The sequence below is a fragment of the Oncorhynchus gorbuscha genome, linkage group LG18, assembly GCF_021184085.1.
Source record: "Oncorhynchus gorbuscha isolate QuinsamMale2020 ecotype Even-year linkage group LG18, OgorEven_v1.0, whole genome shotgun sequence".
Lineage (NCBI taxonomy): Eukaryota > Metazoa > Chordata > Actinopteri > Salmoniformes > Salmonidae > Oncorhynchus > Oncorhynchus gorbuscha.
This window is the reverse complement of record NC_060190.1, coordinates 58,096,137-58,168,225: the sequence shown is the minus strand read 5'-3', so window position 1 is coordinate 58,168,225 and position 72,089 is coordinate 58,096,137. Positions and strand designations below refer to the sequence as shown.

Here is a 72,089-nt window from a genome sequence, read left to right as displayed (position 1 = left end):
ACAGAGAGAAAGAGAAACAGACAGAGAAAGACAGAGACAGGGGATAAACAGAGAGAAAGAGAAACAGACAGAGAAAGAGAGAGAGAGAGAGGGATAAACAGAGAGAAAGAGAAACAGACAGAGAAAGACAGAGAAAGAGAGAGAGAGAGAGAAAGAGAGAGACAGAGTGAGAGAGGAGAGAGAGAGAGAAACAGAGAGAAAGAGAAACAGAGAGAAAGAGGGATAAACAGAGAGAAAGAGCAACAGACAGAGAAAGACAGAGAAAGATGGATAAAGAGAGAGAAAGAGAAACAGACAGAGAAAGACAGAGAAAGAGGGATAAAGAGAGAGAAAGAGAAACAGACAGAGAAAGAGGGATAAACAGAGAGAAGAGAGAGAACAGACAGAGAAAGACAGAGAAAGAGGGATAAACAGAGAGAAAGAGAAACAGACAGAGAAAGACAGAGAAGAGGGATAAACAGAGAGAAAGAGAAACAGACAGCAGAGAGAGAGGGATAAACAGAGAGAAAGAGAAACAGACAGAGAAAGACAGAGACAGAGGGATAAACAGAGAGAAAGAGAAACAGACAGAGAAAGAGGGATAAACAGAGAGAAAGAGAAACAGACAGAGAAAGACAGAGAGAGAGGGATAAACAGAGAGAAAGAGAAACAGACAGAGAAAGACAGAGAGAGAGAGTGATAAACAGAGAGAAAGAGAAACAGACAGAGAAAGACAGAGACAGAGGGATAAAGAGAGAGAAAGAGAAACAGACAGAGAAAGAGAGAGACAGATGGATAAACAGAGAGAAAGAGAAAGAGACAGAGAAAGACAGAGACAGATGGAGAAGAGAGAGAAAGAGAACCAGACAGAGAAAGAGAGAGAAAGAGGGAGAAAGAGAGAGACAGAGAAACAGACAGAGAAAGAGGGATAAACAGAGAGAAAGAGCAACAGACAGAGAAAGACAGAGACAGAGGGATAAACAGAGAGAAAGAGAAACAGACAGAGAAAGACAGAGAAAGAGGGATAAACAGAGAGAAAGAGAAACAGACAGAGAAAGAGAGAGAAACAGAGAGAAAGAGAAACAGACAGAGAAAGAGAGAGAGAGAGATAAACAGAGAGAAAGAGAAACAGACAGAGAAAGAGAAAGAGAGAGACAGAGAAACAGAGAGAGAGAGAGACAGAGAGAGAGAGGATAAACAGAGAGAAAGAGAAACAGACAGAGAAAGACAGAGAAGAGAGAGAAACAGAGAGAAAGAGAAACAGACAGAGATAGAGGGATAAACAGAGAGAAAGAGAAACAGACAGAGAAAGAGAGACAGAGGGATAAACAGAGAGAAAGAGAAACAGACAGAGAAAGAGAGAGAAAGAGGGATAAACAGAGAGAAAGAGAAACAGACAGAGAAAGACAGAGACAGAGGGATAAACAGAGAGAAAGAGAAACAGACAGAGAAAGAGAGAGAAAGAGGGATAAACAGAGAGAAAGAGAAACAGACAGAGAAAGAGAGAGACAGAGGGATAAACAGAGAGAAAGAGAAACAGACAGAGAAAGACAGAGACAGAGGGATAAACAGAGAGAAAGAGAAACAGACAGAGAAAGAGAGAGAGAGAGAGGGGATAAACAGAGAGAAAGAGAGAGAGACAGAGAAAGAGAGAGAAAGATGAGAGCAAAGAGAGAGAAAGAGAAACAGACAGAGAAAGAGGGATAAACAGAGAGAAAGAGAAACAGACAGAGAAAGAGAGATAGAGAGGATACACAGAGAGAAAGAGAAACAGACAGAGAAAGACAGAGACAGAGGGATAAACAGAGAGAAAGAGAAACAGACAGAGAAAGAGGGATAAACAGAGAGAAAGAGAAACAGACAGAGAAAGACAGAGAAAGAGGGATAAACAGAGAGAAAGAGAAACAGACAGAGAAAGACAGAGACAGAGGGATAAACAGAGAGAAAGAGAAACAGACAGAGAAAGAGGGATAAACAGAGAGAAAGAGAAACAGACAGAGAAAGACAGAGAAAGAGGGATAAACAGAGAAAGAGAAACAGACAGAGAAAGACAGAGAAAGAGGATAAGAGAGAGAGAAAGAGAAACAGTCACAGAGAAAGACAGAGACAGAGGGATAAAGAGAGAGAAGAGAAACAGACAGAGAAAGACAGAGACAGAGAGATAAACAGAGAGAAAGAGAAACAGACAGAGAAAGAGAGAGACAGATGGATAAACAGAGAGAGAGAGAAACAGAGAGAGAAAGAGAGATAAGAGAGAAAGAGAAACAGACAGAGAAAGACAGAGAGAGAGAGAGAAACAGAGAGAGAGAGAAACAGACAGAGAAAGACAGAGACAGAGGGATAAACAGAGAGAAAGAGAAACAGACAGAGAAAGACAGAGACAGAGGGATAAACAGAGAGAAAGAGAAACAGACAGAGAAAGACAGAGACAGAGGGATAAACAGAGAGAAAGAGAAACAGACAGAGAGAGAGAGAGAGGATAAACAGAGAGAAAGAGAAACAGACAGAGAAAGAGAGAGAAAGATGGATAAAGAGAGAGAAAGAGAAAGAGACAGAGAGAGAGAGAGAGAGAGAGGATAAACAGAGAGAAAGAGAAACAGACAGAGAAAGGGGATAAACAGAGAGAAAGAGAAACAGACAGAGAAAGACAGAGATAGAGGGATAAACAGAGAGAAAGAGAAACAGACAGAGAAAGAGAGAGAGAGAGAGAGAAACAGAGAGAAAGAGAAACAGACAGAGAAAGAGGGATAAACAGAGAGAAAGAGAAACAGACAGAGAAAGACAGAGAGAGAGGGATAAACAGAGAGAAAGAGAAACAGACAGAGAAAGACAGAGAAAGAGGGATAAACAGAGAGAAAGAGAAAGAGACAGAGAAAGAGAGAGACAGAGGGATGAAGAGAGAGAGAGAGAAACAGACAGAGAAAGACAGAGACAGAGGGATAAACAGAGAGAAAGAGAAACAGACAGAGAAAGAGAGAGAGAGAGAGAGAGAGATAAACAGAGAGAAAGAGAAACAGACAGAGAAAGACAGAGAAAGATGGATAAAGAGAGAGAAAGAGAAACAGACAGAGAAAGAGGGATAAACAGAGAGAAAGAGAAACAGACAGAGAAAGACAGAGAGAGAGGGATAGAGAGAGAGAAAGAGAAACAGACAGAGAAAGAGAGAGAGAGAGAGGGATAAACAGAGAGAAAGAGAAACAGACAGAGAAAGACAGAGACAGAGAGAGATAAACAGAGAGAAAGAGAAACAGACAGAGAAAGACAGAGACAGAGGGATAAAGAGAGAGAAAGAGAAACAGACAGAGAAAGAGAGAGAGAGAGAGAGAGATAAACAGAGAGAAAGAGAAACAGACAGAGAAAGACAGAGAAAGATGGATAAAGAGAGAGAAAGAGAAGAAACAGACAGAGAAAGACAGAGAAAGATGGATAAAGAGAGAGAAAGAGAAACAGACAGAGAAAGAGAGAGAAACAGAGAGAAAGAGCAACAGACAGAGAAAGACAGAGACAGAGGGATAAACAGAGAGAAAGAGAAACAGACAGAGAAAGACAGAGAGAGAGAGGGATAAACAGAGAGAAAGAGAAACAGACAGAGAAAGACAGAGACAGAGGGATAAACAGAGAGAAAGAGAAACAGACAGAGAAAGACAGAGAAAGATGGATAAAGAGAGAGAAAGAGAAACAGACAGAGAAAGACAGAGAAAGATGGATAAAGAGAGAGAAAGAGAAAGACAGAGACAGAGGGATAAACAGAGAGAAAGAGAAACAGACAGAGAAAGAGGGAGAGAGAGAGATAAACAGAGAGAAAGAGAAACAGACAGAGAAAGACAGAAACAGAGGAGATAAACAGAGAGAAAGAGAAACAGACAGAGAAAGACAGAGACAGAGGGATAAACAGAGAGAAAGAGAAACAGACAGAGAAAGACAGAGAAAGATGGATAAAGAGAGAGAAAGAGAACCAGACAGAGAAAGAGGGAGAGAGAGAGGGATAAACAGAGAGAAAGAGAAACAGACAGAGAAAGAGGGATAAACAGAGAGAAAGAGCAACAGACAGAGAAAGACAGAGAAAGAGGGATAAACAGAGAGAAAGAGAAACAGACAGAGAAAGACAGAGAAAGAGGGATAAACAGAGAGAAAGAGAAACAGACAGAGAAAGAGGATAAACAGAGAGAAAGAGAAACAGACAGAGAAAGACAGAGAAAGAGGGATAAACAGAGAGAATGAGAAACAGACAGAGAAAGACAGAGACAGAGAGGATAAACAGAGAGAAAGAGAAACAGACAGAGAGAGAGGGATAAACAGAGAGAAAGAGAAACAGACAGAGAAAGACAGAGACAGAGGGATAAACAGAGAGAAAGAGAAACAGACAGAGAAAGAGGGATAAACAGAGAGAGAAGAGAGAAACAGACAGAGAAAGACAGAGACAGAGGGATAAACAGAGAGAAAGAGAAACAGACAGAGAGAGAGGAGAGAGAGAGTGATAAACAGAGAGAAAGAGAAACAGACAGAGAAAGACAGAGACAGAGGGATAAAGAGAGAGAAAGAGAAACAGACAGAGAAAGAGAGAAAGATGGATCCAAAGAGAGAGAAAGAGAAAGACAGAGACAGAGGGATAAACAGAGAGAAAGAGAAACAGACAGAGAAAGAGAGACAGAGGGACAAACAGAGAGAAAGAGAAACAGACAGAGAAAGACAGAGACAGAGGGATAAACAGAGAGAAAGAGAAACAGACAGAGAAAGACAGAGACAGAGGGATAAACAGAGAGAAAGAGAAAGAGACAGAGAAAGAGAGAGAGAGAGGATAAACAGAGAGAAAGAGAAACAGACAGAGAAAGAGGGATAAACAGAGAGAAAGAGCAACAGACAGAGAAAGACAGAGAAAGAGGGATAAACAGAGAGAAAGAGAAACAGACAGAGAAAGACAGAGAAAGAGGGATAAACAGAGAGAAAGAGAAACAGACAGAGAAAGAGGGATAAACAGAGAGAAAGAGAAACAGACAGAGAAAGACAGAGAAAGAGGGATAAACAGAGAGAATGAGAAACAGACAGAGAAAGACAGAGACAGAGGGATAAACAGAGAGAAAGAGAAACAGACAGCGAAAGAGGGATAAACAGAGAGAAAGAGAAACAGACAGAGAAAGACAGAGACAGAGGATAAACAGAGAGAAAGAGAAACAGACAGAGAAAGAGGGATAAACAGAGAGAAAGAGAAACAGACAGAGAAAGACAGAGACAGAGGGATAAACAGAGAGAAAGAGAAACAGACAGAGAAAGAGGGAGAGAGAGAGTGATAAACAGAGAGAAAGAGAAACAGACAGAGAAAGACAGAGACAGAGGGATAAACAGAGAGAAAGAGAAACAGACAGAGAAAGAGGGAGAGAAAGAGGGATAAACAGAGAGAAAGAGAAACAGACAGAGAAAGACAGAGACAGAGGGATAAACAGAGAGAAAGAGAAACAGACAGAGAAAGACAGAGACAGAGGGATAAACAGAGAGAAAGAGAAACAGACAGAGAAAGACAGAGACAGAGGGATAAACAGAGAGAAAGAGAAACAGACATAGAAAGACAGAGACAGAGTGATAAACAGAGAGAAAGAGAACCAGACAGAGAAAGACAGAGAAAGATGGATAAAGAGAGAGAAAGAGAAACAGACAGAGAAAGAGGGATAAACAGAGAGAAAGAGAAACAGACAGAGAAAGACAGAGATAGAGGGATAAACAGAGAGAAAGAGAAACAGACAGAGAAAGAGGAGAGAGAGAGAGGGAGAAACAGAGAGAAAGAGAAAGAGACAGAGAAAGAGGGATAAACAGAGAGAAAGAGAAACAGACAGAGAAAGACAGAGATAGAGGGATAAACAGAGAGAAAGAGAAACAGACAGAGAAAGACAGAGACAGAGGGATAAACAGAGAGAAAGAGAAACAGACAGAGAAAGAGAGACAGAGGGATAAACAGAGAGAAAGAGAAACAGACAGAGAGAAAGAGAGGAGAGAGAGAGTGATAAACAGAGAGAAAGAGAAACAGACAGAGAAAGACAGAGAAAGGGATAAAGAGAGAGAAAGAGAAACAGACAGAGAAAGACAGAGAAAGATGGATAAAGAGAGAGAAGAGAGAAACAGACAGAGAAAGAGGGAAAAACAGAGAGAAAGAGAAACAGACAGAGAAAGACAGAGACAGAGGGATAAACAGAGAGAAAGAGAAACAGACAGAGAAAGACAGAGACAGAGGGATAAACAGAGAGAAAGAGAAACAGACAGAGAAAGACAGAGACAGAGGGATAAACAGAGAGAAAGAGAAACAGACAGAGAAAGACAGAGAAAGATGGATAAAGAGAGAGAAAGAGAAACAGACAGAGAAAGACTGAGAAAGATGGATAAAGAGAGAGAAAGAGAAAGACAGAGACAGAGGGATAAACAGAGAGAAAGAGAAACAGACAGAGAAAGAGGGAGAGAGAGAGTGATAAACAGAGAGAAAGAGAAACAGACAGAGAAAGACAGAAACAGAGGGATAAACAGAGAGAAAGAGAAACAGACAGAGAAAGACAGAGACAGAGGGATAAACAGAGAGAAAGAGAAACAGACAGAGAAAGACAGAGAAAGATGGATAAAGAGAGAGAAAGAGAAACAGACAGAGAAAGAGAGAGAGAGAGAGAGGGATAAACAGAGAGAAAGAGAAACAGAGAGAGAAGAGGGATAAACAGAGAGAAAGAGCAACAGACAGAGAAAGACAGAGAAAGAGGGATAAACAGAGAGAAAGAGAAACAGACAGAGAAAGACAGAGAAAGAGGGATAAACAGAGAGAAAGAGAAACAGACAGAGAAAGAGGGATAAACAGAGAGAAAGAGAAACAGACAGAGAAAGACAGAGAAAGAGGATAAACAGAGAGAAGAGAAACAGACAGAGAAGAGAAGACAGAGACAGAGGGATAAACAGAGAGAAAGAGAAACAGACAGAGAAAGAGGGATAAACAGAGAGAAAGAGAAACAGACAGAGAAAGACAGAGACAGAGGGATAAACAGAGAGAAAGAGAAACAGACAGAGAAAGAGGGATAAACAGAGAGAAAGAGAGAGAGACAGAGAAAGACAGAGACAGAGGGATAAACAGAGAGAAAGAGAAACAGACAGAGAAAGAGGGAGAGAGAGAGTGACAAACAGAGAGAAAGAGAAACAGACAGAGAAAGACAGAGACAGAGGGATAAACAGAGAGAAAGAGAAACAGACAGAGAAAGAGAGAAGAGGGATAAACAGAGAGAAAGAGAAAGAGACAGAGAAAGACAGAGAAAGATGGATAAAGAGAGAGAAAGAGAACCAGACAGAGAAAGAGAGAGAGAGAGGGATAAACAGAGAGAAAGAGAAACAGACAGAGAAAGAGGGATAAACAGAGAGAAAGAGAAACAGACAGAGAAAGACAGAGAAGAGGGATAAACAGAGAGAAAGAGAAACAGACAGAGAAAGACAGAGAAAGAGGGATAAACAGAGAGAAAGAGAAACAGACAGAGAGAAGAGAGGGATAAACAGAGAGAAAGAGAAACAGACAGAGAAAGACAGAGAAAGAGGGATAAACAGAGAGAAAGAGAAACAGACAGAGAAAGACAGAGACAGAGAGGATAAACAGAGAGAAAGAGAAACAGAGAGAAAGAAAGAGGGATAAACAGAGAGAAAGAGAAACAGACAGAGAAAGACAGAGACAGAGATAAACAGAGAGAAAGAGAGACAGAGAAAGAGGGATAAACAGAGAGAAAGAGAAACAGACAGAGAAAGACAGAGACAGAGGGATAAACAGAGAGAAAGAGAAACAGACAGAGAAAGAGAGAGAAAGAGGGATAAACAGAGAGAAAGAGAAACAGACAGAGAAAGACAGAGACAGAGGGATAAAGAGAGAGAAAGAGAAACAGACAGAGAAAGACAGAGACAGAGGGATAAACAGAGAGAAAGAGAAACAGACAGAGAAAGACAGAGACAGAGGGATAAACAGAGAGAAAGAGAAACAGACAGAGAAAGAGGGAGAGAGAGAGTGATAAACAGAGAGAAAGAGAAACAGACAGAGAAAGACAGAGACAGAGGGATAAAGAGAGAGAAAGAGAAACAGACAGAGAAAGACTGAGAAAGATGGATAAAGAGAGAGAAAGAGAAAGACAGAGACAGAGGGATAAACAGAGAGAAAGAGAAACAGACAGAGAAAGAGGGAGAGAGAGAGTGACAAACAGAGAGAAAGAGAAACAGACAGAGAAAGACAGAAACAGAGGGATAAACAGAGAGAAAGAGAAACAGACAGAGAAAGACAGAGACAGAGGGATAAACAGAGAGAAAGAGAAAGAGACAGAGAAAGACAGAGAAAGAGGGATAAACAGAGAGAAAGAGAAACAGACCGAGAAAGAGGGATAAACAGAGAGAAAGAGCAACAGACAGAGAAAGACAGAGAAAGAGGGATAAACAGAGAGAAAGAGAAACAGACAGAGAAAGACAGAGAAAGAGGGATAAACAGAGAGAAAGAGAAACAGACAGAGAAAGAGGGATAAACAGAGAGAAAGAGAAACAGACAGAGAAAGACAGAGAAAGAGGATAAACAGAGAGAAAGAGAAACAGACAGAGAAAGACAGAGACAGAGATAAACAGAGAGAAAGAGATAAAGCGAAAGAGGGAGAGAGAAAGAGAAACAGACAGAGAAAGACAGAGACAGAGGGATAAACAGAGAGAAAGAGAAACAGACAGAGAAAGACAGAGACAGAGGGATAAACAGAGAGAAAGAGAAACAGACAGAGAAAGAGAGAGAGAGAGATAAACAGAGAGAAAGAGAAACAGACAGAGAAAGAGAGAAGAGGGATAAACAGAGAGAAAGAGAAACAGACAGAGAAAGAGGGAGAGAAAGAGGATAAACAGAGAGAAAGAGAAACAGACAGAGAAAGACAGAGACAGAGGGATAAACAGAGAGAAAGAGAAACAGACAGAGAAAGACAGAGACAGAGGGATAAACAGAGAGAAAGAGAAACAGACAGAGAAAGACAGAGACAGAGGGATAAACAGAGAGAAAGAGAAACAGACATAGAAAGACAGAGACAGAGTGATAAACAGAGAGAAAGAGAACCAGACAGAGAAAGACAGAGAAAGATGGATAAAGAGAGAGAAAGAGAAACAGACAGAGAAAGAGGGATAAACAGAGAGAAAGAGAAACAGACAGAGAAATACAGAGATAGAGGGATAAACAGAGAGAAAGAGAAACAGACAGAGAAAGAGGGAGAGAGAGAGGGATAAACAGAGAGAAAGAGAAACAGACAGAGAAAGAGGGATAAACAGAGAGAAAGAGAAACAGACAGAGAAATACAGAGATAGAGGGATAAACAGAGAGAAAGAGAAACAGACAGAGAAAGACAGAGACAGAGGGATAAACAGAGAGAAAGAGAAACAGACAGAGAAAGACAGAGACAGAGGGATAAACAGAGAGAAAGAGAAACAGACAGAGAAAGAGGGAGAGAGAGAGTGATAAACAGAGAGAAAGAGAAACAGACAGAGAAAGACAGAGAAAGATGGATAAAGAGAGAGAAAGAGAAACAGACAGAGAAAGACAGAGAAAGATGGATAAAGAGAGAGAAAGAGAAACAGACAGAGAAAGAGGGAAAAACAGAGAGAAAGAGCAACAGACAGAGAAAGACAGAGACAGAGGGATAAACAGAGAGAAAGAGAAACAGACAGAGAAAGACAGAGACAGAGGGATAAACAGAGAGAAAGAGAAACAGACAGAGAAAGACAGAGACAGAGGGATAAACAGAGAGAAAGAGAAACAGACAGAGAAAGACAGAGAAAGATGGATAAAGAGAGAGAAAGAGAAACAGACAGAGAAAGACTGAGAAAGATGGATAAAGAGAGAGAAAGAGAAAGACAGAGACAGAGGGATAAACAGAGAGAAAGAGAAACAGACAGAGAAAGAGGGAGAGAGGGAGTGATAAACAGAGAGAAAGAGAAACAGACAGAGAAAGACAGAAACAGAGGGATAAACAGAGAGAAAGAGAAACAGACAGAGAAAGACAGAGACAGAGGGATAAACAGAGAGAAAGAGAAACAGACAGAGAAAGACAGAGAAAGATGGATAAAGAGAGAGAAAGAGAACCAGACAGAGAAAGAGGGAGAGAGAGAGGGATAAACAGAGAGAAAGAGAAACAGACCGAGAAAGAGGGATAAACAGAGAGAAAGAGCAACAGACAGAGAAAGACAGAGAAAGAGGGATAAACAGAGAGAAAGAGAAACAGACAGAGAAAGACAGAGAAAGAGGGATAAACAGAGAGAAAGAGAAACAGACAGAGAAAGAGGGATAAACAGAGAGAAAGAGAAACAGACAGAGAAAGACAGAGAAAGAGGGATAAACAGAGAGAATGAGAAACAGACAGAGAAAGACAGAGACAGAGGGATAAACAGAGAGAAAGAGAAACAGACAGCGAAAGAGGGATAAACAGAGAGAAAGAGAAACAGACAGAGAAAGACAGAGACAGAGGGATAAACAGAGAGAAAGAGAAACAGACAGAGAAAGAGGGATAAACAGAGAGAAAGAGAGAGACAGAGAAAGACAGAGACAGAGGGATAAACAGAGAGAAAGAGAAACAGACAGAGAAAGAGGGAGAGAGAGAGTGACAAACAGAGAGAAAGAGAAACAGACAGAGAAAGACAGAAACAGAGGGATAAACAGAGAGAAAGAGAAACAGACAGAGAAAGACAGAGACAGAGGGATAAACAGAGAGAAAGAGAAAGAGACAGAGAAAGACAGAGAAAGATGGATAAAGAGAGAGAAAGAGAACCAGACAGAGAAAGAGGGAGAGAGAGAGGGATAAACAGAGAGAAAGAGAAACAGACCGAGAAAGAGGGATAAACAGAGAGAAAGAGCAACAGACAGAGAAAGACAGAGAAAGAGGGATAAACAGAGAGAAAGAGAAACAGACAGAGAAAGACAGAGAAAGAGGGATAAACAGAGAGAAAGAGAAACAGACAGAGAAAGAGGGATAAACAGAGAGAAAGAGAAACAGACAGAGAAAGACAGAGAAAGAGGGATAAACAGAGAGAATGAGAAACAGACAGAGAAAGACAGAGACAGAGGGATAAACAGAGAGAAAGAGAAACAGACAGCAAAAGAGGGATAAACAGAGAGAAAGAGAAACAGACAGAGAAAGACAGAGACAGAGGGATAAACAGAGAGAAAGAGAAACAGACAGAGAAAGAGGGATAAACAGAGAGAAAGAGAAACAGACAGAGAAAGACAGAGACAGAGGGATAAACAGAGAGAAAGAGAAACAGACAGAGAAAGAGGGAGAGAAAGAGGGATAAACAGAGAGAAAGAGAAACAGACAGAGAAAGACAGAGACAGAGGGATAAACAGAGAGAAAGAGAAACAGACAGAGAAAGACAGAGACAGAGGGATAAACAGAGAGAAAGAGAAACAGACAGAGAAAGACAGAGACAGAGGGATAAACAGAGAGAAAGAGAAACAGACATAGAAAGACAGAGACAGAGTGATAAACAGAGAGAAAGAGAAACAGACAGAGAAAGACAGAGAAAGAGGGATAAACAGAGAGAAAGAGAAACAGACAGAGAAAGACAGAGACAGAGGGATAAACAGAGAGAAAGAGAAACAGACCGATAAAGACAGAGACAGAGGGATAAACAGAGAGAAAGAGAAACAGACAGAGAAAGAGGGAGAGAAAGAGGGATAAACAGAGAGAAAGAGAAACAGACAGAGAAAGAGGGATCAACAGAGAGAAAGAGAAACAGACAGAGAAAGACAGAGAAAGAGGGATAAACAGAGAGAAAGAGAAACAGACAGAGACAGAGGGATAAACAGAGAGAAAGAGAAACAGACAGAAATATGGATAAACAGAGAGAAAGAGAAACAGACAGAGAAAGACAGAGAAAGAGGGATAAACAGAGAGAAAGAGAAACAGACAGAGAAATACAGAGATAGAGGGATAAACAGAGAGAAAGAGAAACAGACAGAGAAAGACAGACAGGGATAAACAGAGAAAGAGAAACAGACAGAGAAAGAGGGATAAACAGAGAGAAAGAGAAACAGACAGAGAAAGACAGAGACAGAGGGATAAACAGAGAGAAAGAGAAACAGACAGAGAAAGAGGGAGAGCGAGAGTGATAAACAGAGAGAAAGAGAAACAGACAGAGAAAGAGGGAGAGAAAGAGGGATAAACAGAGAGAAAGAGAAACAGACAGAGAAAGACAGAGACAGAGGGATAAACAGAGAGAAAGAGAAACAGACAGAGAAAGACAGAGACAGAGGGATAAACAGAGAGAAAGAGAAACAGACAGAGAAAGACAGAGACAGAGGGATAAACAGAGAGAAAGAGAAACAGACAGAGAAAGACAGAGACAGAGTGATAAACAGAGAGAAAGAGAAACAGACAGAGAAAGACAGAGAAAGAGGGATAAACAGAGAGAAAGAGAAACAGACAGAGAAAGACAGAGACAGAGGGATAAACAGAGAGAAAGAGAAACAGACAGAAATATGGATAAACAGAGAGAAAGAGAAACAGACAGAGAAAGACAGAGAAAGAGGGATAAACAGAGAGAAAGAGAAACAGACAGAGAAATACAGAGATAGAGGGATAAACAGAGAGAAAGAGAAACAGACAGAGAAAGAGGGATAAACAGAGAGAAAGAGAAACAGACAGAGAAAGACAGAGGGATAAATAGAGAGAAAGAGAAACAGACAGAGAAAGACTTAGACAGAGGGATAAACATAGAGAAAGAGAAACAGACAGAGAAAGACAGAGACAGAGGGATAAACAGAGAGAAAGAGAAACAGACAGAGAAAGAGGGAGAGAGAGAGTGATAAAGAGAGAGAAAGAGAAACAGACAGAGAAAGAGGGAGAGAGAGAGTGATAAAGAGAGCTGATCCCTCTTCAGATAATTGTGAACTCTGCTGTGTGTATGAATGTGTGTGTGTTCCTGTGTGTTCCTGTGTGTTTGTGTTCCTCTTTTGCGTTAGGACTGTTCACTAATGCACTGCCAAACCTAACATTCCTCAACAGCTGACGCATGCAGCAGCTTAGACCCACACACACCTCTGCTATTGCTGCCGCATCTGCCCCAGAACATCTAGTGTGCATGTTTGTGTGTGTATCTGTCTTAGTGTGTGTGTGTGTGTGTGTGCGTGCGTGAGTGTGTTTGTGTGTGTGCGTATGTACGTCCGTGTTTGTGCTGATGGATGCATTTTAAATGTGAATTCTCACATGTTTGTGTTTGTACAGTTCAAACTGTGTGTGTGTATGTCTATGTGTTTGTTGAGAGGGTGAACATTGAGTGTTATAAGAGACAGCAGGGTGATGTCAGTGTGTCTGTCAGTACTCATTGTCCCCGTAGTCCTGAGGAGAATGAGGGGCATCTGGAGAAAGGGACAACGCAGAGCACATACACACACAGCATTGTGCTCATTTAATGAACGTGTCAGAGAAGTAAGCTGATAAAAATGCACACCGTGGTCCTGCCTTTAGAAAGAGAATAGGAAATGTGCTACTGTCCTGTGGTGCAGCATGCGTAATCACTTCTCACAAACTACATATACACCTAGCACACACTCACGCATCTCTAACACATGCACACACTTACACACACAAACACTGTCCTGTACATGGAGATACACACATCATTCTCAAGTACACGCATACAAGGACACACAGATACAAGGACACACAGATACAAGGACACACAGATACAAGTACACGCATACAAGGACACACAGATACAAGGACACACAGATACAAGGACAAACAGATACAAGTACACGCATACAAGGACACACAGATACAAGTACACGCATACAAGGACATACAGATACAAGGACACACAGATACAAGTACACGCATACAAGGACACACAGATACAAGTGCACGCATACAAGGACACACAGATACAAGGACACACAGATACAAGGACACACAGATACAAGGACACACAGATACAAGTACACGCATACAAGGACACACGCATACAAGGACACACAGATACAAGGACACACAGATACAAGGACACACAGATACAAGGACACACAGATACAAGTACACGCATACAAGGACACACGCATACAAGGACACACAGATACAAGGACATACAGATACAAGGACACACAGATACAAGGACACACAGATACAAGTACACGCATACAAGGACACACAGATACAAGGACACACAGATACAAGGACACACAGATACAAGGACACACAGATACAAGTACACGCATACAAGGACACACAGATACAAGGACACACATACAAGGACACACAGATACAAGTACACACATACAAGGACACACATATAGAAGGACACACAGATACAAGTACACGCATACAAGGACACACAGATACAAGTACATGCATACAAGGACACACAGATACAAGGACACACAGATACAAGTACACGCATACAAGGACACATAGATACAAGGACACACAGATACAAGTACACGCATACAAGGACACACAGATACAAGTACACGCATACAAGGACACACAGATACAAGGACACACAGATACAAGGACACACAGATACAAGTACACGCATACAAGGACACACAGATACAAGGACACACAGATACAAGGACACACAGATACAAGGACACACAGATACAAGTACACGCATACAAGGACACACAGATACAAGTACACACAGATACAAGTACACGCATACAAGGACACACAGATACAAGGACACACAGATACAAGGACACACAGATACAAGGACACACAGATAAAAGGACACACAGATACAAGGACACACAGATGCAGGGACACACAGATACAAGGACACACAGATACAAGGACACACAGATACAAGGACACACAGATACAAGTACACGCATACAAGGACACACAGATACAAGGACACACAGATACAAGTACATGCATACAAGTACACGCATACAAGGACACACAGATACAAGGACACACAGATACAAGGACACACAGATACAAGTACACGTATACAAGGACACACAGATACAAGGACACACAGATAAAAGGACACACAGATACAATGACACACAGATACAAGGACACACAGATACAAGGACACACAGATACAAGGACACACAGATACAAGGACACACAGATCCAAGGACACACAGATCCAAGGACACACAGATACAAGGACACACAGATACAAGGACACACAGATACAAGGACACACAGATGCAGGGACACACAGATACAAGGACACACAGATAAAAGGACACACAGATAAAAGGACACACAGATACAAGGACACACATCATTCTCAAGTACATGCATACAAGGACACACAGATAAAAGGACACACACATACAAGGACACACAGATACAAGGACACACAGATACAAGGACACACACATACAAGGACACACAGATAAAAGGACACACACGTACAATGACACACAGATACAAGGACACACAGATACAAGGACACACAGATACAAGGACACACAGATACAAGGACACACACATACAAGGACACACAGATAAAAGGACACACAGATAAAAGGACACACACATACAAGGACACACAGATACAAGGACACACACGTACAATGACACACAGATACGAGGACACACAGATACAAGGACACACAGATAAAAGGACACACTGATAAAAGGACACACTGATAAAAGGACACACATCATTCTCAAGTACACGCATACAAGGACACACAGATAAAAGGACACACACATACAAGGACACACAGATACAAGGACACACAGATACAAGGACACACAGATACAAGGACACACACATACAAGGACACACAGATACAAGGACACACAGATACAAGGACACACAGATACAAGGACACACAGATACAAGGACACACAGATACAAGGACACACAGATACAAGGACACACAGATAAAAGGACACACAGATAAAAGGACACACAGATACAAGGACACACACATACAAGGACACACAGATACAAGGACACACAGATACAAGGACACACAGATCCAAGGCCACACAGATACAAGGACACACAGATACAAGGACACACAGATACAAGGACACACAGATGCAGGGACACACAGATACAAGGACACACAGATAAAAGGACACACAGATAAAAGGACACACAGATACAAGGACACACAGATACAAGGACACACACATACAAGGACACCCAGATACAAGGACACACACATTAAAGGACACACGCATAAAAAGACACGCGTATACGAGGACACACGTATATGAGGACACGCATAAGAGGACACGCATATATGAGGAAACGCGTATACGAGGACACACGTATACGAGGACAGACATATACAAGGACACGCACGTACAAGGACACTCGTATCTGAGGACACGCACATAGAAGAATAAAAAATACCCATGTTTATACTAAAAATATGTATATTTTGGTTTACTTTCCACAACATGTATTCCCTATACATAGGATGCTTACATAAACTCTGTAGAGCACATACTGTCCCTGATTCCAACACAGTCAGACTCAGAGCCACAGCTGTACAATAATCCTGTCATTCCCGGGTGACTGTTCTCTCCACCTCTCATTTGCTCTCTCACCTCCCCTCCCCCCATGTTTAACCTCACTCTTCCCCTGTCCTTCATCCATGTACTCTTATTCTCTCCTCCTCCCTTCCCCTCTCTCTTCTGCTGGCTTTCTTTCTACCTGTATCTCCTACCTGTATCTCCTACCCTCTCATCTGTTTTTTTTTTCTCATCCCTGCTTACCTAAAATCTGTCCTCTCTCTGTCTCTCTCTGTCTCTCTCTCTCCCCCTCCTTTTCTCTCTCTCTCTCTCTCTCTCTCTCTCTCTCTCTCTCTCTCTCTCTCTCTCTCTCTCTCTCTCTCTCTCTCTCTCTCTCTCTCTCTCTCTCTCTCTCTCTCTCTCTCTTCCCCCCCACCTCTATCCAGATTTTCACTCCTTATCTCAAACTTTCTCCCACTTTTCTGTCCCTCCCCCTGTCTCACACTCTGCCACATCTTCTCTCTCTTTGGTGACCTGTGTTATCAGTGGTTTGTCTCTGGTCTTATCTCTAACTACTTGCACTAGCAGAAGAGTGTTTTATTGTCTGGTTTTATTCTACCTCAGAGAAGGTCTCAAATTACACCACCAGGGGGCAGAAGCATCACACTCAACGACTCACAGGAGAGGAGATCACATTTCAGGGACTGAATACTCCGCTACCTAACATGTACAATATTCCCAGGTGAATAAAACCATACTAATGAACTGAAATAATCCAGTAAAACATGAGAGAAAAGTTGACAGTTCATCTGTTGTAAGGGTACTTAGGTTTAAGAACAGACTGCCAACACGGGGCCTGCTGGCTCTGTAAGAGGTCCGTATCACAGATATTGACACACTCGTTCACTGGGGTGTTGAAACATTGGGGTGTGTGTGTATATGTGTGTGTGTGTACAGACACAGGCATGTCGGAGTCTCCTGCAGTCTCCAGTGTCATCTGAATGTACCCAACAAACAGTGTTTGTTTGCGTATGTGTGTGTGTGTGTTTTGGATTGTTTGAACTGAATGTTTGTCTATGAGATTATCTGTGCTTTAGTGTGTTTCTCATGTATGATACTCTCTCTGTGTGTGTGTGTGTGTATGTTCATGTTTGGTGTGTTTCTCTGTGTGTGTGTGTGTGTGTGTGTGTGTGTGTGTGTGTGTGTGTGTGTGTGTGTGTGTGTGTGTGTGTGTGTGTGTGTGTGTGTGTGTGTGTGTGTGTGTGTGTGTGTGTGTGTGTGTGTGTGTGTGTGTGTTGCGTTTGAGTTCTCTGCCTGCCTCTCTGCTGGACTCCTCTCTCTGAAGCTGTGTGTGATGTAGAGGGGATCACGTAGAGCCTGGGGGTAGGTGAGCCCACTGTAAACAATGAATCTGTGACAGAACCCTGGCCCTCACATCTCCTCTCCATCACCACGGGGCCCCCATACAGCCCGCTACAGCAGGAAGGGACAGGGCACGGAGCATGGCATGGGAGGGGGGCTGGTGCTGGGACACACATAGGAGCCACTAGGGGACTCTCTCTCTCTGACTGCCCCATCTGTACTCCCAGGGGCCGGTGCTGTATGAGAGGAGAAAGAGGAAGAGGTGGAGAACGTGTTTGCCATGACAGTGACCCTTATCCCATAGAGCATCCTACTCAGAGCAAGACTGACCCGAAAGGAGGACAGCGAGGACAGGAAGGTAAGACTGGTTCTATTTCATTGTCCTCTTCTTTTTGAAGTCCCCACTCCTCTATTTCCTTTAAAACAGAGGAAAAACTGATTTGTTTGAACCCCCCCTTCTATCTCAGGATGAAGTTGTGGGGGAGCTCAGTGTGTCCTTTGCAAGTGGCCCTCCTTTTCGCCGTGGTGATGTTCTGCGGTTACCCAGTGTCCGCTGGCAGTCGTAACCATCGGGGACAGACAGGTACAGTAGGACCTGCTCTCTACCCAAACCCCACATGAGGTTCATTTGTTTTTCATTGAGGCCACATGTGTGCCTGGAGTCTGTCATTAAGCATACCTCCTCATTGACACTTCATTTGTCCCCATGACAGCACAATAGGATCTAGAAGGACCTGTTTCAGGGGCATGAAGGCAAGCACCACGTCATTGGATAACATAGCCCACAGCATATAACATTTTCAGTCATCTGCCAACTGTCACAAAATGTGTGAGATCCATTCGGGGTAGATAGACTGGTTAGTAGGCTGTTATTTCTACACCATTTCCCTGTGCTTGACTCATAGACGGTTTAGTGCTACTGTAGGACATATAGACTAATGTAAGAGCTGCTTGTCTTAGTAGGAGAGTGTGAGAACTGTCTCAGTAATAAGCATACTAATATACATAACTTCTCCTCCCACAACTGACCCCACCCTCCCTGTTTCCATTATCACTCCCCTCAGAGGAAGACCCTGTCCAGGGCTAAAACACGTTTGCCACCCAACACTAATTGACACCCACAAGCTAATGCGTTGTGATTTGCATAATTCATTACCATGGTTCCCCTCGTGGCCAAAAACGTGACGAACACAAGCCCATAAATATTTCAGGAAGCCAAAGGGACAGTAGTGCTGAGTCAAACCTCTCCAGGCATGCCCTCCACCTCCACTTCCCCCAGAGTCTCTGTTTCTCATTTAATTATGACTATTTCCTTAATTATCCTTCACCATTTTTTCTCTCTTCCTCAAGTTTTTGCCTGGGGTGCAAGGTGACCTTTAGCTGGCACAGAAATGCCACGAGCATCCTGTGGTGGTGACTGATGGTGTTAGTTTCTTTATGACAGAGGGAACGGAGGCAGGCGCTGGTGAGGTGGTGTTTTCGGCGGTGGGGTGTGCACAGCACTAATTGCAGTCCCAGTCTTTTGTGAAGGTCAGCTGGGGTCTCCTCTGCCCTCTGATTTCACACGCTGCTTTCCTTCCCCAGCAACAGTAGCCAGACAACTCAGTTCCTCCACTGCTGCGATTCATTAGAGCTTTTCTATGAATTGGGAGAAGTTTAGGCCTTGTTTGCTGGAATGCTGTGTGTTATACAGAAAGGACTTATAAAATAGAAAATAATTGATCTGGTGTTACGATCCACACATTAGTTTTCCTCGGTTTGTCAGTTAATGTTACTGTTCTGTTATTCATAGTTTTGCTGTGCCGTTTGTTCTGGTTCAATGTCCTGCTGTACCACTGGTGGCCACATGGTGGCTCTGGAGGTTAAAAGAAATAGCCTACCTCACGGAAGCACCTCTGTTTTCTCTCTCTCTCAGGCTCATTTACTCAATGTCATCAACAATGGCACTCTGTCGTTTTGACAGTGCTCACCAGGAAACAGTTGCACTAATAGGAACGGAGAGACTGAATCTATGACCATGGAGGGAAGATTTGATTGATGTTTGTCAGGGAGAATAAATAGGAAACATATAACAGCAGCTTTCTTCTTGTTTCCTGTCAATGTTTGCAGGGCCATGAAAGACAGTCGACTCCGAGTCCACGTCTTTGTTTTCTCACAGTAATGGTCTCGCTCTCCCAATAACAGTATCTGCTTGTGTGCTTGTGTGCTTCGTGGGCCTTCTGTTTGTTCAATGCACTGACCATGTAGATGTGGGATCTTAATTTAAGACAGTTTTCTACAGCAGGAAAATAATCCAGCAGCAACAGGAAATATGAATTATTATGTGGATTATAGTTCATTAACTTTTTTTTGTAGTGGTTGATGCATTTTCCGTAAGGGAAAATCAAATCTGAAATTTAAAAGTGGAAATTAAAAAGCCAGAAGCCTTTTTAACCTCAAATAATCTTCATGTTTTAAATGTCCTGCAACAGCATGATCAAATTAAGATCCCACATCTGTACGCAGTGCACACGCACACACACGCACACACACTTTTAGTCCTCTATATACCATCAAACAAACTCTTGTACTGCACACAGACAGATCACAGATAGGTGGCTGCAGGGTGCAGGTCTCTCATGCCGAAAACCAATTTGTGTTGTGTTAGCTGTTTTTGGGCCCTAGCCTTGCCACAGCAGCTTTTGATCAAGAACAAGCTAGACCGGAAGTTAGGGAACACAGAGAAGCCAACACATCCACCCACCTGCCAGTGCTGCTTAATGATTTCTCTGGGCATTCACCTTTTTAAAAGAGAGAAAACGGTTGACTTTGTCATCTTCACTTTAAACAGGACATGTATGGCAGCTATACTGTCCCCTGACATCATTATGCACCTCACTCTGGGCAGAGAGAGAGGATGTTATTGCTGAGTGGGTGAGAGTGTCACTCCTCTTTTCTCTGGGAGCCTGAGTTTTAGCCTCACCTTATCAAAGTCAATGAGCCCACAACTAGACATATACACCTCACTGCAAAGTCAATGAGCCCACAACTAGGCATATACACCTCACTGCAAAGTCAATGAGCCCACAACTAGACATATACACCTCACTGCAAAGTCAATGAGCCCACAACTAGGCATATACACCTCACTGCAAAGTCAATAAGCCCACAACTAGACATATACACCTCACTGCAAAGTCAATGAGCCCACAACTAGACATATACACCTCACTGCAAAGTCAATGAGCCCACAACTAGGCATATACACCTCACTGCAAAGTCAATGAGCCCACAACTAGACATATACACCTCACTGCAAAGTCAATGAGCCCACAACTAGACATATACACCTCACTGCAAAGTCAATTAGTCCACAACTAGACATATACACCTCACTGCAAAGTCAATGAGCCCACAACTAGACATATACACCTCACTGCAAAGTCAATGAGCCCACAACTAGACATATACACCTCACTGCAAAGTCACCCTCAGCAGACCAGAACCTCACTCCAATAATGGAGTGTCTGCTGAGTGAAGATGCACCACAATCACCCTAAACATGGTTATATCCCTCCTATAAGGACTAATATTGCATGTATCTTGGGTAATTACCATAGTAAAAGATAATGTTTGAGCTCCGGGAGCTGAGATCTGATACTGTATCAAACTCTTTGGCTTTGTTCAACATGTATGTTATTGTAACACATTGAAATGTGTCCAAGTAGCTGCTCCAGTTGTGATACAAGGGCTTCAGACGAGCTACACTTGACAGTGTGAGTGGGGTTCGAATTAGAAGTGCTTCCTCTGTGTGTGAGAGAGTGTGTGTTTGCCTCCTTGACAAACACTGCTTTGCGGTCACAGTGGGTGGGTTTTATTGGGGATAGATTTGCGTATAAATGAGGTGCCTGCACAGGACCACTCAGCCGTACAAACAACCTGTTAGATTAGCATAAATCTGTGGACGGGGCCTGATCTGGGCCTGTTAAACACAGATAATGTCAGCCTGATTGATGGGCTGTGTCGGATAGGAGCGTTCACAGCCGAGGAGAGGGGAGAGGAGAGGAGGAGGGTGGGATTGCAGGATATGATGGTGGGGTCTGGTGTGAGGTGGGAGAAAGGAGAGAGTTGGGGTGGAGATCGGAGGAGGGGAGGAGAGAGGAGATGAGGAGGGGGTGGGAGTGCAGGATACAAAGGTGGGGTGTGGTGGGAGGTGGGGGAGAGGAGATGGAAGAGAGAGGGGTTGAAAGTGGAGAGAAGAAGGGTGCAGGGATAGGAGGGAATTAATCAGTAGAAGGTGGAAAACAAGGGAGATGGTGAAGAGAGAGGGGTTAGAGGTGTGGAAGAGAGAGGGGTTAGAGGTGTGGAAGAGCAGGATGTGGATGGTGACAGGGGGAATGGGGGAGATAATAGCATTTACTCTAAAAGGGTTACTTTATGTGGAAGACAATGCAAAAATGTGTGAGGCCGTGGAGACATTTTGTGACATTATTCCATTTCACCAGAGTAAATATATTCAGACTTATTCTGTTTACTGAAAACATAGACATTTTCTAAATCATTCTGATTTGATTCATTCAGGTCCTCATCAGCTCCATTGTTGAATTAGTTTAGGTGTAGCTCATGTTGCTGTTGTTGTGCTGCGGGTGTAGTCTGTGTCTGTCGTCAACATTGACTGAGCTCCCTCAGACAGAGGCAGCAAATTTCTGGCCTTTCGCAGCAGACATGCTAGTCAGTTATTGACAGGTGAAAAACAGAAATTGCACAATTCTGTCTGTCAGAATACATCAGTCGGCTGGCTGCTCCATCAGTTCAAAGGAGCACTGCTTAGTTTGCCACCCAGCAAACACTTGTCTGGTTGTCACAGGAATGTAAATGCATTTTTATTTCAGCCTGGGCTGAGGTTTATTACATTAAGATTGCCATTATACCACTTTGTGATCCTGAACAAGACGGTTTAAGGAGAGCACTGAGACACTGGGGCGGCAGGGTAGCCTAGTGGTTAGAGTGTTGGACTAGTAACTGAAAGGTTGCAAGTTCATATCCCTGAGCTGACAAGGTACAAATCTGTCGTTCTGCTCCTGAACAAGGCAGTTAACCCACTGTTCCTAGGTCGTCATTGAAAATAATAATTTGTTCTTAACTGACTTGCCTAGAAAAAGAAAAGAAATACATGAGATCCACTGCTCTCAGATACTGTTTGTATTTCTCGGACTCAAGCCAATATGCCCCAGAATCATCTTTACAGATCAGGGACAGTCAAGACAAAAACATTGCTTCATGGTCACAGCAGTGATTCATACAAAGGTATGAATATGTTATGGAATGCTGTATTTGAAATCAAATCAAAATGTATTTGTCACAACAGTGAAATGTGGTTACGGGCCCTTCCCAACAATGTAGAGGGAAAAGAGTTAACACAAGGAATACATGAGTAACAATGGCTATATACACGGGGTACCAGTACCATTACCGAGTGGATGTGCATTCGTACAAGGTCATTGATTTAGATATGTACATACAGGTAGGGATAAAGTGACCAGGCAACAGCATAGATGATAAACAGTAGCAGCAATGTATGTGATGAGTCCAAAGAGTTTGTGCAAAAATGGTCAATGCAGATAATTAAATACTAAATAGCTACACGGACTAACTATTTAGCAGTATTATGGCTTGGGGTACCCTCTGTAGCACTTTGTGGTCGGATGTCAAGCAGTTGACATACCAAGCAGTGATGCAGCCAGTCAAGAGGCTCTCAATATTTCAGCTGTAGAACGTTTTGAGGATCTGAGGGCCCGTGCCAAAACTTTTGAGCCTCCTGAGGGGGAAGAGGCATTGTTGTGCCTTCTTCACAACTGTGTTGGTGTGTGTGGAACATGATAATTCCTTAGTCATTTGGAAACCGAGGAACCTGAAGCTCTCGACCCTCTCCATTACAGCCCCGTCGGTGTGCATTTGGGCGTGCGCGGCACTCTATTTCCTGTAGTCGATGATCAGCTCCTTTATCTTACTGACGTTGCGGGAGAGGTTGTTGTCCTGGCCCCACACTGCCAGATCACTGACCTCCTCCCTATTGGCTGTCTCATCGTCGTCAGTGATCAGGCCAACCACCGTTGTGTCATCAGAAAACTTAATGATGGTGTTGGAGTCATGGTGGCCCCGCAGTCGTTGATTATGGAGTACAGGAGAGGACTAAGCACGCACCGCTGAGGGGCCCACGTGTTGAGGGTCAGCGTGGTGGATGTGTTGTTGCCTACCTTCACCAACTGGGGGAGGCCCATCAGGAAGTACAGGATCCACTTGCAGAGGGAGGTGTTCAGTCCCAGGGTCCTGAGTTTAGCGATGGGATTGGCGGGGTCTATGGTGTTGAACACTGAGCTATAGTCAATGAACAGCATTCTCACATAGGTGTTCCTTTTGTCCAGGTGGGAGAGGGCAGTGTGGAGTGAAATAAAGATTGTGTAATCCTTGGATCTGTTGGGGTGGTGAGCGAATTGGAGAAGGTGCAGGATGTCTGGGATTATGGTGTTGATGTGAGCCATGACCAGTTTTTCAATGCATTTCATGGCTACAGATGTAAGTGCTACGAGGCGATAGTAATTTAGGTTACCTTGGTGTTCTTGGGCACAGGGACAGTGGTAGTCTGCTTGAAACATATATGTATTACAGACTGGGTCAGGGAGAGGTTGGAAATGTCAGTGAATACACTTGCCAGCTGTTTAGTGCATGCTCACAGTACGCATCCTGGTAATCCATCTGGTGCCATGGCCTTGAGAATATTAACCTATTTTAAAGGTCTTACTCACGTCGCCTATGGAGAGAGAGATCACACAGTCGACTTTCCTTTCCTAAAACATGTTTTTGTTTTAAGTCGGATCCAGACTCATACAGTATAGATTAGTGGATGAGGAAAATACTGTAGAGAGAAAAATGAATGGAGAAATTGAGAGAGACACATGGAGAGAGCGAGACACACAGAGAGAGAGAGAGAGAGAGAGAGAGAGAGAGAGAGAGAGAGAGAGAGAGAGAGAGAGAGAGAGAGACAGACAGACAGATAGACAGAGAGCGAGACAGACAGACTGACAGAGAGAGAGAGAGAGAGAGAGAGAGAGAGAGAGAGAGAGAGAGAGAGAGAGAGAGAGAGAGAGAGAGAGAGAGAGAGAGAGAGAGACAGAGACAGAGACAGAGACAGAGACAGAGACAGACAGAGCGAGAGAGAGATGCTGCTCTGTGTTTAGAGAACTTTTGCCCCTGTGACCTCATTATGCCACCAGGAGGCAGCGTGCTCTTTGTTCTCCTTACTGCCTGTGACAGAGCCCTCCTCCTCCGCCTTCCCTGAATATCTCTCTCTCTCTCTGTCTCTCTCTGTATCTCTCTCACTCTCTCTCTCTCTTTCTCTCTCTCTTTCTCCCCCCCTCTCCACTTTACCCGTGGTAGAAAAAAATCAAGATTGTTTTTCAGATGGGGCACAAGCTATCCCTTCTTTACCCAGGTATTGGTATGCAGACTGTGATACAGGTTGCCACACTAACAAGGGGATTGTTTTTGAAGGGAATTCTGTGTTTGAGATAGATGTGAGAAATGGGATGGCGTGTGTTGGTGTGCATTTGTGTGTGCATTTGTGTGTGTGTGTGTGTGTGTGTGTGTGTGTGTGTGTGTGTGTGTGTGTGTGTGTGTGTGTGTGTGTGTGTGTGTGTGTGTGTGTGTGTGTGTGTGTGTGTGTGTGTGTGTGTGTGTGTGTGTGTGTGTGTGTGTGTGTGTGTGTGTGAGAGCATCTATAGGTGTAATCCGCCAGCTCCTTTTGGCCCTGGGGAGATTGGGACAGAGGACTGAGGAAAATGAAAACAGAGGGATGATGGCAGAGGAGTGCCCTCTGAGAGCGAGGGATCATTGAGAGGGCTTTCTGGAGAAGAGAACAAACAAACCTTAAATCAGGAAAGATGAGAGGGGCCATGGCCTGTCGAAATAGAACCTTCTATTGAGTGTGCATGTGTGTGTTTGTGTGTGTGTTAGGAAGGTTACTATGCTCATTCAACTCAGGGTTAAGCATGAAATTATTTGAACTTTAAACAAAGTGGTGTGAAATCGGACTTTACCGTAGTTGTAACATACTGTAAATGGATTCATATTGAACATGTACAGACAGTTTGTAGTAGTTGTAACATACTGTAAATGGATTCATATTGAACATGTACAGACAGTTTGTAGTAGTTGTAACATACTGTAAATGGATTCATATTGAACATGTACAGACAGTTTGTAGTAGTTGTAACATACTGTAAATGGATTCATATTGAACATGTACAGACAGTTTGTAGTAGTTGTAACATACTGTAAATGGATTCATATTGAACATGTACAGACAGTTTGTAGTAGTTGTAACATACTGTAAATGGATTCATATTGAACATGTACAGACAGTTTGTAGTAGTTGTAACATACTGTAAATGGATTCATATTGAACATGTACAGACAGTTTGTAGTAGTTGTAACATACTGTAAATGGATTCATATTGAACATGTACAGACAGTTTGTAGTAGTTGTAACATACTGTAAATGGATTCATATTGAACATGTACAGACAATTTGCACCCCACACTCAAGCATTTCCCTCTGTCGTACTCCCACACAAATGTGTTGACACATTGTGTAAGGACTACTGTAAAACCACACAAAACATCAGGGTAGAAATCTAAATCGATAAAGGTTATATTCATCAATAAGAAATAGCCACGAGATAATTAAATCCAGGGAGTTAAACAGAAGGCTAAAATTGTTAGGCTTCATTATGTGGAGAGTTTTATGAAATCATTTGTAAGCAATGGCAGGTTGCGAGCATGTTGATAAATATTTAAATGTTACAGTTTTGTTATCTTTATACAGTACATACAAGGACAAATCATCAGAAATAGGAGTATTGTACACCAGTTGGCTACTGTGAAAACATATCATGGTGTTGTATGCCATTTCTGACCCACGCAACATTGTAAAAGAACACCTTTTCTACGTGACTTGTGACTTGATACAATATCGCCTGTCTCTCTGCTTGACATTCATCAGCGTATCAATGAAATTCAGATAATGAGTGGAATATATTATATACAACCCAGGTATTTCAGCAGTGCATTGTACACTACAATATCATTCAAAATTATAGCACATAGAGTGAGTGACTCTTTACACTTAGTAGCTGATAATGATCTAGAATGATGGCGTAGTATTTACAGCCACGTCTATATATGATTTGGTTTTCAACATAAAATTGATACATTATGAAGTAAAAATATAGAAATGTACAGTGTTCAGCAGTTATCAAACTATATACAGTGAGGGGAAAAAAGTATTTGATCCCCTGCTGATTTTGTATTTTTGCCCACTGACAAAGAAATGATCAGTCTATAAATTTAATTGTAGGTTTATTTGAACAGTGAGAGACAGAATAACAACAAAAAAATCCAGAACAACGCATGTCAAAAATGTTATACCTTTATTTGCATTTTCTTCCCTCACTGTACATCGACTCGGCACTACATAATGGTTCAGGAGTTATCCGGTTTTAGGAGTTTGATTAGGTGATAGTTAATTGTATTGTTAACAAATGACAAGAAAATCATATCAAAAGTAGACTATATTGACTACTACATTGCATTTTGAAAGCAGATACTTACAGTAGATTGATCATGTATCCAAATTGAAAGATCTATTTTTATTGCAGTGAACAAGTTACTTTGTGAATTTGTTTGTGCTTAGTCAATTGAAAATATGCTTACACTCTCTTATGGCTTCCCCATAGGAGAGCCCTCTTTGGTTCCAAAGAGAACACTTTTTTGTTCCATGTAGAACCCTATGTGGAAAGGGTCCTACATGGAACCAAAAAGGGTTCTTCAAAGGGTTGTCCTATGGGGAAGCCGAAGAACAATGTTAGGTTCTAGATAGCACCTTTTTTGCTAAGAATGTAAGTTTTTATACACAAGCAATTTTGCGCTTAGAATTGGGAAAATGCACCACATACTGGTGAACATTGCAACAAAGTCATTAAAAAAAACTGTACTATGACTAAGAAAAACTTTTGTTTTGATTATATCCTCATTTAAATAATGTTAGTAGAATTTTCTTTAGAAGGTAACCCTGCACACAATGAAAGGTCAGGCTTTTAATGTTAATGATGCTGTTGAGCTGAGAAAGGACCTGTGTGTCGACGGCATAACTACAGTTACTCTTATATTATAATTGAAACTGTCTGCCTCTTTAGAATAATTCCTTGTGTTTATACAACTGTAAATAATTCAACCGCTTTTTTCTATTGTAAAAACTCTGAATACTCAATGGGTAGTTTTGTCCATTATTGTATTTTGATAGAAGTGTCTGTTTTTAAGTGCAAATATTGAAATACTCTCTCTCTCTCTCTCTCTCTCTCTCTCTCTCTCTCTCTCTCTCTCTCTCTCTCTCTCTCTCTCTCTCTCTCTCTCTCTCTCTCTCTCTCTCTCTCTCTCTCTCTCTCTCTCTCTCAGCCTCCTACCAGGTGAAGCAGGGGACGTGTGAGGTGGTGGCCATCCATCGCTGCTGTAATAAGAACAAGATTGAAGAGCGCTCTCAGACCGTCAAGTGCTCCTGTTTCCCAGGCCAGGTCGCTGGCACAACCAGAACCAGGCCCTCCTGTGTGGAAGGTAAACATACATTGTGTATGTGTGTGAAGATCACACCAGAGCTGTGTTTGAAGGTCTTGATGAATTCACCTCACAGCCAGACACAGGAAGCTGGCACGAGCTTGAATAGTCTCACAAAGTGCTTTAGCTCTCTACTTCACGATAAAGGGGGTCTGTATTTCTCGCGAGATTAAGTTATGAAGGGGATGGAGTTGTTTTAGCGATGCTAGTGAACCATGGGATCATTTTGATCAAACTTCCATTGCCGTCTGTTGCTCTGAGGGCAGAGACAGAGCCACTGAGTGGCCATGTCCAAGTACCCATATGTACGTCCTACATCATTTTCTGAAATGTTCCAACCTGTTTAAAGGCACAGTCATCTTAGTGTAAATTTCTGATCCACTGGAATTGTGATACAGTGAATGCTAAGTGAAATAACCTGTCTGTAAATAATTGTTGATAAAATGACTTGTGTCATTCACAAAGTAGATGTTCTAACCAACATGCCAAAACTATGGTTTGTTTACAAGGAATTTGTGGAGTGTATGTAAACTTCCGACTCCAACTGTATATATCTTTAAAACATTTTTTTTAATGTATGTGTTGGGCTTTTCGCTATACCTGCAATAACATCTGCTAAATATGTGTATGTGACCAATCATTTATTTTATAGATTGTTTGTGTGTTGTGCTTTAGTTGAGATTATTCTTTACAACGTCAAGTATATTTGTCCAATTGTTCTTTGACTAGTACCATTCATTCTCGCTGTCAATAATTATAATGTTATAACTCCCAATAGTAACTGTAACCACTGGTGAACTGGGATAGAGTTGGGAGATTACCAACATATATACTGTATATTTTTTGCGTCAGTGCTGCCTGCCTGCGAGAAGTAATCGTCTCCGATTGATTGAGAGATTCAAGGAGCTATCATTGTTAAGTAACAGCAGATGTAACACATTGAATATTGACATTCGTACACTTCTAAATTAATTTGGCTGCAGGACACTCCCACATCATAGGGGACACCGTAAACAGTTGGGAGTTGGGGCTAATTTCCTTATAAAAATTCTGTGAACAAACTTAAAATGTATAAATTGATGGTTTGCATTGCGGGATGCCAAGGTCATATTTTTCCATATTCTGTTCCAGTAAAATGGATGTTCAGATTCACGTAGATCTGTGGACCATACTTTAATGGCTAGCTCAGAATATTAGCTTTCCAAAAGTTGTTTGTATATTATAGAGATCAGCCATTTAAGCAGCCCATAAATCCCATCATTGGATGGTTTGGTAGTTAGGTTCCCCAAGGGACTCCATAGGCTGGCATAGCTGACCTAACTAAATATAGAAAGAAAGATGTGCCTGGTAATATATATGTTTATTTCAAATCTTGGAATGTTCTCAAACCATTACTGGTTTGTCTGATTCCGTCTTTATTCATGATATCCATGCATTTAGTTTAAAAAAAGGTGTTTGCCTGCCTCTGTTATTGCCGTATTGGCTTATCCAATCCAAACTTCTTCTTAACTAAGCTATCTAGAAGGTATTGTAAACTATGATACATTCTGTGACCACCTAATGCCTTGAGTAAAGAATGCCTGCTTAACATCACATTGAGCGATATGCTACTCAAACTAGTTGTATGTCGGGCATCACTACTTCAGAGGAGTGTCATTTGAACGAAACGTTTTATAACACTAAATATGTTTTTTTTTAGCAGAAATGCCTTCTGGAACATGTAAACTTTCATGTGCCTTATTATTATTTTTTTTATCAAACCTTTATTTAACCTGGCAAGTCAGTTAAGAACACATTTTTATTTGACATTGATGGCCTACCATGGCCAAACCCTCCCCTACCCGGACGACGCTGGGGCAATTGTGCACCGCCCTATGGGACTCCCGATCACGAGCCCGGGATCGAACAAGGGTCTGTAGTCTGTAGTGAAGCCTTTAGCACTGAGATGCAGTACCTTAGACCGCTGCACCACTCGGGTGCCTGCTGTGCCACTAGACTTAATAACAAACTTGTATGCAATCTGTAAATACAAATAAATTGTTAAATTACGAGCCTAGTTGGTTTAGCTACAGAAAAAGTCAGGAACCTTCCCGCTAGCCATGATTGGCTGAAAAGAATGGGTAGGCTAGACATGCTGAAAAATGAGTTTGGACTGGTCTACCATGTAGCACGCCTATAACATGAGCTGGTCAGTATATGTAGGTAATCCTTTCTAATGCTGCTTTCAAAAAAATATATCACGTAGTAAAACTGCAAAGGTGTTGCTCTCCACTTTCTGGAGGAACGAGCTTTGAAATCAGTTGAATGAACGGTGGAATTAGACTATGATAGCTAAGGAGATTCTGGCATTTTTTTTTATTTTTAAATTTATTTAAATTTAGATTTTATTTCACCTTTATTTAACAAGCTAGAATAGTTGAGAACAAGTTCTCATTTACAACTGCGACCTGGCCAAGATAAATCATAGCAGTGTGAACAGACAACACAGAGTTACAGATGGAGTAAACAATTAACAAGTCAATAACACAGTAGAAAAAAAAGAAAGAAAAGAGAGTCTATATACATTGTGTGCGAAAGGCATGAGGAGGTAGGCGAATAATTACAATTTAGCAGATTAATACTGGAGTGATACATGATCAGATGGTCATGTATAGGTAGAGATACTGGTGTGCAAAAGAGCAGAAAAGTAAATAAATATAAACAGTATGGGGATGAGGTAGGTAAATTGGGTGGGCTATTTACCAATAGACTATGTACAGCTGCAGCGAACTGTTAGCTGCTCATATTGCCATATTTGATGGCAAATATGCAGACAAAGTCGAAAAGAGACACGCTGTTGTATAAAACACCTGGCTCTGAATTATATCTTCAAACTAAGGCAACCATGGAAGCCGTGACAGAGAGGGAGAAGCGTCCTTCCATGTATATGGGTAATATAGTCTAGGTAGCTACATTTTCAGAAATTACACATTTCTAATTTGGTCAGAAAGTTATTTTAATTTCAAGTTAAAGCGTACTGCTAGCTAGCTAGCTAATGTTAACTGGCTAGCTAACTAGCTAACATTATGTGTATGATCTGTGTAGTAATAATATTTGTAGCTCAGAGCCATTTACATTGCTAGTTATAGCCTAATGTTAGCTAGCTAACATTAACATGGTTGGTTAGCTACCTGTAGATTCATGCATGATAGTAATATTATGATTTGAGATTATGGTTCATTGTTTATCTAGCTATCTACATGTCTAAACAAAAGACCCCACTATGAAAGTAAGCATTTTAATAGAATGTTCATGATGTCACTGCGACAACTGTCGATAGACATAGCTGGTAAATTCGCTTTGGCTATCTACACTCGTCAGAGTGTGCCAAAGCACAGAATAACTGACAAATTACTGAAAGTTCAACTCCCTTTGAATTTGGCCGGTGTCAGTAAATGTTGGCAAAAAAAACATAAATAAATTGTTGCCAGCACCACAGTTGCAGTCACCAATGCTCTGGATAACATAAAGACAGCCTAACCAGCTCTGCTAGGGCAAGTAAAATGGTCAGAGTGAGCTGTTCCCTCATTTGTGTCTGGAAGTAGCTAGCAAGCCAGCCAACATTAGCTTGTTAGCTTGGGTGCTTGACTCTTGTTGTTAGGTTAGAATGCTCAGATCAACCCTACTCCTCGTCCAGTGTGCGCTCTGAATGCTCTGAATGGCCAGAGAGCACTCTGAGCATACTCTGGCATTCCAGATTGAATTTACGAACACACCTGTAGAATAAACCAGCCTTTAGTCTTCAAATCTTTGGTTGTTTAGTACATGGCCTTACATGTGAATCCTTAACAAGCTGGGTGGGGCTAAAGCTTAAGAGGGTGTGAACGATGCTGAATAGGTGTAGACAAAGAAGACATCTCCAGTAGGTGTACCAAAACATTCAAGGGACTTTTTCTCAAAAGTGCGCTTACAAGTTGATCTACTTTCACTGCAGAATTACTTTCCCATTGTTCCTCAACTGTAGTGTATGATATAGAATTTTCTAGCTCTTAGTCTCTACTTTTATTCAATGTAAAAAACAGCATTTCAAATGTTGCTATGTAAGACCGAATCGAGCAGGTCGGTCACAAATGAGATTTGCTGTTGAGTGTTTGAGTTGCGCTGGTGGCTTTGATTGATGGGTCCTTTTGACATGTGTGTGTGTGGGGGTTTGCTAATTCTCTCAATGTCCATTAAGACATTCTCCTAAAGTAAATTCAATAATTTCGGTCGTTATCAAGGATCAATTTGGCCGAGAATTCGGCCATGGTCCTGATATTGTCACTCCTGCTGCGGAGACACACAAACAGCCAAGCTCTGGGCCTGCAGTTTGTCTGGATAATACAGGTTAGCCTGCTACACACATGCATCCAGTTCTAGGCTGTGGCTCAATGTATTGGATAATAAAAAGAATAAAAATAATAATAACAAAATATTAAAATCAAACACGTAAACTCTTTCACACGCAAACGTACAGTATATCTTTTTATTCACAACTTCATCACGGTGTTAGTAAGGCTTTCAGTCGTCTCCTTCAGTTAATTTATGGCCTTTATCACCCCTCATATACGCACGCATGCACGCACGCATGCACACACACACACACACACACACACACACACACACACACACACACACACACACACACACACACACACACACACACACACACACACACACACACACACACACACACACACACACACACACACACACACACACACACACACACACACACACACACACACACACACACACACACAGCTCTAACTCTGTCTCACAGCCAATCCAGATGCATTAACCCCCCTCCAGTGGGAAATAGATAGGTTTCACGTACGTGAGCGGAGAGGATGAATCAAACAGAACAGAAATGTGTAGACAGACAGACCCGCAGCGACTGGTAAAGTAACCTCAGACTCTAGCATTAATGTCTCTGTTTAGCTTCTTCCATGCGTCTCTTTCCTTAGAATGAGGTTGTTCTAGGCTGGCCAGGTCAGGTCAGCTCCAGTGAAGACTGAACCTCCAGTCAAAAAGCTGCTTTCTGTCTCAGATACAGATGTGGAGACCTTGGAGAGGGACTTTGTCATTGTACTGTGTATGAAGAACACAAGCATTGGACTGATAGGAGATTTACAAATCAAGGGCATCTTACAGTTATTAAGTACAGTTGTTTCTTGTAAATTATGTCATTTTACGACAAACTACCGTAGCACTGTCAATGTTCAACAACAATACATACATAAACTATTGCATAGTGATCATGGTATGAATGTTATCATATGAATGCTTTTTTCTCTATTCCTTTTCACATCAAACATATGAGATGCTTTTCCTATAGCTGACCAATAGAGGACACTCTTTACCAGTCATATGTCTTGTAGTAGACTGCTAGTACCCAAAGCTAGGGAGAAGCCAGAGATCTGTCATGCATCTTTAGTCTTTTAACCTGATAGAAAATAATGATGAAGAGAAATAATATAACTATGATTTGATGTATGTTAGGTATTGGTTATTAAGAGCCAAAACCCTGAATGAATAAACATACATACAGTACACAGAAAAGCTCTTTTCCCTCCTAACATCAACGATGTCAAAGGGAGCTGGTCCACTGTGGACTATTAAAATATCATTAGAGTCTGCTGCCAGGCACGGTGGCCTCTCAGGTAATGGAGAAAGAGAGAGAGAAAGAGAGAGGCTCTTTCCACTATCCTCCATGATGTTATGGTGTTGTCCCTCTGGGGCAGCTCTCTATGAGGGAGTTGACTGGACTGAGGACTCCAATGTTTTTTTAAATGTTGTATTAATTTCACCTTTATTTAGCCAGGTAGCCCGGTTGAGAACCAGTTCTCATTTACATCTGCGACCTTGCTAAGATAAAGCAAAGCAGTGCAACTGTCACAACTTCCACCAAAGGTGGCTCCTCTTCCTGTTCGTGCGGTGCTCGGCGGTCGTCGTCACCGGTCTACTAGCTGCCACCAATCCCCTTTTCCTTTTCTGTTGGTTTTTGTCTTATTGGTTACACCTGTCTTTTGTTTGGAGTTTGGGGTTTGGGGTTTGGGGTTTGGTTAGGGCTATTTAAGCCAGTTATGCCGCCTGCTTTTGTGCAGGCTTATTTCTCTGTTCGTTTTGTGGATGTGTTATTTTTGTATTTTCTCCGGACTGTTTGTGACCTGTTTTTGGGCCGGTCATTGTATGCGCCTGGTGTTTTGGCGTGACATTTCTGTCACCGGAATAAATATGGTTGTCCGTAACCCTCTGATCTCTGCGCCTGACTCCACACCCACTACTCCTAGAAGTCTCTCTGCGCCTGACTCCACACCCACTACTCCTAGAAGTCTCTCTGCGCCTGACTCCACACCCACTACTCCTAGAAGTCTCTCTGCGCCTGACTCCACACCCACTACTCCTAGAAGTCTCTCTGCGCCTGACTCCACACCCACTACTCCTAGAAGTCTCTCTGCGCCTGACTCCACACCCACTACTCCTAGAAGTCTCTCTGCGCCTGACTCCACACCCACTACTCCTAGAAGTCGTAACAGCGACACAAACAACAACACAGAGTTACACATGGAATAAACAAATGTACGGTCAATAACACAATAGAACAAAAAGTCTATACAGTGTGTGCAAATGGCATGAGGAGGTAAGGCAATAAATAGGCCATAGTAGCGAAGTAATTACAATTTAGCAAATTAACACTGGAGTGATAGATGTGCAGATGAGGATGTGCAAGTAGAAATACTTGTGTGCAAAAGAGCAGAAAAAACAAAAAGCAAATATGGGGATGAGGTAGGTAGTAGGTTGGATTGGCTATTTACAGATGGGCTATGTATAGCTGCAGCGATCGGTAAGCTGCTCTGACAGCCGATGCTTGAAGTTAGTGAGGGAGATATAAGTCTCCAACTTCAGTGATTTTTGCAATGCGTTCCAGTCATTGGCAGCAGAGAACTGGAAGGAAAGGCAGCCAAAGGGGGTGTTGGCTTTGGGGATGACCAGTGAAATATACCTGCTGGAGCGTGTGCTATGGGTGGGTGTTGCTATGGTGAGCAGTGAGCTGAGACAAGGCAGAGCTTTGCCTAGCAAAGAGTTATAGATGACCTGGAGCCAGTGGGTTTGGCAGTGAATATGTAGCGAGGATCAGCCAACGAGAGCCTACAGGTCACAATGGTGGGTAGTATATGGGCCTTTGGTGTCAAAACGGATGGCACTGTGATAAACTGCGTCCAATTTGCTGAGTAGAGTGTTGGAGGATGTTTTATAAATGACATCGCCGAAGTCAAGGATCGGCAGGATAGTCAGTTTTACGAGGGTATGTTTCGCAGCATGAGTGAAATAGGCTTTGTTGCAAAATAGGAAGCCGATTCTAGATTAATTTTGGATCGGAGATGCTTAGTATGAGTCTGGAAGGAGAGTTTACAGTTTAACCAGACACCTAGGTATTTATAGTTGTCCACATGTTCTAAGTTAGAACCGTCCAGAGTAGTGATGCTAGGCGGGCGGGCAGGTGAGGGCAGCGATCGGTTGAAGAGCATGCATTTAGTTTTACTAGCGTTTAAGAGCAGTTAGAGGCCACGGAAGGAGTGTTGTATGGCATCAAAGCTTGTTTGGAGGTTTGTTAATAACTTCTTGCGACTCCAAACCCGTATCCGGGAGCGTAATCATAGCCTCAAGCTCATTACCATAACACAACGTTTCCTATTCATGAAAATCGCAAATGAAATGAAATAAATATATTGAAACACAAACTTAGCCTTTTGTTAACAACACTGTCATCTCAGATTTTCAAAATATGCTTTTCAACCAAAGCTACACAAGCATTTGTGTAAGAGTATTGATAGCTAGCATAGCATTAAGCCTAGCATTCAGCAGGCAACATTTTCACAAAAACAAGAAAAGCATTCAAATTAAATAATTTACCTTTGAAGAACTTCGGATGTTTTCAATGACGAGACTCTTAGTTAGATAACAAATGTTAATTTTTTCCCAAAATATTATTTGTGTAAGAGAAATAGCTCCGTTTTGTTCATCACGTTTGGTTAAGAAAAAACAAATGAAAATGCAGTCAACACAACGCCAAACTTTTTTCCAAATTAGCTCCATAATATCGACAGAAACATGGTAAACGTTGTTTAGAATCAATCCTCAAGGTGTTTTTCACAATTCTATTTGTCGGTTTCTCATCAGAGACAAACGGAAAAATACTGCAGCTGGAGATTACGCAATAGTTGCGACTGAGGACACCAAGCGACCACCTGGTAGATGTAGTCTCTTATGGTCAATCTTCCAATGACATGCCTACAAATACGTCACAATGCTGCAGACACCTTGGGGAAAATGTGGAAAATGTAAGCTGACTCCTAGCTCCTCCACAGCCATATAAGGAGTCATTGCCATGAGGCGGTTCCTGATTGGATTTTTATCGGGGCTTTTTCTGTAACATCAGTTCTGTGGCACTCACAGACAATATCTTTGCAGTTTTGGAAACATCAGAGTGTTTTCTTTCCAAAGCTGTCAATTATATGCATAGTCAAGCATCTTTTCGTGACAAAATATCTTGTTTAAAACGGGAACGTTTTTTATCCAAATATTAAAATAGCGCCCCCTAGTTATAAAAGGTTAACACAGTGTCCAAAGAAGGGCCAGAAGTATACAGAATAGTGTCGTCTGTGTAGAGGTGGATCAAGGAATCGCCCTCAGCAAGAGCGACATCATTGATATATAGAGAGAAAAGAGTCGGCCAGAAAATTGAACCCTGTGCTACCCCCATAGAGACTGCCAGAGGTCCGGACAACAGGTCCTCCGATTTGACACACTGAACTCTGTCTGATAAGTAGTTGGTGAACCAGGTGAGGCAGTCATTAGAGACACCAAGGTTGTTGAGTCTGCCAATAAGAATGTGGTGATTGACAGAGTCAAAAGCCTTGGCCAGGTTGATTAAGAAGGCTGCACAGTACTGTTTTTATCGATGGTGGTTAAGATATCGTTTAGGACCTTGAGCGTGGCTGAGGTACACTCGTGATGAGCTCGGAAACCGGATTGCAAAGCGGAGAAGGTACGGTGGGATTCAAGATGGTCGGTGATCTGTTTGTTCACTTTGCTTTGAAGAATTTAGGCAGGGCAGGATGGATATACTGTAGGACTGTAACAGTTTGGGTCTAGAGTGACTCCCCCTTTAAAGAGGGGAATGACCGAAACCGCTTTCCAATCTTTAGGGGCTGCTGTGTTCAACTTTGACCCTCAGTTAACATATACTGTTACAATACAAGTCTCTTTCTTTTCTCTCTCAATCTCTCCCCCCTAAATGTTTGTAGGCCTATAGTTCATGATTCTAAAGGTGAAGCGCAGTACAACATGTCTTATATAACAAACTATCACTGTAGATACTGTCTCCACTGTGTGAGTGGCACATCACTCACAGTAACAGTAGAAGTCCTGACCTAACAGCTCAGAAGCGTAAAGTATCCTCAGCAGACTGACGTCCATACTCTGTCACCAGCCAGATGGCCTTCCCCTCACCTTCTATGGTGTACTGGTGATGGGTGTTCTAAGGTTTATATGAGGGACGTCTCCATTAAATGTAAAAGTCCTGCAGTTTCCAACAGCTCTACATGGGAAAGACATTCTGAAAATAGTCAGTCCATTACTGATGGTCAATGAAAGAGACGTGCTGAATGGTCTGGTCCATTACTGGTCGTTTAGTCCCACCTATTATCAATATGCTAGATTATTAAAGAGCACCTGCTAACATTTTCCTGGATTACTGTATATCAGAATATCACTGCTTTTTCCTTCTTCTTTTGTTATTTTGTTGAAGTGCATTCCCTCTGGGCTTTACATGGGAAGTACTGTTGTTAGCTGTGTGGTGGTTAGTAACGGCTGGGTTGGAGGTAGAAGCAGAGGGTGGGAAGTACTGTTGTTAGCTGTGTGGTTAGTAACGGCTGGGTTGGAGGTAGAAGCAGAGGGTGGGAAGTACTGTTGTTAGCTGTGTGGTGGTTAATAACGGCTGGGTTGGAGGTAGAAGCAGAGGGTGGGAAGTACTGTTGTTAGCTGTGTGGTTAGTAACGGCTGGGTTGGAGGTAGAAGCAGAGGGTGGGAAGTACTGTTGTTAGCTGTGTGGTTAGTAACGGCTGGGTTAGAGGTAGAAGCAGAGGGTGGGAAGTACTGTTCTTAGCTGTGTGGTGGTTAGTAACGGCTGGGTTGGAGGTAGAAGCAGAGGGTGGGAAGTACTGTTGTTAGCTGTGTGGTGGTTAGTAACGGCTGGGTTAGAGGTAGAAGCAGAGGGTGGGAAGTACTGTTCTTAGCTGTGTGGTGGTTAGTAACGGCTGGGTTGGAGGTAGAAGCAGAGGGTGGGAAGTACTGTTGTTAGCTGTGTGGTGGTTAATAACGGCTGGGTTGGAGGTAGAAGCAGAGGGTGGGAAGTACTGTTGTTAGCTGTGTGGTGGTTAGTAACGGCTGGGTTGGAGGTAGAGGCAGAGGGTGGGAAGTCCCCTGATGACTTCATCCCTGCTGCAGGCGGCTCACGGCTCTTAAATTCAGTCTCTGGGGTGAAACGCATAATGGCCAATAAGCAAAGGTCGAGGAGATCACCTCTATTTATCAGGATGCTCCGTAGGGATGACCATGTGGAGAGTTGGGCGCTCGGTGCCTGCACTGGATTACACTGCATTATTATACAACATTATCCTGTATCAAAGTCAGCATTACCAGCCAAGTCAATCTGGATCTAAATCAGGCCATTTCAGGCTCGGCAGTGCAGGGTGGGGGAGGAGAGGCAGGCATAATCTAATAGAGCAGCGTGAATGGGTTTAGATTGTTATCGCCGAGCTTGGCTTTGATGGGGGACTCTGTGTGTGGTGCTGTGTTATTGAGCTCTCTCCTCAATGCTGGTTTTCTCTTAACTAATGCGACCCCGCTGTTCATCTATGTGATTACGCTCAGGTGTGCGCGCGCGTGTGTGTATGGCATTGTGAGTCTGAATCTCTTTCTGCACACACAGAGACACACACTTAACCTGATGTTTTGACAGGCAGTGTATTCACAGGCTGAATGAATCTGCTGTGACCTGTGACATTTGTCAGTGCTGCGGTGGATTGACATCATCTCTGTGTAATCCTCGAGGCAGACTTCAGGTATGGCTCCCTCACAGACCTTATTTAGATAGACACACCCTGAGACAAGCCACAAACCCAGAGATTTGAGAAGACAACACAAAGTCACTCACTGTCACGGCATGCATAGAAGGTGCCATTGACATCTGCTTTCAACAGAGTTACTGAGACATTTCCTAGAGAAGTTTAGACTCATTTCTGAGTGAAGCTCCAGTAGTCAGATGTTTAATGTTATGTGGAGTATGGCTTCTGGAGGGTAGCTAGCGACACGCTGCTCTGCTCTCTGTCAGATAATGGTGGTAATTCTGTCATTAGACTGACTCATCACAGACTGCTGATGAAGAGAGATGGATCTCTGGGAGAAGAGATTAGGAAAAGTTTGGTTCATATTTCCAGACATAGACCCCACACTTGATTGCTTTGTGTGTTTGTACATCATTAAATGAATCAGGGATGTGTAAGTGCAGTGCGCGTATTTGTGTAGCTGAGTGGTAGCCTATGATGAACAGGTAGGCTATGAATAACTAGTCCATGTCAGCACCTCTCAGTACCTCTCTTCATTATCATGGTTCATCACTGCTCCTCTCTGATGCCTTGTTGTTGCCATCTATCCAATAGCCTCTGACCCTCCATTGACATGAGCTATTAGCCACTCCTGTCCATTCTGCAGAATAACAGGCAGGTCTGCGATGTCATAGCCTCCCCGCCCACCCTCTAGAACCTGAGGTGAAGAACTCCAACTGTAATGGCTCTTCTCCAGGCCATACTCATTAACTCTAAATAACATGGTGGTCGCGTAAAGCACCACGGCAGACACCATAATGGAAACATTAACGACCATTACGCAGTCATTGGTTTTTAGAACCACTTACTGTCACGAAGCTCATGCATCATAACAGCATGTTCTCTGGAGTGCTCTGCCAGGCTTAGCGCCATTTATTGAGGGGAGTCTTTGTCTTCTTGAATGGTTTCTTCCTCTCTCTCCCTCGTTTACGCTCTCTCTCTCTGTTTCTCTTTCTTCTCCTCTGCGTCTATCTCTTCCTCAATTTCACCCTCAATTTCACAATTTCAATATTTTTCTCTCTCTCTCTTCCCCTCTCTCTCTCTTTGGTAAGACAGTCTTGGTGAACTCCTCCCGTCATCTCTCTCTCTCTCTCTCTCTCTCTCTCTCTCTCTCTCTCTCTCTCTCTCTCTCTCTCTGTTGGGGGTTCTTACATGACACTTGAGAGGATTTGCTCGTGTTCTTTTGCATAATTCCATTTAAAGCCCATTTTGCTGCAGATTTCACCCCCTCCTCCCTTTGTGAGGAACAATAGGCCTTATAACAGGACTCTATGGCAGACTCCCTCTAAACCACTATCATTTGCCTCTTTTAATTGATTGGTTTATCAAAGTTGGATATGTGCTGGAAAGTTCACACCATGACTCTCCCATCCTCCCATACCACTATAAAAGGAAGAATAGATGGATGGAGACAGATCCTCAGATACTTCATACACATACTCTTTGTGCTGGAAAGACAAATCTGTTTGTCTATTTGCAGTGTGTGTGTGTGTGTGTGTGTGTGTGTGTGTGTGTGTGTGTGTGTGTGTGTGTGTGTGTGTGTGTGTGTGTGTGTGTGTGTGTGTGTGTGTGTGTGTGTGTGTGTGTGTGTGTGTGTGTGTGTGTGTGTGTGTGTGTGTGTGTGTGTGTGTGTGTGTGTGTGTGTGTGCGTGCTGTGCTGTCATATTACTTTTGTCTGATCTGACATCATACCAATCAAAGAGATCATGTTAATAAACCTGAGAGTCTTAAACAGACACCTTTCATGTTAGATTTAAATATTTCAAGGTTGTTATTGGCACACACAACTTCCCATTGTCTGGCAGCCAGTATTGTGAAAGTGCCTCTGGCTTTTTAACAGCTCTTCAGCACCAGGTGATATTGATTATGTGACATGCAAAAGCCTTGACGGAAAAAAATACCTTTTAATCCTGATTCAAAACCAGCTTTTATGCATATAGATTCTTGCCAAACACAGAGGGCAAAAAAGATGCAGGTTTGACGTTGAAATGTTTTCATTTCGCAATGTTCACTTAATAGGCTTTTAGGATAGACTGCAGGCAAAAGCTTTTGTGGTTTTAACAGGTGGATGTCTGATTTGTGGTTTTAACAGGTGGATGTCTGATTTGTGGTTTTAACAGGTGGACGTCTGATTTGTGGTTTTAACAGGTGGATGTCTGCTTTTGTGGTTTTAACAGGTGGATGTCAGCTTTTGTGGTTTTAACAGGTGGATGTCTGATTTGTGGTTTTAACAGGTGGATGTCTGATTTGTGGTTTTAACAGGTGGATGTCTGATTTGTGGTTTTAACAGGTGGATGTCTGATTTGTGGTTTTAACAGGTGGACGTCTGATTTGTGGTTTTAACAGGTGGATGTCTGATTTGTGGTTTTAACAGGTGGATGTCTGATTTGTGGATTTAACAGGTGGATGTCTGATTTGTGGTTTTAACAGGTGGATGTCTGATTTGTGGTTTTAACAGGTGGATGTCTGATTTGTGGTTTTAACAGGTGGACGTCTGATTTGTGGTTTTAACAGGTGGATGTCTGCTTTTGTGGTTTTAACAGGTGGACGTCTGCTTTTGTGGTTTTAACATGGGGACGTCTGATTTGTGGTTTTACCAGGTGGACGTCTGCTTTTGTGGTTTTAACAGGTGGACGTCTGCTTTTGTGGTTTTAACAGGTGGATGGATGTCTGCTTTTGTGGTTTTAACAGGTGGAAGTCTGCTTTTGTGGTGTTAACAGGTGGATGTCTGATTTGTGGTTTTAACATGGGGACGTCAGTTTTTGTGGTTTTAACAGGTGGATGTCTGATTTTGTGGTTTTAACAGGTGGACGTCTGCTTTTGTGGTTTTAACAGGTGGATGTCTGCTTTTGTGGTTTTAACAGGTGGATGTCTGATTTGTGGTTTTAACAGGTGGATGTCTGATTTGTGGTTTTAACAGGTGGATGTCTGATTTGTGGTTTTAACAGGTAGATGTCTGATTTGTGGTTTTAACAGGTGGACGTCTGATTTGTGGTTTTAACAGGTGGACGTCTGATTTGTGGTTTTAACAGGTGGACGTCTGATTTGTGGTTTTAACAGGTGGACGTCTGATTTGTGGTTTTAACAGGTGGACGTCTGATTTGTGGTTTTAACATGTGGACGTCTGATTTGTGGTTTTAACAGGTGGATGTCTGATTTATGGTTTTAACATGGGGACGTCTGCTTTTGTGGTTTTAACAGGTGGATGTCTGATTTGTGGTTTTAACAGGTGGATGTCTGATTTGTGGTTTTAACAGGTGTATGTCTGATTTGTGGTTTTAACAGGTGGACGTCTGATTTTGTGGTTTTAACAGGTGGATGTCTGATTGTGGTTTTAACATGGGGACGTCTGATTTGTGGTTTTAACTTGGGGACGTCTGCTTTTGTGGTTTTAACAGGTGGATGTCTGATTTTGTGGTTTTAACAGGTGGATGTCTGATTTTGTGGTTTTAACAGGTGGATGTCTGATTTGTGGTTTTAACAGGTGGATGTCTGATTTGTGGTTTTAACAGGTGGATGTCTGATTTATGGTTTTAACAGGTGGACGTCTGATTTTGTGGTTTTAACATGGGGACGTCTGATTTATGGTTTTAACATGGGGACGTCTGCTTTTGTGGTTTTAACAGGTGGATGTCTGATTTGTGGTTTTAACAGGTGGATGTCTGATTTGTGGTTTTAACAGGTGTATGTCTGATTTGTGGTTTTAACAGGTGGACGTCTGATTTTGTGATTTTAACATGGGGACGTCTGATTTGTGGTTTTAACTTGGGGACGTCTGCTTTTGTGGTTTTAACAGGTGGATGTCTGATTTGTGGTTTTAACAGGTGGATGTCTGATTTGTGGTTTTAACAGGTGGATGTCTGATTTATGGTTTTAACAGGTGGATGTCTGATTTGTGGTTTTAACAGGTGTATGTCTGATTTGTGGTTTTAACAGGTGGACGTCTGATTTTGTGATTTTAACATGGGGACGTCTGATTTGTGGTTTTAACTTGGGGACGTCTGATTTTGTGGTTTTAACAGGTGGATGTCTGATTTGTGGTTTTAACAGGTGGATGTCTGATTTGTGGTTTTAACAGGTGGATGTCTGATTTATGGTTTTAACAGGTGGATGTCTGATTTGTGGTTTTAACAGGTGGATGTCTGATTTGATTTATGGTTTTAACAGGTGGATGTCTGATTTTGTGGTTTTAACAGGTGGATGTCTGATTTTGTGGTTTTAACAGGTGGACGTCTGCTTTTGTGGTTTTAACAGGTGGACGTCTGATTTTGTGATTTTAACATGTGGATGTCTGATTTGTGGTTTTAACTTGGGGACGTCTGATTTTGTGGTTTTAACAGGTGGATGTCTGATTTGTGGTTTTAACAGGTGGATGTCTGATTTGTGGTTTTAACAGGTGGATGTCTGATTTATGGTTTTAACAGGTGGATGTCTGATTTGTGGTTTTAACAGGTGGATGTCTGATTTGTGGTTTTAACAGGTGGATGTCTGATTTATGGTTTTAACAGGTGGATGTCTGATTTTGTGGTTTTAACAGGTGGATGTCTGATTTTGTGGTTTTAACAGGTGGACGTCTGCTTTTGTGGTTTTAACAGGTGGACGTCTGATTTTGTGGTTTTAACAGGTGGATGTCTGATTTGTGGTTTAAACTTGGGGACGTCTGCTTTTGTGGTTTTAACAGGTGGACGTCTGATTTTGTGGTTTTAACAGGTGGATGTCTGATTTGTGGTTTTAACAGGTGGATGTCTGATTTGTGGTTTTAACAGGTGGATGTCTGATTTATGGTTTTAACAGGTGGACGTCTGATTTTGTGGTTTTAACATGGGGACGTCTGATTTGTGGTTTTAACAGGTGGATGTCTGATTTGTGGTTTTAACAGGTGGACGTCTGCTTTTGTGGTTTTAACAGGTGCACGTCTGATTTGTGGTTTTAACATGGGGACGTCTGATTTGTGGTTTTAACATGGGGACGTCTGCTTTTGTGGTTTTAACAGGTGGACGTCTGCTTTTGTGGTTTTAACAGGTGGATGTCTGATTTGTGGTTTTAACAGGTGGATGTCTGCTTTTGTGGTTTTAACAGGTGGATGTCTGCTTTTGTGGTTTTAACAGGTGGACGTCTGCTTTTGTGGTTTTAACAGGTGGACGTCTGCTTTTGTGGTTTTAACAGGTGGATGTCTGATTTGTGGTTTTAACATGGGGACGTCTGCTTTTGTGGTTTTAACAGGTGGACGTCTGCTTTTGTGGTTTTAACAGGTGGATGTCTGATTTGTGGTTTTAACAGGTGGATGTCTGATTTGTGGTTTTAACAGGTGGACGTCTGCTTTTGTGGTTTTAACAGGTGGACGTCTGCTTTTGTGGTTTTAACAGGTGGATGTCTGATTTGTGGTTTTAACAGGTGGATGTCTGATTTGTGGTTTTAACAGGTTGATGTCTGATTTGTGGTTTTAACAGGTGGATGTCTGATTTGTGGTTTTAACAGGTGGATGTTTGATTTGTGGTTTTAACAGGTGGATGTCTGATTTGTGGTTTTAACAGGTGGATGTCTGATTTGTGGTTTTAACAGGTGGATGTCTGATTTGTGGTTTTAACAGGTTGATGTCTGATTTGTGGTTTTAACAGGTGGTTGTCTGATTTTGTGGTTTTAACAGGTGGACGTCTGCTTTTGTGGTTTTAACAGGTGGACGTCTGCTTTGTGGTTTTAACAGGTGGACGTCTGATTTGTGGTTTTAACAGGTGGACGTCTGATTTGTGGTTTTAACAGGTGGACGTCTGATTTGTGGTTTTAACAGGTGGATGTCTGATTTGTGGTTTTAACAGGTGGATGTCTGATTTGTGGTTTTAACAGGTGGACGTCTGATTTGTGGTTTTAACAGGTGGATTTGTGTTTTTAACAGGTGGATGTCTGATTTGTGGTTTTAACAGGTGGATGTCTGATTTGTGGTTTTAACAGGTGGATGTCTGATTTGTGGTTTTAACAGGTGGATGTCTGATTTGTGGTTTTAACAGGTGGATGTCTGATTTGTGGTTTTAACAGGTGGATGTCTGATTTGTGGTTTCAAATCAAATCAAATCAAATTTTATTTGTCACATACACATGGTTAGCAGATGTTAATGCGAGTGTAGCGAAATGCTTGTGCTTCTAGTTCCGACAATGCAGTGATAACCAACAAGTAATCTAACTAACAATTCCAAAACTACTGTTTTATACACAGTGTAAGGGGATAAGGAACATGTACATAAGGATATATGAATGAGTGATGGTACAGAGCAGCATACAGTAGATGGTATCGAGTACAGTATATACATATGAGATGAGTATGTAGACAAAGTAAACAAAGTGGCATAGTTAAAGTGGCTAGTGATACATGTGTTACATAAGGATGCAGTCGATGTTGTAGAGTACAGTATATACATATGTATATGAGATGAATAATGTAGGGTAAGTAACATTATATAAGGTAGCATTGTTTAAAGTGGCTAGTGATATATTTACATCATTTCCCATCAATTCCCATTATTAAAATGGCTGGAGTTGGGTCAGTGTCAATGACAGTGTGTTGGCAGCAGCCACTCAATGTTAGTGGTGGCTATTTAACAGTCTGATGGCCTTGAGATAGAAGCTGTTTTTCAGTCTCTCGGTCCCAGCTTTGATGCACCTGTACTGACCTCGCCTTCTGGATGATAGCGGGGTGAACAGGCAGTGGTTCGGGTGGTTGATGTCCTTGATGATCTTTATGGCCTTCCTGTAACAACGGGTGGTGTAGGTGTCCTGGAGGGCAGGTAGTTTGCCCCCGGTGATGCGTTGTGCAGTCCTCACTACCCTCTGGAGAGCCTTACGGTTGAGGGCGGAGCAGTTGCCGTACCAGGCGGTGATACAGCCCGCCAGGATGCTCTCGATTGTGCATCTGTAGAAGTTTGTGAGTGCTTTTGGTGACAAGCCGAATTTCTTCAGCCTCCTGAGGTTGAATAGGCGCTGCTGCGCCTTCTTCACGACGCTGTCAGTGTGAGTGGACCAATTCAGTTTGTCTGTGATGTGTATGCCGAGGAACTTAAAACTAGCTACCCTCTCCACTACTGTTCCATCGATGTGGATAGGGGGTGTTCCCTCTGCTGTTTCCTGAAGTCCACAATCATCTCCTTAGTTTTGTTGACGTTGAGTGTGAGGTTATTTTCCTGACACCACACTCCAAGGGCCCTCACCTCCTCCCTGTAGGCCGTCTCGTCGTTGTTGGTAATCAAGCCTACCACTGTTGTGTCGTCCGCAAACTTGATGATTGAGTTGGAGGCGTGCGTGGCCACGCAGTCGTGGGTGAACAGGGAGTACAGGAGAGGGCTCAGAACGCACCCTTGTGGGGCCCCCGTGTTGAGGATCAGCGGGGAGGAGATGTTGTTGCCTACCCGCACCACCTGGGGGCGGCCCGTCAGGAAGTCCAGTACCCAGTTGCACAGGGCGGGGTCGAGACCCAGGGTCTCGAGCTTGATGACGAGCTTGGAGGGTACTATGGTGTTGAATGCCGAGCTGTAGTCGATGAACAGCATTCTCACATAGGTATTCCTCTTGTCCAGGTGGGTTAGGGCAGTGTGCAGTGTGGTTGAGATTGCATCGTCTGTGGACCTATTTGGGCGGTAAGCAAATTGGAGTGGGTCTAGGGTGTCAGGTAGGGTGGAGGTGATATGGTCCTTGACTAGTCTCTCAAAGCACTTCATGATGACGGAAGTGAGTGCTACGGGCGGTAGTCGTTTAGCTCAGTTACCTTAGCTTTCTTGGGAACAGGAACAATGGTGGCCCTCTTGAAGCATGTGGGAACAGCAGACTGGTATAGGGATTGATTGAATATGTCCGTAAACACACCGGCCAGCTGGTCTGCGCATGCTCGGAGGGCGCGGCTGGGGATGCCGTCTGGGCCTGCAGCCTTGCGAGGGTTAACACGTTTAAATGTCTTAATCACCTCGGCTGCAGTGAAGGAGAGACTGCATGTTTCCGTTGCAGGCCGTGTCAGTGGCACTGTATTGTCCTCAAAGCGGGCAAAAAGTTATTTAGTCTGCCTGGGAGCAAGACATCCTGGTCCGTGACTGGGCTGGATTTCATCTTGTAGTCCGTGATTGACTGTAGACCCTGCCACATGCCTCTTGTGTCTGAGCCATTGAATTGAGATTCCACTTTGTCTCTGTACTGACGCTTAGCTTGTTTGATAGCCTTACGGAGGGAATAGCTGCACTGTTTGTATTCAGTCATGTTGCCAGACACCTTGCCCTGATTAAAAGCAGTGGTTCGCGCTTTCAGTTTCACGCGAATGCTGCCATCAATCCACGGTTTCTGGTTAGGGAATGTTTTTATCGTTGCTATGGGAACGACATCTTCGACGCACGTTCTAATGAACTCGCACACCGAATCAGCGTATTCGTCAATATTCCCATCTGACGCAATACGAAACATGTCCCAGTCCACGTGATGGAAGCAGTCTTGGAGTGTAGAGTCAGCTTGGTCTGACCAGCGTTGGACAGACCTCAGCGTGGGAGCCTCTTGTTTTAATTTCTGCCTGTAGGCAGGGATCAGCAAAATGGAGTCGTGGTCAGCTTTTCCGAAAGGGGGCGGGGCAGGGCCTTATATGCGTCGCGGAAGTTAGAGTAACAGTGATCCAAGGTTTTACCACCCCTGGTTGCGCAATCGATATGCTGATAAAATTTAGGGAGTCTTGTTTTCAGATTGGCTTTGTTAAAATCCCCAGCTACAATGAATGCAGCCTCCGGATAAATGTTTTCCAGTTTGCAAAGAGTTAAATAAAGTTCGTTCAGAGCCATCGATGTGTCTGCTTGGGGGGGATATATACGGCTGTGATTATAATCGAAGAGAATTCTCTTGGAAGATAATGCGGTCTACATTTGATTGTGAGGAATTCTAAATCAGGTGAACAGAAGGATTTGAGTTCCTGTATGTTTCCTTCATCACACCATGTCCCGTTAGTCATGAGGCATACGCCCCTCCACTCTTCTTACCAGAGAGATGTTTGTTTCTGTCGGCGCGATGCGTGGAGAAACCCGTTGGCTGTACCGCCCTGGATAGCGTTTTCCTAGTAAGCCATGTCTCCGTAAAGCAGAGAACGTTGCAGTCTCTGATATCCCTCTGGAATGCCACCCTTGCTCGGATTTCATCAACCTTGTTGTCGAGAGACTGGACATTGGCAAGAAGAATACTGGGAAGTGGTGCGCGATGTGCCCTTTTTCGGAGTCTGACCAGAACACCGCCGCGTTTCCCTCTTTTTCGGAGTCGTTTCCTTGGGTCGCTGCATGCGATACATTCCGTTGTCCTGTTTGTAAGGCAGAACACAGGATCCGCGTCGCGGAAAACATATTCTTGGTCGTACTGATGGTGAGTTGACGCTGATCTTATATTCAGTAGTTCTTCTCGACTGTATGTAATGAAACCTAAGATGACCTGGGGTACTAATGTAAGAAATAACACGTAAAAAAACAAAAAACTGCATAGTTTCCTAGGAACGCGAAGCGAGGCGGCCATCTCAGTCGGCGCCGTGGATGTCTGATTTGTGGTTTTAACAGGTGGATGTCTGATTTGTGGTTTTAACAGGTGGATGTCTGATTTGTGGTTTTAACAGGTGGATGTCTGATTTGTGGTTTTAACAGGTGGATGTCTGATTTGTGGTTTTAACAGGTGGATGTCTGATTTGTGGTTTTAACAGGTGGATGTCTGATTTGTGGTTTTAACAGGTGGACGTCTGATTTGTGGTTTTAACAGGTGGACGTCTGATTTGTGGTTTTAACAGGTGGACGTCTGATTTGTGGTTTTAACAGGTGGACGTCTGATTTGTGGTTTTAACAGGTGGACGTCTGATTTGTGGTTTTAACAGGTGGACGTCTGATTTGTGGTTTTAACAGGTGGACGTCTGATTTGTGGTTTTAACAGGTGGACGTCTGATTTGTGGTTTTAACAGGTGGACGTCTGATTTGTGGTTTTAACAGGTGGACGTCTGATTTGTGGTTTTAACAGGTGGATGTCTGATTTGTGGTTTTAACAGGTGGACGTCTGATTTGTGGTTTTAACAGGTGGACGTCTGATTTGTGGTTTTAACAGGTGGATGTCTGATTTGTGGTTTTAACAGGTGGATGTCTGATTTGTGGTTTTAACAGGTGGATGTCTGATTTGTGCCGTATCAATGTATAAAAACATACTGACTGTGGCTGAGCCAATCTACTCCTACTTCCAGATTCCTCTCTATAGAATCTATTCTCTCCTGCACACTGCTCTGCCCTGTACTTTCCATCCTCTCAGTATCAGGTCTCTCAGTGCTCTCTCTCTCTCTCTCTCTCTCTCTCTCTCTCTCTCTCTCTCTCTCTCTCTCTCTCTCTCTCTCTCCCGCACACTGCTCTGCCCTGTACTTTCCATCCTCTCAGTATCAGGTCTCTCAGTGCTCTCTCTCTCTCTCTCTCTCTCCCGCACACTGCTCTGCCCTGTACTTTCCATCCTCTCAGTATCAGGTCTCTCAGTGCTCTCTCTCTCAGTCTCTCTCTCTCCCCGCACACTGCTCTGCCCTGTACTTTCCATCCTCTCAGTATCAGGTCTCTCAGTGCTCTCTCTCTCTCTCTCTCTCTCTCTCTCTCTCTCTCTCTCTCTCTCTCTCTCTCTCTCTCTCTCTCTCTCTCTCTCTCTCTCTCTCTCTCTCTCTCTCTCTCTCTCTCCCGCACACTGCTCTGCCCTGTACTTTCCATCCTCTCAGTATCAGGTCTCTCAGTGCTCTCTCTCTCTCTCTCTCCCGCACACTGCTCTGCCCTGTACTTTCCATCCTCTCAGTATCAGGTCTCTCAGTGCTCTCTCTCTCTCCCGCACACTGCTCTGCCCTGTACTTTCCATCCTCTCAGTATCAGGTCTCTCAGTGCTCTCTCTCTCTCTCCCGCACACTGCTCTGCCCTGTACTTTCCATCCTCTCAGTATCAGGTCTCTCAGTGCTCTCTCTCTCTCTCCCGCACACTGCTCTGCCCTGTACTTTCCATCCTCTCAGTATCAGGTCTCTCAGTGCTCTCTCTCTCTCTCTCTCTCTCTCTCTCTCTCTCTCTCTCTCTCTCTCTCTCTCTCTCTCTCTCTCTCTCTCTCTCTCCCGCACACTGCTCTGCCCTGTACTTTCCATCCTCTCAGTATCAGGTCTCTCAGTGCTCTCTCTCTCTCTCCCGCACACTGCTCTGCCCTGTACTTTCCATCCTCTCAGTATCAGGTCTCTCAGTGCTCTCTCTCTCTCTCCCGCACACTGCTCTGCCCTGTACTTTCCATCCTCTCAGTATCAGGTCTCTCAGTGCTCTCTCTCTCTCTCTCTCTCTCTCTCTCTCTCTCTCTCTCTCTCTCTCTCTCTCTCTCTCTCCCGCACACTGCTCTGCCCTGTACTTTCCATCCTCTCAGTATCAGGTCTCTCAGTGCTCTCTCTCTCTCCCGCACACTGCTCTGCCCTGTACTTTCCATCCTCTCAGTATCAGGTCTCTCAGTGCTCTCTCTCTCTCCCGCACACTGCTCTGCCCTGTACTTTCCATCCTCTCAGTATCAGGTCTCTCAGTGCTCTCTCTCTCTCCCGCACACTGCTCTGCCCTGTACTTTCCATCCTCTCAGTATCAGGTCTCTCAGTGCTCTCTCTCTCTCTCTCTCCCGCACAATGCTCTGCCCTGTACTTTCCATCCTCTCAGTATCAGGTCTCTCAGTGCTCTCTCTCTCTCTCTGTCCCGCACACTGCTCTGCCCTGTACTTTCCATCCTCTCAGTATCAGGTCTCTCAGTGCTCTCTCTCTCTCTCTCTCTCTCTCTCTCTCTCTCTCTCTCTCTCTCTCTCTCTCTCTCTCTCTCTCTCTCTCTCTCTCTCTCTCTCTCTCTCTCTCTCTCTCTCTCTCTCTCTCTCTCTCTCTCTCCCGCACACTGCTCTGCCCTGTACTTTCCATCCTCTCAGTATCAGGTCTCTCAGTGCTCTCTCTCTCTCTCTCTCCCGCACACTGCTCTGCCCTGTACTTTCCATCCTCTCAGTATCAGCTCTCTCAGTGCTCTCTCTCTCTCCCGCACACTGCTCTGCCCTGTACTTTCCATCCTCTCAGTATCAGCTCTCTCAGTGCTCTCTCTCTCTCTCTCTCTCTCTCTCTCTCTCCTCTCTCTCTCTCTCTCTCTCTCTCTCTCTCTCTCTCTCTCTCTCTCTCTCTCTCTCTCTCTCTCTCTCTCCCCCACACACTGCTCTGCCCTGTACTTTCCATCCTCTCAGTATCAGCTCTCTCAGTGCTCTCTCTCTCTCTCTCTCTCCCGCACACTGCTCTGCCCTGTACTTTCCATCCTCTCAGTATCAGCTCTCTCAGTGCTCTCTCTCTCTCCCGCACACTGCTCTGCCCTGTACTTTCCATCCTCTCAGTATCAGCTCTCTCAGTGCTCTCTCTCTCTCTCTCTCTCTCTCTCTCTCTCTCTCTCTCTCTCTCTCTCTCTCTCTCTCTCTCTCTCTCTCTCTCCCCCACACACTGCTCTGCCCTGTACTTTCCATCCTCTCAGTATCAGGTCTCTCAGTGCTCTCTCTCTCTCTCTCTCTCCTGTCCCGTCCTCCAGCCTCCATCGTGATTCAGAAGTGGTGGTGTCAGATGAACCCCTGCATGGAGGGAGAGGAGTGTAAGGTGCTCCCTGACCTCACAGGCTGGTCCTGCAGTACTGGGAACAAAGTCAAAACCACCAAGGTGAGAAGACTGGGTCCTTTTCCACTGTGTGTGTGTGTGTGGATGACGGGGCGAATAAGAGACCTTGTCGGTCCTTGGCTTGTCACAATTTTGTCCTTACTGAAGGTGTAACTGAAGAATACTTGAGCTTAAGTTTATACTGTATGAGTATTATTTAGGCACTAATTAATTTACAAAATAACATTCCTTCATTATTCCTTCAGGTTCTAAGCTGTGGGGGGAGTTCTACTAAGCTAACATATGGAATTGTTTTAAGATGGTAATACCAAGGATCATTTAGCTATTTAGGTCAGGAAACAATATATACAGTATATATATATTTTACATGTATTTAACCCTGCATTATAGGCACTAAACTATCTCCATATATACTTCCATAACATGTTTTAACCGATACCCAGCTACCTTCAGACTAGTCTTGTGAGGCTAGTGGCCGTCCTAGAGCAAAATAACTTGTGAGAGACCCACCATTCCATGTTTCGGATGCTACAGACAGAAGGTCACAGATCGGCTGTACCAGCTTCAGACAAGTCCCATGACGCTTGTGGGAGAGAAGTCCATGATGTTTGTGGGAGAGAAGTCCATGATGTTTGTGGGAGAGAAGTCCATGATGTTTGTGGGAGAGAAGTCCATGATGTTTGTGGGAGAGAAGTCCATGATGTTTGTGGGAGAGAAGTCCATGATGTTTGTGGGAGAGAAGTCCATCATGATGTTTGTGGGAGAGAAGTCCATCATGATGTTTGTGGGAGAGAAGTCCATGATGTTTGTGGGAGAGAAGTCCATGATGTTTGTGGGAGAGAAGTCCATGATGTTTGTGGGAGAGAAGTCCATGATGTTTGTGGGAGAGAAGTCCATGATGTTTGTGGGAGAGAAGTCCATGATGTTTGTGGGAGAGAAGTCCATGATGTTTGTGGGAGAGAAGTCCATGATGTTTGTGGGAGAGAAGTCCATGATGTTTGTGGGAGAGAAGTCCATGATGTTTGTGGGAGAGAAGTCCATCATGATGTTTGTGGGAGAGAAGTCCATGATGTTTGTGGGAGAGAAGTCCATGATGTTTGTGGGAGAGAAGTCCATGATGGGAGAGAAGTCCATCATGATGTTTGTGGGAGAGAAGTCCATGATGTTTGTGGGAGAGAAGTCCATGATGTTTGTGGGAGAGAAGTCCATGATGTTTGTGGGAGAGAAGTCCATGATGTTTGTGGGAGAGAAGTCCATGATGTTTGTGGGAGAGAAGTCCCATGATGTTTGTGGGAGAGAAGTCCATGATGTTTGTGGGAGAGAAGTCCATGATGTTTGTGGGAGTCCATGAGAAGTCCATGATGTTTGTGGGAGAGAAGTCCATGATGTTTGTGGGAGAGAAGTCCATGATGTTTGTGGGAGAGAAGTCCATCATGATGTTTGTGGGAGAGAAGTCCATGATGTTTGTGGGAGAGAAGTCCATGATGTTTGTGGGAGAGAAGTCCATCATGATGTTTGTGGGAGAGAAGTCCATCATGATGTTTGTGGGAGAGAAGTCCATCATGATGTTTGTGGGAGAGAAGTCCATCATGATGTTTGTGGGAGAGAAGTCCATCATGATGTTTGTGGGAGAGAAGTCCATCATGATGTTTGTGGGAGAGAAGTCCATCATGATGTTTGTGGGAGAGAAGTCCATCATGATGTTTGTGGGAGAGAAGTCCATCATGATGTTTGTGGGAGAGAAGTCCATCATGATGTTTGTGGGAGAGAAGTACATGATGTTTGTGGGAGAGAAGTCCATCATGATGTTTGTGGGAGTCTTATCTTTCCAATAGGGGTTATAATACTTTGCAGGCCAAACCGTTAGGATGCTACAGACATTTTTTGTGAGAAGACTTTCGGGATGTCTCATGGTCTGACAAACACTCTACCACCTTTTACCGCACTGGAAGGGTGACCGGTGGATATGATATATTGGGAAGCAGCCCATGCTAAAAACAGATATCTCTAGCTTAAAGGGATTTTGAAGGGGATGTTGTTATTATGCTAATTAGATTTCCGTGGGGGCCGTTCATCAATATGCAGTCTGAAAACAACAACAAAAGAAAAAATCCTATCAGTATTTACAGCAGAAAGTGTCCCTTGAGGAAGCCATGAAGTCCACAAAGTACTTAGGAAATGTCTGACAGTTCTCACATTCTCCAGCTTGGGTAAAGTTTGATGTCCATTCAATGTACACCCTTTTTCCCCATATAGCATTTTGTCTTAATGAATGTTTCGTAAAGAAACTATCAGGGTGAGGAAGCTTACACTGTTTTTCATTTTTTTTTTAAGATGGCAAAGTTGGGGCAGAAGTGTAGGTACGGTAGTGTATTAGGCTAATCCTCTAAACACAGCATGGTCTGATCAGAAATAACCACTAAAAGACCCACTTTATGTTTAAACATAAACAGGAAGACTATGGAAAAAATGAACCAATCGTCTGTGGAGCATCAAGTGAGCATTATTTGTTAATCTTCTGTAAAGATGTGACAAGAGGGATGGAAAATGAATGTCAGAGAGAACAAAGCTGCACATACTCTCAAGCAGTATGGTAATCATTGCTATTCAAGCTGCACATGCTCTCAAGCAGTATGGTAATCATTGCTATTCAAGCTGCACATGCTCTCAAGCAGTATGGTAATCATTGCTATTCAAGCTGCACATGCTCTCAAGCAGTATGGTAATCATTGCTATTCAAGCTGCACATGCTCTCAAGCAGTATGGTAATCATTGCTATTCAAGCTGCACATGCTCTCAAGCAGTATGGTAATCATTGCTATTCAAGCTGCACATGCTCTCAAGCAGTATGGTAATCATTGCTATTCAAGCTGCACATGCTCTCAAGCAGTATGGTAATCATTGCTATTCATATGAGATAAATTGATTTGAATGAAGATCCTTCACAGCCTTTCTAATCTGTTAATGTGTTGAAGTTAATTTGCGGGACTGACTGACGGACGTGGTGTGGGTGTGTGTGTTGTGGGATGGAGCAGGTGTGGTTTACTCACAGGTGAAATCTAAAAATAAAAATAGTTGTGGGGAGCACACAGGCGCCATAAGAGTAATTGCTCAGAGAGACGGAATAACAGCGGAACATCTGTCCCATTCATTAGAATGCATTATGACTACGGGTTCCAGGGAGGCTTTCAATTTAAGAGTCCTAATTATATTGGTGAGGGGAAAGACGGAGGGATGAATGGCCGCTAAGAGACTACCGTTAGAATTAATGACCCTGGGCCTTTGAACCACTGAAAAACTGATAGGTAAAGTCATCACCATCCTCTATCGCTTTCTCTCTCTCTCTCTCTCTCTCTCTGACTGTCTAACCAATCAGCTATTAAGAAGAGGGGAGGGAGGGCGAGGAAGAACCGTGCTGCATCAGTGGAAATTCATTCTGCATTTGCTCAATGTGGAAGAGGAGCACAGTTACTAAGAGACTTGGGGGGCAGATGTCACAGGAGATTTCTGCAACGAAGCCGATGCCACGGCAACAGCTCTTCCTTCCAGCGACTGTCTCCCTCTTTCTCTCCCTCCATCTATCTGTGACCTTCTTTCCCTCTCTCTATCTTTCTCTGCGTTCCTCTGTGTGACGCAGACTCTCTTTCTTTTCTGTCTCTCTCTCACTCCCACGTTGCAGGGGTGTAGATGCCTGAGGGCGTCTAGCTCTGATGGTCCTGTAGAATGAAGGATATCACTAACAGTGGAGATACACTGGTTCATAGACGTCAGTTCCCTCTAACATCATGTGAGCGGTGGGAGGGGCTGTCAGAGGTTTTATATTGTAGAGGTGCAAGCTCTGTCACTCAAAGATAATTGTTTCTGTGTCATTGGTTCAACTCTCTTATCGACTCTGCTTTGCTTTCTTTTTTCTAGGTCACACGATAGCAAGAGAATCGCTGAGCAGCGACATCACCAAGTCTCTCAACTGTTAACTCCATATGTAAAGAAAGGATGGCAATCATAACTGAGACACTTAGACTGACGATGAAGGGAAGACTGTTAGTCATCCCATCATACCAAGGTGTGACAAAAACTACAGAACCATTAAGAACACACTCTGATTGACAGAGACACTGGGGTAAAGTGTCACACGTACAGCTCAAAACAACTATGGACTACTGAGTTTATGGATACCCAGGAAGCATACTTTATGGATACCCAGGGGGCATACTTTATGGATACCCAGGGGGCATACTTTATGGATACCCAGGGGGCATACTTTATGGATACCCAGGGGGCATACTTTATGGATACCCAGGGGGCATATTTTATGGTCAGTAAACACTACGTCTGAAGAATTTTGAGAAGACCATGTCGGAATACTTTTGCCTGTTAATAGAGATGGGGTAATCCAAAGACAGGTGGTTTTGACCAGTGTCTGAGGAGTTGTAATGGATGGCTGTTTTGACTAAGTATTTGTGGACATGTGTTGCCGCCAGAGCTGCAGAAAGACTGTGTTAGAGTGTGATTCTAGGGTTGTTGGACTGGATCCTGAATGACTCCAACTAGAGAGTGGAATGTTGCTGCTCTATCAGGATTACTTTCTATTCATGAGCTGGGAGGGGGGTGGAGCTCATCACTTGTGAATTGCATATTATTGTCAAATGACTCTTGTGGGTCAAGTCACTACGATGGAGATGTTTTCTGAGAGTCATTTTGCAGTTCTAATTAGGGTTGCTAAGTAGGATCATAACATATAAACAATTCATGTAAGATATTTGCACTAGTTGAAAACCGTTTACGGAATGTTTTGTTTTTCTAGTTATTTCTCTTTTTTTTCTGTAGATGTCACATGAAATTAAAGAGAGGAAGATATTTTGTAAATGTTCTGCCTCTGATGTTGAAGTAGAAATGCCACTGCCCTTCTCCCTGGTAGATTTGCTTATTATAATACTTGTTAATCCGTGGCTCAGATTGAAGGGATAGTTAACTTTGAACATATTTCATTCTATAGGTCGTTATCAGTAAAACGTCACAATACGGTGCAGAGCGTTCGATTTGGCTATGTGCTGTTTTCAAGGGATTGTTAAATAAATGTTAGAACTATTTGGTTTAAATATCATCCCCTCCTGAAGAGCATAGTCACAACTACACATTTCCCATGATTCCACATTTAGATCTAACATCAGAGTAGCCTATCCATTTGGAAAATAACTAGCTAGCTAAGCAAACAATATATCAATCTAGCTTGCTTTGTCAGAGATTAGGCTTTTGGAAAGAGCTTGACATCGTCCTGGTAAAATTGTCGGTCGGACTTACGTTACTGCCATCACTACTATAGATGGCGAGCAAATCAAAAACTATTTGGATATAGCTAGCCACCTAGTTTATCTCCTGAAAGTAAGCTTGTTAAACAGCCATATTGACATGATCTGTTATTAGCTAGCTAGCCAATTTGATGTGGTTCATCAATCAATGTAGCCTATCATGTCTGTCAGCCGCAATTGTGATAAAAACAATGTTGAAGAGGGGATAATGTTAGCTAACTTCGCTAGGTATGCCTACGTTGGTTGCCGGAAAAGGTACATTAGGTGTACTTAAAACATTATGTTTAACAAACTGCACAAAGTCTCTACCGGGAGCTTGCAGAGTTAACATTATCAGCTAACAGTACATCGGCAAATGCAGAACCTGCAAAGGATGGGAAATGAACCTAAACCACTCAGACTTGTCAGGTAAAGTTCACTTTTATATCACTCAAATATCCAATTAATGTTAGCCAATATTGAGAGACATCGTGGGGCTACCCTCTCGTTGGCTATCTGAAAGGTAATGATCAATGAAAAGCATGCAGTTATTGCTGTATCATTTTGTTGATCTAGAGCTAAATGTGCGCAATTGTTTTGCATGGAATAATCAGACATTTGTAGTTCTGACTATGTTCTTCAAGAGGTGATGATATTACAACCAAATAGTTAACATTTACTTAACAATCCCTTGAAAACGGCATGCGATTGTCAATGGTTTTAGCGGAGCTGGGGTTTCCTTGCCCCGCCCCCCCCAGCAGTCCAAATCAAACATTCTGCTCCCTTTATTGTGATCTATTATTGACAGCAACCTACACTTTAATTCATTGAGAAGAAGCTAGTAATCTAGACATCATTTGGTCACAGACTCTCCAGATCAGAATGTTACTTTCTAATTATTCATCAAATAAATGTAATGTGTCATTTGATTTAACTAACCCTAAAGAGCCTTTTATAGTGCTTGTCACTATCTGTGGACTAGAAACATGTGCTTCCATGTCTCTAGTTCTGTCCAGAAACATTTGAAAACTGAAAGTCAGTGATACCCTTGACATCTCTTATGTAAACTGTAAAATAGAGCACCCATAAACCATTAAAACATGCTTCTGCTTGTGTCGTGTTTCAGTTTGACAAGGAAACAACATGTTTTTAATAACTAACCCTTCTCTCCATCCACATTTTGAACAATATCTATGGTAATGTTTAATTTTACAGCCCGCTGTTTGCTTGCATTTTCATCCAACATGTTTCCCCCCACAGGCCTCTATCCCCCCACAGGCCTCTTTCCCCCCACAGGCCTCTTCCCCCCCACAGGCCTCCTTCCCCCACAGGCCTCTATCCCCCCACAGGCCTCTTTCCCCCACAGGCCTCTTTCCCCCCACAGGCCTCTTTCCCCCACAGGCCTCTTTCCCCCACAGGCCTCTTTCCCCCCACAGGTCTCTATCCCCCCACAGGTCTCTTTCCCCCCACAGGCCTCTTTCCCCCACAGGCCTCTATCCCCCCCACAGGCCTCTATCCCCCACAGGCCTCTTTCCCCCCACAGGCCTCTTTCCCCCACAGGCCTCTTTCGCCCCTATCCCCCCACAGGCCTCTTTCACCCCTATCCCCCACAGGCCTCTTTCGCCCCTATCCCCCACAGGCCTCTTTCCCCCCACAGGCCTCTGTCCCCCCACAGGCCTCTGTCCCCCCACAGGCCTCTTTCCCCCCACAGGCCTCTTTCCCCCCACAGGCCTCTTTCCCCCCACGGGCCTCTTTCCCCCACAGGCCTCTATCCCCCACAGGCCTCTTTCCCCCACAGGCCTCTTTTCCCCCACAGGCCTCTATCCCCCCACAGGCCTCTATCCCCCACAGGCCTCTTTCCCCCACAGGCCTCTATCATTACTGCGTGTTTAGCATAACGGTGCATAAACAGCCCTCTCAACCTTTGGATCTCTCTCTCTCACTCTCACTCACTCTCACTCTCACTCTCACTCTCACTCTCACTCTCACTCTCACTCTCTCTGATGGCTGCTCTTCTCAGGGTGAGAGGAGAGGCCCTTCAGACTGGCTGCTTTGAGAGGTATGATAAATCTATCTGCGATAGTGCATTTCCAATGCTAAGCCCTAGGCCAAAGGGAGCTGGGGACAGCATGGCTAGTGGCAGCTCCACTCTCTCATTACCCAGGCCTGGATAGCACTAGCCCTCTCTCAGGACCACTGACATGTATTTTTAGGCTCTAATGTGTAAGGGCCCTTATTGTCGCAATGCCACACTCTCTCTGCCCTCTCTTTCAACTCCAATGGTCCATTTAAAGTCAACACACACGCACACATGCAAGAACGCACGCACACACACACACACACACACACACACACACACACACACACACACACACACACACACACACACACACACACACACACACACACACACACACACACACACACACACACACACACACACACACACACACACACACACACACACACACACACACACACACACTTCAAGCATATTGTATGTCTACTGTGCAAAAGTAAGCTAGACGATGGCTCGCTTTCCCGCCTCCCTCCGCTCATTCTCTCTCTCTGACTCTCCTCCTCTCCCCTGCTCTCTGGAGGTAGGTTTAGTGGGCTATGGACTGTAGATGAGCCATGCACCTGAATCCGTCCTGCACGGCTCTGCAACAGAATCAATATTTGAGGACAATTTGCGCGGCGCTGCTCGCTAGTGGCCAGAGCCTGACACTGCAGGTCCAGTCAGACTTTGGAAAGGAATAGATGAGACAGCCCATCTCAGGTCACCATTATTTCACAGAAAAATTGCACAGCACACCATGTATACAATTACCACTGCTGTGGAGAAGAGACAACCCTGCAGGAAATAGAGGAACTCTGCCCTCCTTTAAGCCAAAAGCCATCACCTGAACACAAGCCTGTGCAGGATGAGAGTGGAACGGCAGCAGCATTGGCCCCATTCAATAACCTTTATACATTCAGGTGGGTTATTGAGAGTCACCTCTCTTTTACAGAAGGATGTACACTGGGACTACATGATAAGACAATTAATAGTACAAAAAAACTTGTCATACTATAGAAGAAAGGGTTTTTGTCTTTGTCATATTCCATATGTAATATTCTGTTATACAGGTACTAATAAGGTGTCCCTGAGAGGGGGTGTGTCTCTCTGTCTGCAGGTATCTGGCCTGAATGTTTGATTGGTGGATAAATTGCCCATGGCGTTTGGTCCCTTTCATCTCTGGGTAGCTTATGAGGTTGGTAGCCCTGAGGACAGGACTAACTACAGATTAACATGCTAATGAGAGAAGAAGTGATAGAGAGAGAAAGCAGGAGGGAGCGAGAGAGATTGATACTAAAATGATGACAGACCGAATGGAGGGAGTGTGAAAGAATCGGAGATATGGGTGACATGGAGGGGGGGGGGGAATTGGAGTTAGTGAGAGGGACCATTGGAGAATGATAAAGTGGGTGAGAGAGAGAGAGAGAGAGAGAGAGAGAGAGAGAGAGAGAGAGAGAGAGAGAGAGAGAGAGAGAGAGGTGTATTTTAAGTATCCTTTTGTTTATTTTCTAAGCTCAGTGGATCCCGAGAGTCCACTTGCATTGGCAAACTGTGTGTCTCCTCCGGTCCATCATCACACTCCCCGGCAGTTTACACAATCACAACCTGAGGGGGGAAAATCAACCCAGGAAACACAGCTACTTTGGCTTTTCAGTCATCTATTGTCAAGTCCAATTTGTATTACCCTCCAGCCAAATCCTGGAAATGGGGGGTGTCTTCATGTTCAGTGAGGATGGTAATCTTCTGATGAACAACGGATTCTGTCATACGCAGTGAAATGTACATGACTATTCATCTCAGCTCTCTGAAATGGGATTATCATGGATGGACAACAAACCTTTCTGGCATTTTACGTGGTATAATGTAGAGACCAGTATCACAAGGGTCCAGTATCACATATTGTATAACAGTGAGTATCGTGACATTCATTAAACAGACTTTGTAGAGCAATGGCCATGCTATTTCCAACCCCATTCCCAATACATTATTCATCATATGTGTTTCTTTAAATGAGAGCGTGGTTCATTCATGTAATGTAACTACATTTCCCAGAGGGACATATTATGATAGTATGACATGATCTTATTGGCTTACCCACTCGGTTAGCCTTCAGGTGATGGCGTGATCATGAATTATGTTAGTCACACTGTCTTAAACAGCAAATACAACAACACAGGACATTTGAATTCAATCAAACGTTCAATCAAACAATCATGAGCTTTAATGATTAATTTGCAGGGCGGGTGTGGCTGGTGTTGAGCTGATATTGTATCATGGCGCCGGAGAAGATGGCTGACGTTTTACGTGCTCCTAACCAACTGTGTTTTTTGTTCGTTTTTTTGCTTTGTTTGTAACTTATTTCTTTACTTATTCTGTTCATAATGTTGCTGCTACCGTCTCTTATGACCGAAAAATAACTTTTGGACATCAGAACAGCGATTACTCACCTCAAACTGGCAGAAGCTTTAGTTTCCTTTAACGAGTCCGGCGTGCCCGACGTGAATGACAATAAACCCCCACTGCCTTCCATTCTACTAGCTAACGTGCAATCATTAGAAAATAAAATCAACAACCAATCAACAACTACCAACGGGACATTAAAAACTGTAATATCTTATGCTTCACAAAGTCATGGCTGAACGACGACATTATCAACGTACAGCTGACTGGTTATATGCTGTATCGGCAGGATAGAACACTGGCGTCTGGCAAGACAAGGGGGGGGGGGTCGGACGATACATACTTGGAAACAACAGCTGGTGCACGATATCTAAGGATGTCTCTAAGTTTTGTACACCTGAGGTAGTGTGGTCTACAGCTTTTCATGAGATACTCTATCTACCTAGAGAGTTTTCATCTGTATTTTCGTAGCTGTCTACATACCACCGCAGACCGATGCTGTCACTAAGACCGCACTCAATGAGCTGTATTCCACCATAAGCAATCAGGAAAACGCTCACCCAGAGGACACTTAAATCCGTTTTACCAAATTTCTATCAGCATGCTAAATGTGCAACCAGAGGGAAAATAATTCTAGACCACCTTTACTTCACACACAGAGACACATAGGAAGCTCTCCCTCACCCTCCATTTGGCAAATCTGACCATAATTCCATCCTCCTGATTCCTGCTTTCAAGCAAAAACTAAACCAGGAAGCACCAGTGAGTCGGTAAATAAAAAAGTGGTCAGATGAAGCAGATGCTAAGCTACAGGACTGTTTTGCTTGCACTGACTGGAATATGCTCCGGAATTCTTCCGATGGCATTGAAATCAGTCATTGGCTTCATCAATGAGTGCATCAATGACGTTGTCCCCAAGTTGACCATACGTACATACCCAAACCAGAAGCCATGGATTACAGGCAACATCCGCACTGAGCTAAAGGCTAGAGCTGCCGCTTTTAGGGAGCGGGACTCTAACCTGGAAGCTTACAAGAAATCCTACTATTTCCTCTGTCGAACCATCAAAAAGGCAAAGAGTCAATACAGGGCTAAGATTGAATCGTACTACACCAGCTCAGACACTCATCAGATGTGGCAGGGCTTGCAATCCATTACAGACTACAAAGGGAAGCACAGCTGAGAGCTGCCCAGTGACACAAGCCTACCAGACGAGCTAAATAACTTCTATGCTTGCATCGAAATAACACTGAAACATGCTTGAGAGCATCAGCTGTTCCAGACGACTCTATGATCACATTCTCCGCAGCCGATGTGAGTAAAACCTTTAAACAGGTCAACATTCACAAGGCCGCAGGGCCAGATGGATTACCAGGGCGTGTACTGCGAGCATACGCTGACCAACTGGCAAGTGTCTTCACTGACATTTTCAACCTCTCCCTGTCCAAGTCTGTAATATCAACATGTTTTAAGCAGACCACCATAGTCCCTGTGCCCAAGAACACTAAGGTAACCTTCCTAAATGACTACCAACCCGTAGCGCTCACATCTGAAGCCATGAAGTGATTTGAATGGCTGGTCATGGCTCACATCAACAACATTATCCCAGAAACCCTAGACCCACTTCAATTTGCATACCATCCTAACAGATCCACAGATGATGCAATCTCTATTACACTTCATACTGTGACTAATACAATTTGATTTGATATTGTTGCTGCAATGACTGGGGATTCACTAAGTTCCTTTCCATTCTCTGTCTGCTCCCAGAGCTTCTAGCTGCTGCGTCTTCAAACTGTTATCGCTGCAAACAATTAGTGACTGGAGGCTGACCTGGGCCATTTTTGGAGCAGCCTGCTACATTACCATGGCCAGAGCATGGGAGCAATGGCGCTGCCAGAGGAGGTGCCAATGTGACTAGCAATGTGACTAGCACCGATAAATGTGAACCCTGCAGCGGGCGTGTGTGGCAGATAAGGGGCAAAGGAGCTACATGAACATTAACTGGCCACTGCCAGCTTGTCCCACGGGATTTAAGCAGCCAGAGAGGCATTTGTTATTACAGTGATGTTTGTGTGTGCCAGAGAATAAAACTAAGCAGGTAATGTAAGTGATTTGTAATTCAGATGGAGTATGATAAGGGTGTGTGCGGGTGAATTTTAATTGGGCTATTTTCTGTGTTTTTTTTAATGCTGATCTTAACTTTTTTTGTACACAATGTCTCTGCATCAGACCAGCAATCAGTAACCTCGATTTGAATGAAGATTTTTACTTCAACGAGATAGCAGCTCTAGACGTTGTGCTCACTCTGGACCAGGACCTAATCCCGGGACGTGAAAAAGAAGCGGCGGTGAGAAAGAGGCAGGCGAGGCAGGCGAGGCAAGCAAGGCAGGCGAGGCATGTGAGGCAGGCGAGGCAAGCAAGGCAGGTGAGGCAGGTGAGGCAGGCGAGGCAAGCAAGACAGGCGAGGCAAGCAAGGCAGGCGAGGCAGGCGAGGCAAGCAAGGCAAGCAAGGCAGGTGAGGCAGGCGAGGCAAGCGAGGCAGGCGAGGCAGGTGAGGCAGGCGAGGCAGGTGAGGCAGGCGAGGCAAGCAAGGCAGGTGAGGCAGGCGAGGCAGCTGAGGCAAGCGAGGCAGGTGAGGCAGGCGATGCAAGCGAGGCAGGTGAGGCAGGCGAGGCAGGTGAGGCAGGCGAGGCAGGTGAGGCAAGCAAGGAAGGCGAGGCAGGTGAGGCAGGCGAGGCAAGCGAGGCAGGCGAGGCAAGCAAGGCAGGCGAGGCAAGCAAGGCAGGCGAGGCAGCCTCATAATGAGATTACATCGCTGAACAAATAGACTGCAATTGGCGAATGTGCAGTCACTGGAAAATAAATACTAATTCCTCAGACACTGTGGACCCTCTCCAATTCGCATTCCCCCCCAACAGATCCACATATGACGCAATCTCTATTGCACTCCACACTGCTCTCTCCCACCTGCACAAGAGGAACAACTAAAAGAGAATGCTTTTCATTGACTACAGTTGGGCGTTCAACACCAAAGTGTCCTCCGAGCTCATCACTAAGCTCAGGACCCTGGGACTGAACAGCTCACTCTGCAACTGGATCCTTAACTTCCTGACAGGCTGCGCCCAGGTGGTGAGGGTAGGCAACAACACATCTGCCATGCTGACCCTCAACACGGGTCCCCTTAGGGGTGGTTGCTTAGTCCCCTCCTGTACTCCCTGTTCACCCACGACTGTGTACGATTCCAACACCATCATTAAGTTTGCTGACGACACAATGGTGGTAGGCCTGATCAATAACGATGATGAGACAACCTATAGGGAGGAGGTGCCAGGACAACAACTTGTCCCTCAACTGTTCTCTCTGCTACTGCACAGCAAGCTGTACCGATGCAACAGGTCTGGAACCAACAGGACCCTGAACAGCTTCTACCCCCAAGCCATAAGTCTGCTAAATAGTTTACCATAAACATTGAACATAAAATTTAAACACAACATGTAAAGTGTTGGCTCCCATGTGTCATGAGCTGAAATTAAAGATCTCAGAAATGTTCCATATGCACAAAAAGCTTATTTCACTAAAATGTTGTGCCCTAATTTGTTTTCATCCCTGTTAGTGAGCATTTCTCCTTTGTTCAGATAATCCATCTACCTGACAGGTGTGGAATATCAAGAAGCTAAACAGCATCATCTGTACATTTCAATGAAACATGGTGAAGCCCCAAAATTGCCCTCGCTAAAAGCCTGTGTTTCAGACATAAGGAAGTGGATGGCTGCACTTTTAAACTCTGACAAAACAGAGATGCTTGTTCTAGGTCCCAAGAAACAAAGAGATCTTCTGTTGAATCTGACAATTAATCTGCAGTCGTCTCAAATAAAACTGTGAAGGACCTCGGCGTTACTTTGAACCCTGATCTCTCTTTTGACGAACATATCAAGACTGATTCAAGGATAGCTTTTTTACATCTACGTAACATTGCAAAAATCAGAAACGTTCTGTCCAAAAATGATGCAGAAAAATTAATCCATGCTTTTGTTACTTCTAGGTTAGACTACTGCAATGCTCTACTTTCCGGCTACCCGGATAAAGCACTAAATAAACTTCAGTTAGTGTTAAATACAGCTGCTAGAATCCTGGCTAGAACCAAGAAATGTGATCATATTACTCCAGTGCTAGCCTCTCTACACTGGCGTCCTGTCAAAGCAAGGGCTGATTTCAAGGTTTTACTGCTAACCTACTAAGCATTACATGGGCTTGCTCCTACCTATCTCTCTGATTTGGTCCTGCCGTACATACCTACACGTACGCTACGGTCACAAGATGCAGGCCTCCGAATTGTCCCTAGAATTTCTAAGCAAACAGCTGGAGGCAGGGCTTTCTCCTATAGAGCTCCATTTTTATGGAATGGTCTGCCTACCCATGTGAGAGACGCAAACTCGGTCTCAACCTTTAAGTCTTTACTGAAGACTCATCTCTTCAATTGGTCATATGATTAAGTGTAGTCTGGCCCAGGAGTGTGAAGGTGAATGGAAAGGCTCTGGAGCAATGAACCGCCCTTGCTGTCTCTGCCTGGCCGGTTCCCCTCTTTACACTGGGATTCTCTGCCTCTAACCCTACTATAGGGGCTGAGTCACTGGCTTACTGGTGCTCTTTCATGCTGTCCCTAGGAGGGGTGCGTCACTTGAGTGGGTTGAGTCACTGATGTGATCTTCTTGTCTGGGTTGGCGCTCCCCCCTTGGGTTGTGCCGTGGCGGAGATCTTTGTGGGCTTTACACGGCCTTGTCTCAGGATGGTAAGTTAGTGGTTGAAGATATCTCTCTAGTGGTGTGGGGGCTGTGCTTTGGAAAAGTGGGTGGGGTTATATCCTTCCTGTTTGGCCCTGTCCGGGGGTATCATCGGATGGGGCCACAGTGTCTCCTGACCCTTCCTGTTGCAGTAGTTCATGTGTCGGGGTCTAGGGTCAGTTTGTTATATCTGGAGTACTTCTCCTGTCTTATCTGGTGTCCTGTAATTCTCTCTTTCTCTCTTTCTTTCTCTCTCTCGGAGGACCTGAGCCCTAGGACCATGCCTCAGGACTACCTGGCATGATGACTCCTTGCTGTCCCCAGTCCACCTGGCCGTGCTGCTGCTCCAGTTTTACGTGTATCCACGCCAGCCCAGGAACTCCACATCCGGCTTCTTCACCTGTGGGATCTTCTGAGAACAGCCACCCCGACAGATGATAAAACTGTGGGTTTGCACAACCAAAGAATGTCTGCACAAACTATTAGAAACTATCTCAGGGAAGCTCATCTGCGTGCCCGCCGTCCTCACCAGGGTTTTGACCTGACTGCAGATTGGCATTGTAACCAACTTCAGTGGGCAAATGATCATCTTCGATGGCCACTGACAGTATGGACAAGTGCCCTCTTCACGGATTAATTACGGTTTCAACTGTACTGGGCAGATGGCAGACAGTGTGTGTGACGTCGTGTGGGCGAGTGGTTGTCAACGTTGATCAGAGTGCCCCGTAGTGGTGGTGGTGTTATGGTATGGGTAGGCATAAGCTACAGACAATGCATTTTATCAATGGCAATTTGAATGAACAGAGATACCGTGATGAGAGGCCAATTGTTGTGCCATTCATCCATCGCCATATCCTCAAGTTTGAGCATGGTAATACACGTACCATGTCGCAAGGATCTGTACACAAAACCTTAATGCTGAAAATGTCCCAGTTATTCCATGGCCTGCATACTCACCAGACATGGCAACCATTGAGCATGTTTGGGATGCTTTGCATGGATGTGTATGAATTTATTCAAGTTCCCGCCAATATCCATCATTTTTTCACAGCCAATGAAGAGGAATGGGACAACATTCCACATTCCACAGGCCACAATCAACAGCCTGAGCAACTCTATGCGAGGGAGATGTGTCACACCTGATACTGACTGGTTTCCTGACTGGTTTCTTACTTTTTGAAAGGAATCTGTGAGCAGATGCATATCTGTATTCCCCGTCACGTGAAATCAATAAATTAGGAACTAATCAATTTAGTTAAATTCACTTATTTCCTAATATGAACTGTAACTCAGTCAAATCTTTGAAATTGTTTTATGTTGTGTTTATATTTTTGTTCAGTGTGTAGCTTCCCGGACTATCTGCATTGACCCTATTTTGTACTAACTCTTTTGACTCATGCGCTACTGCTACTGCTTATTATTTATCCTGTTGCCTAGTCACTTTACCCCTACCTATACGTACAGTACATATCCACCTCAATTACCTCATACCCTTGCACATGGACTCGGTACTGGTACCCCATGTATATAGCCAAGTTATCAATACTGATGATTGTGTATTTATTCCTCCTGTTATCTTTCTATGATTTAATTGTATTTTTCTCTCTGCATTGTTGGGAATGGCACGTAAGTACACATTTCCTTGTTAGTCTATGTACACCTGTTGTTAACAAAGTATGTGACAAATCAAATGTGATTTTATGTGTATGCTCATGATTAAACATGATAGTGAAAATGGTATAGCTGTAAAGTCGCGTCAATCACAGATCAACACTATTTCTATTCACTATTCCTTCATGTTTATGACAAGTGCTGTAAGTCAAAGCTTCTGCACACCGTACTAAAAACAGAAGATGCCTAGTCAAACCTTCAGCACACCGTACTAAAAACAGAAGATGCCTAGTCAAACCTTCAGCACACCGTACTAAAAACAGAAGATGCCTAGTCAAAGCTTCAGCACACGGTACTAAAAACCGAAGATGCCTAGTCAAAGCTTCAGCACACCGTACTAAAAACAGAAGATGCCTAGTCAAACCTTCAGCACACCGTACTAAAAACAGAAGATGCCTAGTCAAACCTTCAGCACACCGTACTAAAAACAGAAGATGCCTAGTCAAACCTTCAGCACACCGTACTAAAAACAGAAGATGACTAGTCAAAGCTTCAGCACACGGTACTAAAAACCGAAGATGCCTAGTCAAAGCTTCAGCACACCGTACTAAAAACAGAAGATGCCTAGTCAAAGCTTCAGCACACCGTACTAAAAACAGAAGAAGCCTAGTCAAAGCTTCAGCACACCGTACTAAAAACAGAAGATGCCTAGTCAAAACTTCAGCACACCATACTAAAAACAAAAGATGCCTAGTCAAACTTTATTGCTGTATAGTTTGTGACAGATAAGGGGAATTTAGATTGAAAGACTATGATGCGATTATATTGCACAATGAACTGTGTTAAAGTACATGTCTAATTTGTGGAAATAGGATTTACTGCCATATTCCATCACAGTCAAACATGCAGCGTGTAGCATGACACGAGAAAGTAAAACATCAGGACAACCCAGGGCAAGAATACAGATAAATAGCTAAATAAATTGCAAGGAAAATGGTATGCTAGCAAGTGTTTTAATGTTTTTACCAGTGGTAACAACGCACAAGTAGGATGCATTATTCATAATTAATTCTCAGAATGCATGATTCCTCTTATTTACCAAATGAATGGTTTATTTTCTTGGCAAATATCACCACTCTAATGTGTGGGACAGAGAATAGGCTGTCCTTGTACATTTAGGCGGTAGTGGAAATAGAGAGAGTGACTATGCAGATACCAATGTGCAAACATTTGTTGCACTATTATTTTGGAAACTGATGGGAATATTCCTAGTAAGCAAAACTACAGTTCAGGATGTATGGCTCATTCTGGGAGCTTATTAGCATTGGAGAATATACTGAACACAATGGTAACCCCTGTTCTAGTCTAATGTTATATACAGTCGTATTCTGGTCTCCTGGGTGTTGTGGCATGGTCAGTGGGCATGGCAGGCAGATGCAACCCCCTCACCCAGGCCCTGACCCTCCTGTCTGGCCCTCCCTCTGGCTCTGTTGGCAGTGACTGGCATCCTGAACCCTCACCAACACAGGCCTGCCTGCCTCACTGCCTGACAGATGCCCTGTCAGGTGCCCAGTCTGAACAGGTGTAAGTAGAACAGGACAGGGCAGGACAGGACAGGGTAAATAACCGTGTAATCAACATAGGCCGGGTGGGGAAGGGGATCTGCAGATCCCATTTACAAATGGCAGTGCAGGCCTTGTACACAGGAGTAGTTCTGCAAAATATATATTTGGCTGAATATTTGATGGGCTGTAAGAGGATCTGCTTTGGGGGATTTTGGAGCATTGATTATGTTCGGGAGAGGGGGATAGGACCAAAGCTTCCTCTCTGCTACTGTTATCAAAGGCATCCCTCCTTCATTATCATTCATTACTCCCTTTATGACTCTCCAGTCCTGTCTCTTACTTTTTGTTTCACTCACTCCATCTCTTTGTGACTGCTCTGTCTTCTACTGCACTTCATGGTCTCCCTTTGTCTGATTTTCTATCTGAAATGGTACTGTATGTGTGCCACTATGCTTCAACCTGCCAGAGTGGCAAATAATAACAGCACACAGGAGAGAAAAACAAAGGAACAGATGGTGGTAAAGAGAGAGAGAGAGAGAAGAAGAGGAGGGAATGGAGAGAGAGATGGAGAGAAGAGGAGGGAAGGATGGAGAGAGAGAGGGATGGAGAGAAGCGGAGGGAGGGAGGGAGGGAGGGAGGGAGGGAGGGAGGGAGGAGGGAGGGGAGGGAGGGAGGGAGGGAGGGAGGGAGGGAAGGGAGGGGAGGGAGGGAGGGAGGGAGGGAGGGAAGGACAGAAAAGATACAAAGGAAGAGGTAGACAGACAGACAGACAGACAGACAGACAGACAGACAGACAGACAGACAGACAGACAGACAGACAGACAGACAGACAGACAGACAGACAGACAGACAGACAGACAGACAGACAGACAGACAGACAGACAGACAGACAGACAGACAGACAGACAGACAGACAGACAGACAGACAGACATGGCAGAATATTATATCCTGTCTGCCTCAGGCACCAACAGTAACATGTAACCTTGTGGGTTTGTCCCACCTCACCTGCTTGTGATGAATTAAAATCACACACACACACACACACACACACACACACACACACACACACACACACACACACACACACACACACACACACACACACACACACACACACACACACACACACACACACACACACACACACACACACACACACACACACACACACACACACACACACACACACACACTCTCATTTTGCTCTCATGTGGTGGGCATATACTGTATATCATATTCTGGTAGTGTTTCCCTGGCTTTTTATGTCTGTGGCTGCAGGGCTCTCACTGTGACATTATTCAGCCACCAGGTTTCAACTTCTGCTGTGAGCCAAGGCTTTGTGTGTTTTAGCACACTCTGCCAACCCTGATGTCCTTGCTGTGTCTGAATCCTGGCTTAGGAAGAATACCAAAAATTCTGAGATTTCCATACCCAACTATAACATTTTCCATCAAGAACTGCCAAAGGGGGAGGAGTTGCAGTCTACTGCAGTGATAGCCTGCAAAGTAAAGTCATACTTTCCAGGTCCATACCGAAACAGTTCGAACTTCTAATTTAAAATAATTATCTCTCCAGAAATAAGTCTCTCACTGTTGCCGCCTGCTACCGACCCCCCTCAGCTCCCAGCTGTGCCCTGGACACTATTTATGAATTGATCTCCCCCATCGAGCTTCAGAGTTTGTTATGTTAGGTGACCTAAACTGGGATATGCTTAACACCCCGGCAGTCCTACAATCTAAGCTAGATGCCCTCAATCTCCTGGAAACAAGGGCACCCTCATAGACATTATCCTGACCAACTGGCCCTCCAAATACACCTCTGCTGTCTTCAATCAGGATCTCAGCGATCACTGCCTCATTGCCTGTATCCGCTACGGTTCTGCAGTCAAACGACCACCCCTACTCACTGTCAAACACTCCCCAAAACACTTCTAATCAACCTTGCCCGGGTATCCTGGAAGGATATTGACCTCATCCTGTCAGTTGAGGATGCCTGGTCATTCTTTAAAAGTAACTTCCTCACCATCTTAGATAAGCATGCTCCGTTCAAAAAATGCAGAACTACGAACAGATATAGCCCCTGGTTCACTCCAGACCTGACTGCC

The 72,089-nt window shown here is 43.7% G+C and overlaps 1 protein-coding gene across 1 annotated transcript; it reads left to right on the top strand.

Moving 5' to 3' along the window:
- The first annotated feature begins 18,251 nt into the window (after window positions 1-18,251).
- LOC124004326 (chemokine-like protein TAFA-4) lies at window positions 18,252-58,188 on the top strand. The gene is made up of 4 exons (XM_046313153.1): window positions 18,252-18,366; window positions 28,275-28,430; window positions 52,195-52,319; window positions 56,193-58,188. Exons 1-4 carry the CDS (start codon window positions 18,252-18,254, stop codon window positions 56,202-56,204), a joined length of 408 nt encoding a protein of 135 aa, XP_046169109.1. The 3' UTR covers window positions 56,205-58,188.
- The last annotated feature ends 13,901 nt before the right edge of the window (window positions 58,189-72,089 follow it).

Bases quoted from the DNA above. Each gene is read 5' to 3' on its own strand.
- LOC124004326 (XM_046313153.1), top strand. From the start codon at position 18,252: ATGAAGTTGTGGGGGAGCTCAGTGTGTCCTTTGCAAGTGGCCCTCCTT. The intron at 18,367-28,274 runs GTACAGTAGGAC...TCTCTCTCTCAG, and splicing joins TAACCATCGGGGACAGACAG to CCTCCTACCAGGTGAAGCAG. The intron at 28,431-52,194 runs GTAAACATACAT...CCCGTCCTCCAG, and splicing joins CAGGCCCTCCTGTGTGGAAG to CCTCCATCGTGATTCAGAAG.